Genomic DNA, 60,948 nt, shown 5'->3' on the forward strand with positions numbered 1-60,948 from the left:
GCAAAGTGGGCAGAAAATCAGGGAGCATCATTCAAGTGCAGGTTATTTAGGAACAGAGATTTTTTCCCCTGCGGAATCATATTGATGAAATCTAGGCTAGAAAGGTCCAAGTTCAAAGGTCTGTTTACTTTATTACCTTTTTAACCGCCGAGGAATGTGTCTCTTGGGTTAATGTTTATATTATTGAAAAATCTAGTTTTAGGCATGTCAGTAGGAGTCTGTGTTACTTTTATAGGGGAAAAAATGCTAATTTGAGATCTCAGGCGAGAGGTTCTTCCTGGGCCCATTGGCTCTACTGCCACCTGGTGGTAGTTTCCTCTAGCGCCGGGCTGGGCGTTCCGGTTGCAGGCCACAACCCAAGTCCAGTGTTGCAATCTTGGCTCCACTCAGGCAGAGCACAGTGAACAGTTTGACAGAGTTCCTCTCTCAGGATTCCAGTTTCCACATCTTTAAATAATATCTACTTTTGGGGGTTGTGATGATCTAATGAGTTAACGTATGTGGAGTGCCTAGTGCATAGTAAATGTTTAATAAACTGTAACTATTAGTCTTATTGGAAAAGAACTCGATATCCCCGTGGGGTTCTGTTCTCATCATTTCCATCATGACTGGAGGGAAGCTATAGAAGACATGGCCCCCACATCGGTGGCTGTCACTGTTAAATCAGAGGTTGAGAGAGATTGGCAGGAGGGGAGGGATGGGCCAAATTTAACAGGTGAAATTTAACAGAGATAACTTAAGTTCTAAATTACATAGATTGTTCACCAAGTGCACAAATATGGGGAGGCCTGTTTGCCAAAAAAAGACCAAGCCAAAAACACAGAGATTCTAGAAACAGATAGTTCAACGAAAGACTACTGGGCGGCTCCACACTGAAAATTCTAATTTGATCAACAGCCATGAAGAAGCAACATATGTTACAAGCTGTTAATATGTTCATATACCCTGACCTTGTAATTCCACTATTAGGACTCTAGCCAGAGGAAAGAATCAGAAATAACTGTATACAAAGCAGCTCATTATGGTGTGATTTATAAAAGTGAAAAATTAGAAATAGTAAATGTCCAATAATAGAGGACAAGTTAATTAAATTGTGGTTTATCCATATGAAGTCCTTAAAATTTTTCAATTTGCTCATTACATATAATTTCAAAATGCTCACCGGTAAGTTGGGAGGGGTGAGAGTCAGGGCATTTAAAAAATAGAGGATCAAACATATTGATAAACATTTCAATTAAATAAAGATACAAAAATTAAAGGCCTGCATGCACCTAATAAATTGTACAATGCATTAAATGATGAAACTATAAGGCAAAACTGGCAAGTCCATCATTAAAGTAGGAAATTTTAACACACCTCTATCAATAATTGAAAGATGAAACAGACCAAAAAAAAAAAAAAAAAGAATCAGTAAGGCAAAAGGTTTGAACCCCTTAGAAGCTCAATATAACAGCCCTGCGTGGTCACTACACCCTACAGCTGAAGAAGACATGTTCTTTTCAAATGCAAATGGTATAAAACTTGACCCCACACACATAAAAACCAGCTATTTCAGTACCTGGTGCTAATTCTAAAACAAGATTAAATAGGAAAAGGGAGTTTGGAGAGCCAGAGGCTCTTTGATTTGGAGCTCAGGGACGATTTCCCAGAGGAGGTTATGGTTGAGATGAGTTTGTGAGCAGTTTTCCAGATAAAGGAGGTGGGGCTGGGGGCTGAGCCCCGCTCAAGCAGCTGAAGCAGCAGGTCCCAGGGCACTGAGGCAAACAAAAGCAAGTGAATGCAGACTGTAAAGGGTGCCCCGCATTTGGCATCCCTTGCTCTCCAAAACACCAAGTTCTCTTAGCCTGTTTCTAGGCAGTGGCCCTGTCATGAATATCTAGGGGCCTCACCAAAAGCTATGTTTCAGTTTCCATCTCTAACAGGAGACAGGGGTCTTTAGTTACCTCCAAGCTGGGGCATGTCCCCCAGAGAGGAACATGAGCTGGGCCCGAAAAGGAGCTGACGGGAGCTCAGGTGTCACTCAGGCTTGGTGAGCTCATGGTGGGAAGGTCACAGGACTCCCAAGGCTTTGCCAACAGCTAAAGAAATCCTCTGCCCATCCCCCAAGGGTACCCCTAAAAAACATTTGGGGGACTCTCTGTAGGCTAGGCTAAGCAAAGTGGGATCCAGGATCCCCAGGCCTGGTCTGCCCATGCTGTGTGACTCAATTTGCACGAAGTTCTCTGGGGCTCAGGCCACCTGTTAAAATATAGGTATCACTGGCTTCCTGTTCACCTCGCCAAGGTGTCATGTACACAGGCTCATGTTTAGGAGGGAACTCTAGAGTGTTTGCAACAGTAACTGTCTAACGTCCCTGCATGGTTGAAATGCAGTGTTTATCCCAAACCTTCAGATTAGCCAATTGCTTTCCTGTGTCCTCCAAAACACTCTCAATAAACCCTCTGCCTTGGTGTCTTGGTTTTTCCCCCTTTCAGTCCTGCTCCCTGGCTACTGAGCAGTTGATGAGATGTGATAGCCAGGTCCATTAATTCAGGAGACAAACGTGGAGAGAGAATACCTAAAGGAAGGAATCCTGTAAAAGTCAGGACTCTGCACTCACTGGCTGTGTGAATAAGCAAGTCATTTGCCCTCTCTGGTCCTGTTTCCTCATTCTTAAAATGAGGGAAATCATCTCTAAGCTCATTTGTAGCTGAAGATTCTGGGATCTATCACTGAAAGAACTGGGTCTATTTCAAGGGTTAATTGAGCAGTTGTTTAACAGAGAAAAGTCTCTTCTATTGACTTTCCAGGGCTGCTTCGAGGTGGAAGGAAGCAGAGGTGGGAAGCCCTGAGCCTTTGCTGAGCCATGGACCAGGAATTCGACTCACAAGGGGCTGCCGCCAGGATGTAAACAACAGGGCCAGCGTTCTTAGGTCCTCCCCACCTCAGGAACAACACAAGGCTAACACTGCTGTTTTTTTTCAGGCTTGACCAACGTGTGTGTGTGTGTGTGTGTGTGTGTGTGTGTGTGTGTCTCTCTCTCTCTCTCTCTCTCTCTCTCTGTCCATCTACTAAGACTCCTCCAGACCTGCAGACCTGTACATCCGACTCCCTGCTGCTCACCTCGCCCTGGATGTCCTCATGCACACCAGGCTCAACATGTCCTCAAGTGAACTCTTAGCCACACCATTGACTTGGGGCCATATTGGGAAGGCCTTCAACTTTCATGAGCTCCATTTGTACCGATCATGTCTGGAAGGCAAGGAAGGGTATGGGATGTGTCATTTATAACCAAACTCCACGGTTGGACATTGCCTCTGTCCTTAGAATGAGGTGTTTCAACTTGGTTGCTTATTGGAACCACCTGGGACATTTTTGGAAAATGCAGATTTCCAGGCCTTGTGCAAAACTCCGTGAATCAGAATCCCACGAATTTTAACTATTTTTTTCAATTCTGAATCCCATTAATGATATCAGTGAAAATCAATTGTGCTAATTAACAAATCATAAATTTCACTACTGAAAATTCATTTCTCACACTCATTATACTTAGTAGGGAAAGACCAGGGATTGATTTTGAGGGAACAAGTGCCTTGGCCCTTATTACCAACCAGAAAACACATCTACTGGCTCAGTCCTCTCCACCATTCGCTTAAAATTTAGCAACTCTGGGAAGCACTGGGAATCTTCTCTTCATTCTGCCTCTCTGGGCATCAGGTGCATGGTTGCATAGTATTAATTTGTTCTCACAATTCTGTCCTTTTGGAGAAACTCTCAAATCACTTTCTCGCTCTATTTCTCTCTCCCCCCCCCCACCCCAAATTGGAAGCTCAGGAGCAGGGAAAGGAAGGCCAGGGCAGCCAGGACAGGGACTGAAAGGTGCTGATGTCCATGTTGGCCCACACCAGCTCTCAGAGGGCTCAAATTCTGCCCTTTGGACTGGGGAAGGCCCCGAGTTTCCTGCCTAAGACTTAGTTCTCCTGACAAGAATCTGTCATTTTGGAGCCTCAAAGCGTTGCTGGTCACCTTTCTATACTTTCAATAGCTTTTCCCTTTGAACAAACAAAATACAGTTATGCTTACCTTGTGGAAGGGGTAAGATGAAGGCAATTGTAAATGGTAGGTCATTGCCAAATTACTTTAAAATTAGCATGAGAATGTAATTAGACATGCATGTGCTAGAATACACCACCCCTTCCTCGGTTACCTGCACTGTTCCCCACTCTCAATCCCCTTTTGACCAATGCCAGGGCAGGAGGCTCAGCCAGTCATTGCAACTAGAACATGAAGTTCACTCAACATTATTAGAAATACACTATGGACCATTTTATGTAGGGCATAAAACTTTAAAAATTCCCACCAAATTTATCTTACTCCTATGAGCATAAAGACAATGTTCATTGTATCATCATCATAACTGGAAGCCACTCTCATTTCCAATATGAGGCTAATTAACTTAAAAAATTCTAATGTTTTATTAAAATGTCAAGTATGAATTTCACAATCTAAAAGAGACTTGGATGTCCTTTGTCACTTAGGTTTATACTACCACGGGGCCTTTGATTTGGCCTCTTTTACTTCCCTGAGTGAGGATGGGGGAACGGAACTTGGCTTCCCTTTGCCTTTATGGTCTTCTTGTTTAAAACTGCTATTTTTCTCCTCTTATAAGTATTAGGAGAAAGAAGCCATTATATTTACATTTTTATTACACACATTTTGAATTTGCTATTACCTCACACTACCTGTCCTTTCTCCATCCTGTCATATATAAGGAGCACTGCATTTGCTTACCAAGCAGCATTTCTAACATACAGGCAGCGAGCTGCACTGTGGTTATTAGAAACCATACTTTATGAAACTACCTATTAATAAGCGGAGGGGGCAGATGTGGACACTGCCCTTTCACTCCAGTATGCTGTAGCCACATTTTGCTGATAACCTAATTCCTGATATTAATTTGTTTTAATCTTCTCACTTTAATTTCTTTAAAATTTTCTCAGGAGCCACTTTTAGAAATGTGTGCTTTTATCACTTTTATTACCCATGTCCATATTCATTTCCAGTGTATTCCACTGTCTAGGATATGTGCCAACTTTGATAAAGTTCCTACTGGGCCATATTGTTTGAAGTAGTGATTCATTTTTCTTCTGGTACCAAAGTAGTTTGGTATATAGTGACATCTTTTGACAAATATTATTCCTACCCCCTGCAGGTATGGGGGTGTTCTTTTGGTAGATTATCTTTCTTTGGATAATTATTTCCTATCTAAACTTTTAAAAAAATTTGTCTTTTACTACACAATACATAATGGTGCAAAAATTTTAAGAGTACCGAAATAAAGTAAAAAGAGGCTGCTACTCCAACCGTCAATCTACACCCTAAACGTAACCATTGTGAATCACTTACTTAGTATCTTATATTTCCAAAGCATATACAAACACACAGACACATGCAGACATAATTAACCCTCTTTTTATTAAAAAATAAAACTGGTTCATGCAATACATACTGTTCTGCTATTTGCATTATTTGCTTTCTCTACAGATGACATGTTTTAAAGTCAATTCACTTACTTTTACCTAGTGTTTCCCTGAAAATAAGACCTAGCCAGACAATTAGCTCTAATGCGTCTTTTGGAGCAAAAATTAATATAAGACCCGATCTTATTTTATAATTAATAAAATAAAATAAATAAAACAAAATATAATACCGTGTCTTATTTTACTATAAGACCAGGGTCTTATATTCATTTTTGCTCCAAAAGACGCATTAGAGCTAATTGTCCGGCTGGGTCTTATTTTCAGGGAAACACGGTTATGATTTAAACCAGTTATCGATCACATAATTTAAAAATTAAATAGTCCTTAAAGTTTATGTTAAACAGCAATCCTTTGCCCCACTTGTACCTATTCCCCATTCTTCAATTCCTTCCATTCTTTTCAGTATCTTTTGACATTTATCTTTATATTTCTAAAAATTGTTTCTAGTATCATCTTGATTTATCAAGACATGCCAGGTGAGTATTTGGCTCTCTTAACCTTCCAACCAACCACTATAGTTTTTAGCACCATGTCTGGATAAGCACCATGATTGTCATGTTTCCATTATTATAATTAAGTAGATACTTTTAACTGCAGAGCATGTAGTATATTCTGATTCTCTTCTTACTAAACATTTTTCTCCAGAATATTCCACATTTGTCGAATCTATACATAAGCTTACAATTCTAACTTTTTCCCAGGTGACCTTCCTCCTAGAGGACTCCATCTCTGGCTCCACTCTGGACAGTGCTTTCCTGAGACTCCTTTTCACCTCTCTTATGTTGGATCTCCTGTTTTCTGTACCCCCCATGTCTTCCTGATTTTCGGTCTATACTCCTATTCAGATGAACCAAATCCTCCGGTAGTATCCTTGAGAAAGGATGCGTAGGAAGAGAATTTTGAGCGACTGTATATCCAAAAATGTCTATTCTCCCCCACTTGATTGACAGTTTGACTGTCAGGTTGGAAATCATTTTCCTTCAGAGTTCTGAAGGCATTACGCTCTTCTCTTTGGCATCTAAGAAATTTTGCTATTGAGAAGGCTGATGCTGTTCTTTGTATATTAACTGATCTGATATTTCATGGTAATAAGAAGTGGTGGTCTCTTAAGCATGTGGAGAAAGGGTCTGGACCTGGGCATCTAATTGCTCTTGGTACAGACTTTTACCCAACCCCCACCCTCATCCCCACCCTTTTAACCCCACACCCATTCGGTCTTACCAGTATAACCATTTCCTCTATTTCCTGAGTCTTTCTGGGATTCCGTTGTGCAAATTAGCTTGCTTCTCATTAGTAGCCCCAGCTATAGGCATGTAAATCTCAGCTGCCGCCATTTTGCTAAGTCAATTAGCACTTCTCCACCTTTTTATCTTCCAAAATTTTCTGAACATTTCTTGTACAGTTGTCTCATCTTCTGATCTCTTTGTCCTTAACAGTGCTTAAAAAAAATTCCTTACTGTCATTTAGAGGAACTTTGAGAAGGCACAAAGATAAACCCATGTCTAAATCACCGTATTTAACAGGAAGTCATTCACAGTATTTAATGAAAGCCTCATTAATAATTTGTTATTACCATATTTCAGTCTCAATTTTTGCATTTCTATTATCCCTCTACTACTCATCTTTACCATTAAGGCTTTGCATAGTTTTAAATTTTGCTTTTGATATAAACTTAACTTGGAATTGTACTAGGATGTTGGCATCATCTAATTTTCCTTTTTTTTGTGTAACTGCTAAATTTTTGTATATTTGCTAAATATCTACATCTAACTGAATCTTGGTTTGGCCAGGCCATATATACAGATATTCATCTATATATACATATATAGATACATATATGTAAATATCTATCTGTATGTTTCTATATCTAGAGGGTGCCAGAAAAATGTACACACATTTTAAAAAAGGAAAACTTAAAATTGTAGTAATATATACCAATAACAAAAGATGAATACAAGTCACATTTGACTTCTACAATTACAAGAGGTGCTCGAAGTGGTTACCATCAGCATAATTTTAATACTTTTTTCCTTTCTTAAAATGTGTATACATTTTTTGGCACCCTCTCTCTATATATATCTATAGATCTACATAAATATATCTATAGATAGGTGATAGATAGATACCGTAGATAGATAGATCTTTAGCACCTCACTACTCAGTGTGACCAGTAGCGTTGGCAGTGTGACATTAAACGGTAGTTTGTTAGAAATGCAGACTCCCAGGCTCCAGTCCAATCTACTGAATCAGAATCTGTGTTTTAACTAGCTCCCCAAGTGATTCACCAGCACACTGAAGTTGGTTAATTAGTCTAGTAGTCACCACAACCTGCCTCACTCTCATGTTTCCTCTTCCTGCTCCCATTCCCAGTAGTACCCAAGATATTTTCTTTTCAAATATCTTGCAATTTGAACATCGTTAGTTACTTTTTCTATCCCCACTCCCCCCATGGGTTTGTCTCAGAGGCTGTGCTCCAGGTCTCTGACACGTAAAGACCCTGCTCATCCAAAAGGGAAAAGTCTTGAAAACTTCAGCCTCTGGAGCCATGTTACTTGAGTTCAAATTCTGGCTCTCCCAGTCACTAGCTGTAGGACCGTGGGCAAGCCACATCTCTGCACTGTGCCTCAGTTCTGGCTTCAGCAGTAATCATTCGATGCATGTTAGCTACTGTGTTTCCCCGAAAATAAGACCGAGTCGAGTCATATTAAGGTTTGCTCCAAAAGACGCATTAGGGCTTATATTCAGATGTCCTCCTGAAAAATCATGCTTGGGCTGATTTTCTGGTTAGGTCTTATTTTCGGGGAAACACAGTATATCCTCTGAAATGAAAGCCTTAACAACTGAGTATTAAGGAATTTCTCCTTGTCTTCTGAACGGTGCTTCTATCACACAGGTACGTGAAAGGGATGTTGTATTCATTTGCGCTTTTGCTAATGAATTGACTAGTTCCACCTTCATCTGGGGATGGATTTTATAATGATGTGCTGAATCAAAAGATTCCCCAAACCTTTTGTACCTGGAGTGCCCACCTAGTGAACATACTCTCTGTTATAGCTTGAAGTATAGACCATCCACCTGCTTCAGGGGTTAATAAATATTCTGAGAAAACGGCTTAGGAATGAGCACAGGGAACAATGGGGGAGGGAATAGTTGGAGGCAGGCTGCGGTGAAAGCTGGAGGAGCTTCAGCATCGGTGGGAGGAGAGGGGGAAATGGGGACATATATGTCTAGTGGGCAGTTGTCTAATGATGTACTTAACTTTCCTAACATTAGTATGTTAGCTGTAGGTTTTCCATAGATGCCCTTTATCACACTAAGTTTACTTCCACTCCTAGTTTGCTGAGCTTTAAACCATAAATCAGTGTTGTCAAATGCTTTTTCTGCATGTATTGAAATGATCTGAGGTTCTTACTTTATTCTGTTAATATGGTGGATTATAGTAATTGACTTTTAATTGTTAAATCAACCTTGGTTTCTGATATAAATTACTTGCTTCAAACACATTTATCCAATACATTGTTCTTGCCACTTTCTGAAGCAGTTCTGGAAGTCTTCTTTCGTGAATGTCCTTAGTTGTGCTGTCATGGCTGCCTCGATGTCCTGAATCGATTCAAAATGTTTACTTTTCATGGTCATTTTGACTTTTGGGAAGAGCCAGAAGTTGTAATGGTGCCAGATCTGGTGAATAAAACGGATGAGGACACACCATAATGTTTTTGACAGAAATTGCCATACGAGAAGCAAGTTGTGACATGGAGCCTTTATGCTGTGATCACAAAATAAATACAGTGAATGCTGTTGCCAAGCGCCATCCAACGGAAAGGCAGGGATCTTCAATACCGGAAGCAGCACGTGGAACCTTTGTAACAGTGTGTGACAAGTTTCGACTTGTTTGGTGCAGTCAGTTGGGTGTGAGCTACGGTTGAGAGAAGGTGTGTTTTAAAATGTGCCATAAATCAGGGCCTGCCCGGTGGCTCAGGCGGTTAGAGCTCCATGCTCCTAACTCCGAAGGCTGTCGGTTCAATTCCCACATGGGCCAGTGGGCTCTCAACCAGAAGGTTGCCAGTTCAATTCCTCGAGTCCTGCAAGGGATGGTGGGCAGCGCCCCCTGCAACTAAGATTGAACACAGCACCTTGGGCTGAGCTGCCGCTGAGCTCCCGGATGGCTCAGTTGGTTGGAGCGCATCCTCTCAACCACGAGGTTGCCAGTTCGACTCCCGCAAAGGATGGTGGACTGTGCCCCCTGCAACTAGAAAATGGCAACTGGACCTGGAACTGAGCTGCACCCTCCACAACTAAGATTGAAAAGACTACAACTTGACTTGGGAAAAAAAAAAGTCCTGGAAGTACACAGTGTTCCCCAATAAAGTCCTGTTCCCCTTCCCCAATTAAAAAAAAAAAAAAGTGCCATAAATCATGGATCACGAACAATGCATTTACATGAACTTTTCCTTCGATTTCTGTCAAACAAAAACATTATGGTGTGTCCTCATCTACCTTATTTACCTGATCTGGCACCGTGCGACTTCTGGCTCTTCCCCAAAGTCAAAATGATTCAGGACATCGAGGCAGCCACAAGAGTGCAACTAAAGATACTCACGAAAGAGGACTTCCAGAACTGCTTCAGAAAGTGGAAAAAATGATGGGATAAGAGTGTTCGAAGTGTGGGAGAGTATTTTGACGGGGATTAATGGCAATGTGCCTTTTACTGTAATAATTTTTTTTAAAACATTCACTGTAGTTTTTGATCACACCTCGTAACCAAAATTATTTCCATCATAAAATTCCTTTAAGAGTTTAAAAGAAACAATTGTGCTATGAAATGAATTTTTCAAAATCAACCCAAGTCAAGATATTCCTAGTAAATATACATACAACCAAGTGAATACCTGTATATTTTAGAGAAGATAATAAAATATTTTCCTGAATTCACCTTTGAAAACATAGGTAACAAGGGCCTTCTCAAATTAACTCAGCTAGCAGAAAAAAAAATCTAATACATTTTACATTTAGCATAAGGTTAATTTGGGAAAGAAGGCTTTTGATTTTTAAATGCCAAATGGAAAGCTATTTTATTTCATGAGTCGAGAGATGACACAACTCAATGGCATGAAATGTATATTTATACAGATTACTTTTGCTTCTAACTATTTTATCTTTAAAAAGGTAAAATTAAAAAAAATCATATCTCATTTCAGCATCGTATTTTTTTAAAACCCAATATTTTGGCATAAGGCAAATTTACACAAACATTTCAAAACATAATATGGTATGTATTATTTTCTCAAAGATACTAATATGTACTAAAATATGTACTCAAAGATACTAATATGAATCACTTTGTTAAAAATAAGAGAAATCATATGAAAATCAGCACAATACTTCATTTATTTATTGTATAAGTTTGGCAAACAGCACAAAAATCCAGCAACATTTCAAACATGTAAAAAAGTCAAATGCTGAACAGTATGGAGAATTTTTTTCCTACATAATTAGTAATAATGAGCACATGTAAGATTATGCAAAGCTAGCAAAATGAGGGCACTTGGCATCTGAACATATACCATAAAAACACACACCAAAAAACAATATAACTTATCTTTACAAAAATTACAGCCAAGCAATAGAAAAGAAGGATGTTAATAATGAAGATACTAACACATATGTTCACTACATATATCTTATACATTGAAATGCTACATCTTGTACCCTGAAATGCCATGTGTAGCGAGCCAAGCGGACTAAATTTAGGCTCAACACTGAGGTTAAGAATTATTTGGGAAGAATTTAATGCTAATATGTAACATACTCAATTAAAACTTTCTGTATAGCAATTCCTAGATCATAACAATGTTCTCTATTAAGCATCTGAGAGGTCGAGTTTTCTTTGTTGGCAGTATAAAATTTCTGACCAGTATCAAAATTCTGGTAAAACACAAATTGAAGGCATTTTCTAGTGTATGCAAACATTACAGGGGGCATCAATGCATGTGGGAGAAAATCTCAGATTTCACACTAAGTTTCTGCTGAGCTTTGTCAAACCAAACAGCTCAACAATAAGGCAAGAAAAAATAACCCTCTACGATAGATTAGTGGGTCTTACCAAGTAAAGATAGGAATTCAATCTTAGGAAAAAAACTCCCTACACAAACAGATCTGAAAGAGCTGGCATTGAGATGAACATCTAGAAATCACCTAACATCTTGACATTCAGTTATTGGTTCAGAAGCCTGACAAACAAGCTGTTGGTATATTTTATCAAATTAAGTTTTTGGAATCAGCACCAGTCCCCAAAACCTCAAATGATAGTATTTCATCTTCATTAAAACACATCCTTTTGTGCTGTATCAACACAACTACAATCAAATTAAAGAAAGCTAAATTTACTCAACTTATGTATTTTTGTGTATACTGGGTAGCAATTTAAATTTTTTTGTTTGTTTGTTTATTTGTGCTTCTGTTTTGGGGCACTTTGATTGAAGAGAAATTCATTTCATAAGATTACATCTTGCTAAAGCATTCCTTAGCATTGGTCCAAACTTGAATTCCCTTAAAAAAAAAAAAAAAAGCAAAAAAAAGGAGGTTTAAAATGTGATTTTGGAAGGATTCTGAAAGCTGAAGTATTTGTCTTGCTAGTATACTAAGTTTTATGTTGGTATCTTCTATATATATCAGCTACATGAAGGATTTACTCTGACAACAAAACCGTATCATAATCTCATTTTCCCAAAATAATCTTTAAGCTATTTTTCAATCAAAGTAGCCATCACCGTTAGCAATGGTATTTGACTGCCCTGACCAAGAACATCATATAATCAAAGTAATGTATGTATTTTCAATACAAGTGATAAGTGGGGCACACAAATTTGGACCTTTAGATGAGTGGAGACTCAACTGGAGACTCAAACTGCTATTGTGGTTATGACATTTCTTTCAAAATTAAGTGGAGATATTGGAAAGTATTCTGGAAGGGGAGAAGAATGGGCTTTAAAAATGAAAATGATAATTTGGTCCAAATGGAAGAAATCAGTTTTGAAGAAATTTGTAAGCACTTTTGTATATTCTTATATCTTCACTGAAATCAAAACCTACCTTTTTGCACATGCTGATCTGCATGACTGCATAGCTTATAAGGGCCTCCTTTAAGTCATGATTCTTTTGTTCTTTGAAGCGTTCAATATCGGCCCAAGCATTTTTCACAAATTCTCTGAAATAAAAGATATAGTCATTATTATTAATATTTAAATTAAGTAAACTATATTTTATAAATTTATATTTTATATTTATAAATTGAAATAACCAGTTCTCATTTGAGTTGTTTTTTATTTATCTATATAGAGGAAAAAGCTATTGATTGTATAAGATCTATTTTTCTTCCTAAAAATGACAGGAGAAAAAGGAGTCAAATATTCTTCTACATTTTGATAATCTATATTTTTGCAACAAGAATTTCAGCTTCAAATTATTCCTATAAAACAGATGTACATGGTTCCTTGAACCAGCTCACAAGCCTAACAGATGCCACATGAAGTTGCCTTTCTGGGGTCACTGGAAAATAGATGCTCTTTTTGACAAGATGGATGGATTATGTATCATATTCATCATGTACTTGCTTCAAATGACAAGTAGAGTTTTAAAAATTCCGACAGGCATTTGTCTTTTTAACTCTCTTCATTAAAGGTTACTTTGACTTATTTGATGCCAACAGTTCTAAAAATTAACAAAACCACCTCCAAACCAATGACACACTCTTTGTCTGCCTTGGGCTACTCACTGTCCGATGAAAACTATAAGGGAAATGAAACAGTGATGGCAGATCTTTGAGAATTGAATTTCTAGAAGTATTTATGGAATAATTACATGCCATGCCCTGTACCAGGTGTTGCGGCACAAAGATGAAAAAGACACAGTCACTGACGTAGAAGGGCCTGTAATTTAGCCAGGGACACTCACACAGAGCAACTAACCACCCAGGACAAAACTGCCACGCTGCAGTGGCACGAACAAAGTGCTATGATAGCCTGCGTGGATAAGAGAAGGCTTCACAAAGGAAGTAACACAGAGCTGGGCACTGAAGAATGATCAGATTTTCGTTAAATGACAGAAAAGAAAGGACAGGGAATGTGCAAAGGATAGAAATCATGAAAAGCGCAGGAAAATAATATTATGAATCTGAAACCTTCTTCCTCCCTTTTTGCTCCACACTAAAACAACGGTTTTTATAACATGATTTTTGATAAGTCAAATTTCTTAGGAATTCCATCACTGCATTTTAGAAGAACAGGCTATATTCAGGGATGCCAATGAAGCCGGGAATTGTTATAAAGCAACGATCTGCCATGTAGTCTACATGTCTAGCTTTGTTAAACATCTCAGCATTTTTACCTGCCTTCCAAATTTTTAGACTTCAGCTGTTGTTCCCCTTCACTTATTTGTTCTTCAAGCACTTTTATTCTGGCTTCTCTCTGCTCTGGAGTTTCTTGACCAAAGAGCTTGGTAGTCATTCCTTTCAAAGAAAATGTTCTCACAGTCTAAAAGGAAATAGAAACAGATCAACGGATAAACAAAATGTGATGTGTACATACAATGATATATTGTTCAGTCATAAAAAGGCTGGAAATTCGCATACATGCTACAATATGGATGAACCTTGACATCATGCTAAGAGAAAAATAAGCCAGTCACGAAAACACAAATGATTCTGCTTATAGGAAGTATCTAGAGTAGTCAAATTCACAGACAGAAGGTAGGATGGTGGTTGCCAGGGGTTCGGGGAAGAGGGAAATTGATAGTTGACATTTAATGGGTATAGTTTCACTTTGAAAGATGAAAAGAGTTCTGGAAGTTGGTTCCACAATAATGTAAATGTACTGTGGGAGCAGGGATGGTAGAAGACGGTAAAGGGGGTCAAATACATGGTGATGGAAGAAGAACTGACTCTGGGTGGTGAACACATAATGCAGTGTATAGATGATTATAGAATTGTACACTTGAAACCTATGTAGTTTTGTTGACCACTGTCACCCCAATAAATTTTAATTAAAAAACTGTGAATGTACTTACTACTACTGAACTGTACACTTTTTAAAAATGGTTAAAATGGGGGCCACCCCGGTGGCTCAGGCGGCTAGAGCCCCATGCTCCTAACTCCGAAGGCTGCCGGATCGATTCCCACATGGGCCAGTGGGCTCTCAACCACAAGGTTGCCAGTTCAATTCCTCAGAGTCCCGCAAGGGATGGTGGGCAGCGCCACCTGCAACTAAGATTGAACACAGCACCTTGGGCTGAGCTGCCGCTGAGCTCCCGGATGGCTCAGTTGGTTGGAGCGCATCCTCTCAACCACGAGGTTGCCAGTTCGACTCCCGCAAGGGATGGTGGGCTGTGCCCCCTGCAACTAGAAAATGGCAACTAGACCTGGAGCTGAGCTGCGCCCTTCACAGCTAAGACTGAAAGGACAACAACTTGAAGCTGAACGGCACCCTCCACAACTAAGATTGAAAGGACACCAACTTGACTTGGGATAAAAAAAAAAAAGGCCTGGAAGTACACACTGTTCCCCAATAAAGTCCTGTTCCCCTTCCCCAATTAAAAAAAAAAATCTTTAACATGGAATAGTCAAAATGGGTAAAATTCTAACGGAACTTTTTTTTTCTCTTATTTTTAAATTTTTATTTATTTTTTTTAAGTTTCAGGTGTACAAACCAACGTAATGGTCAGACATTTATACCCCTCACAAAGTGATAACCTCCCTAATCCACTACTCCTCTGACATCATATATAGTTGTTACAGTACCACTGACTATATTCTGTATACTGTATTTTATATCCTGTGAATGTCTATATATTATATAATTATAGTTGACATTCAATATTATTCTACTTGAGCTTCAGGTGTACAGTGCAGTGGTCAGGCATCCACAGAGTCTATGAAGTGCTCCCCCTGATAAGTCCAGTACCCATCTGGCACCTTACATGATCTTTACAACATAGTGTATTTCATATCCCCGTGACTATTTTGTGACTACCAATTTATACTTTCTAATCCTTTCACCTTCTCTCCTATCCTCACCTCACTCCCATCTAGCAACCATCCGTTTTTCATCCATATCTCTGAGACTGTTTCTGTTTACTTTGCTCATTTATTCTGTTCTTTAGATTCCACATATTAAGTGAGATCATATGGTATTTGTCTTTCTCAGTCTGACTTATTTCACTTAGCATAATATTCTCTAGGTCTATCCATGTTGTTGCAAATGGTAAGATTTCATTCTTTTTTATGGCCGAGTAATACTCCACTGAATAAATGTACCACAGTTTCTTAATCCAGTTGTCTACCAATGGGCAGTTCAGTTGTTTCCAAATCTTGGCTACTGTGAATAGCACTGCAATAAACATAAGGGTACATATATTTTTTTGAATTAGTGTTTTGGATTTCTCTGGCTAAATACCAGGAGTAGAATTGCTGTGTCATCTAACTGAACTTCTTAATTGAATGGAAAACTTAGGAAAGTGGTCATATTTTTAAAAATTACTCTGTAAAATATAAAATATATAAAATTCAACAGGCAAAATGGAAATAAACCAAACTAAAGAAACATATTTCAAATCTGCATAACTACACTGAAACTTGGGTTTCTTTAATAAAATAGGATGCCTAAGGCCAAGCCTCAAGTTTTACTCCTCTAACATTTCTTCATTCTCTGGAGTTTCTGAATACACTTTGCTCTTCACATGTAGGAACAGAGAACCAAGCTCCCTGAAAATGGCCTGGGAATTCCCTGAATTTTAAAAATAAATTAGGCCTAGTGTATAGCTGTTTCATGGTCAAAGGTCTTTTCCCACATATATTTATGACTTTTCACACATGTAGCAAGTAGGTAACCTGTAGGCACTTTTATAACTAAAGTATTTGTTAACTATGAAGTGACATAAATGGTAACATTGTCACTGCTTCATTACTTCCAGATTGTGTGCTCTCTCTGAGACAGCTAAGTTATTCCAATGAAATAGTTGGACAGTAGAAAGCTGATTATAAAAATGATCTAAGTCTAGTATAATAAGATAGGAATTTTCTTCACAAGTACTCACTGTAAGCATTCAAAAATAAAGTACACAAAACACTCCTTATTAGGAGCGACACTAATTCTAACTGGGTACAGTTTTTCAAAGAAAACTAAAATTTCTATAATATACCCTGTAAAATTAAACCTGATAAAGGCTATTACTTCAATCCCAAAGAATAATGTTTTTCACTTGGACTTAATCAGAAATAAGATGACACTTATTACACAGAGCAGTATTAAAATGTTTTACAATACCATACAATACAATGTTTTAATAGCTTACTAGCTTACATCTTTTTATACCAAGACCACAACCCAAAGAATCATAAAGTTATCCATAAATTATTCTCCTGTGAAAGCTACAGGCACCCTGAGATTAGAACCGCAGCTCATTCCACATGAGACTTAATACAATACCAGAGACCTAAATGGGAAAACACTTACCCCAGTTGCCAGTTCCTCACACTGCTGCTTCTTGGATGCTAAATCCTGAGCAGCCATCTCCAAGTCATACTGCATGAGTTCATGTTTCCTACACACAGCCCTAGGGATAAAAAAAAGTGCTGCGATTTAATTTTTGTGGCTTCTCTTTTAACACGTTAACATTTTTTTCCACAGGTAAAGTGGAGGCATCACAGTGTCTTGCTAGGGTCAAAACTTATGTAACCAGAATTTTCAAGTTTACATGTAGTAGCCCAACATTAAAAATTAAATCTAGCAGAACTTAAGCATACAAACTTGACATATATGTACAACAAAAAAGCTTGTTTTCTAGATACTTGCAAGTTTTTTTTTTTATAAAATATACCATTATCCCATCATAAAAAAATATTTTGTATAACATAGGAACTAATGCTATATTCTCACATAGCAACTGAGTATTTGTTTAAAAAGCTATCTCAAAGTTTTCTTCTTTATTTAGAAATGTCTATTCGTTTTTATTATCATGAAAATAATCCATGCTCACTGTAAAAAAAAAAAAAAAGATTCTGATATAGAAATGCACAAAGAAAAAAAAGTTTCAAGATTGCTCTTTTCCCCAATGCCAATATCCAGACACAATCCATGTTAACAGATAGTGTATACCTTTCTCGACTTTAGCCAGGCATTTATAACATATATACACATATCTATAAGCCCCAGTGATTCCACATCTTTTCTTACTTAACTATAGACCACGAACATGTTTCCATATCAATACATGTTAATCTTTTCTATAATTTTTAAGAGCTTCAGAAAATTCCACTGTACTTAGAACTTTCTTTTCCTTGGTAACTTGAAAATACGCTGGTGAAACTTTTTACTACTCAAAGTTCTACAAGGAAAAAAGACTAACAATGTGATGTTTTCATACCAGTCACTGAATAGCTAAAGGAATATTGCTCCACTGTTTTACTAACAGAATTTTTAAACTGCTTTTAAAAATGACAGGAAAATGACCAAATGTGGCTACGACCAAAAGCCACCTATTATAGGAAAATGATTCATTTTTCTAAAATGGATGGAAGAAATACAGTACCTTCTCAATTAAATATGACTATCTACCAGAGAGTTCTGTTTGGCTCTGTAGGAGACACCATAAAAACAGGAGACAAAGTCCCAATATTAATAAGTTTTACAACCTTACTGAAGACAGAAGATACGCAGGTGTGGAAAAAAATTAAAGAATAAAAATGGCAATATACAACCTAGCAGATAGTGCTACACATAAGAGCAATCTGTTCTTTCTTTCAAACTTCAAACTGATAAAAGTAGAAAGAACATACAGACAGACTTGATGCCTAAGACTGACAGGTTTTATCAAAGCTTCAAGAACAGGGATGTGTTAAATTTCTATGCCTACCACCCTGCAACACAGAGGAATACAAAGAGACCTCATTCAATATCTGGCGGAATGAATTCATCTAAAAACCAACTTACTATCTCTATTTTAGAATACATTTAGAGAATGGTGACCAGCCATAGGCTGCATCTGGAACACTTATTATACTAACCGTAGTGCTTCTGCATAAAAAAGATACTCCTTTAACTGATCTGCATAATGTTCTTCATCTTCCAAAATATCATCAATAGAAGATGCATACCTGTTAAAAAAAAAAACACTGCAGAAGTAACTTATCAGGACATAAAGTACTAATGTTCTAAAGAAGAGCTGTCCAAAGTATGGTCCACAGACCACTTACCATACCCATCAGTGACAAAAGTAAGTACCAACACTGAGAACTATTTAGAACCATTTATAGCAATTTTTAATTACTATGACAATTGAATTTTACCAAAATGTTTAGATCAGGAGTGGCTTGGAAATAAAACAAAAAGGTCCTGCTTACAAGTAGCTTAAGAAGCACTAAAACACTAATTTTTTTTATTCGAAGACATTATAAAAGGGCTACAAAATCAGTAGAAAGAATAAAGAGTTTAATATAACTGGTGCACAAGAGTTCCTGGTAGCAACCACACACAGTAATGTCAAAAAGCTACCAAAGGAAAAATCAAGCAGATAAAAATTACAGAAAATTTTAGAAGCCTCATTTTGTTCTAATTCTCAATAGCAACCTCTGCTTTAATTCGGACAAGTTCTTTATTGTCATGCCATTCTCATTCCTGGACCTGAGTCTTTCCTTGCACAGAAATGTGATGGCACTCCACACTGGTTCTCCAAATCCTACAAACACATATCTCAACACCTCTAGGAAATACTCCTAGATTACTTTAGTCCTTATTCATCACTTCACTTCTGACCTCTTATCAATAATTTAGAACTTAAATTTTATCAAAGTAATAAAATTTTTCAAAATTTTATCAAAGTCTTGAATATAGTTTTATTTCTCTGATCACATTATAAATTCTGTAAGGACATGGGCTATTTACTACTTCTGTATAGTATAATGGCCATGTTTTTCTCAAATTAATTCTGATTCCTTAGCATAGGAATAAAAGAAATATATACTTTATGTCTCCAGGCCTGTTTTACGTAGGCAAGTAAATAGTTTACTTAAATTTAAAAATAAGCAAACTTAAGGTTCATTGAAAAGAGATGTGCTTATAGGATTTATAAAAGTAGGCAAATTACACATTCTGGATTCATAAATTTACATTTGTAGAGTGTAGAATTTCTTCTATGTGACTGAAAAATGTCTTAAGAATCATTGTTTTAAGTAGGAAAAACTGCCTTTAGTCACCAATCCATGATTCTGGACGAGTTAATGTTAAGGAAACAAAAAAGAACCACAGGGATGGTGGTTTGAAAATAGGAAACATAGTGCAGGAATAAATGGCACGTCCTAAAAGTCTAAGTGGTAAAGAAATTTTGCTGTCAGCACTGAGATTAATTTTATTTTAACACTTTAAATAAAGGGATAATCCTAAATTCCTACAAATACTGAAAATGTTAAGTCAACGCAGGGAAACTTAATAAACTGGTTGAAAAGTAGCCAATTAGCTTGAATATGGTCCAAAGCAAAATAATACTTAGATAAAATAAATTTTTTTTTTTTGGATTTTGAGTTGTAGTTCTTCATATATTGTGGTTAGAAATGTTTACTCCCAGTCTTTTTAACAATTTTTAAATGTACAGGTCAGGGGCATTAAATACATTCACACTGTTGTCAACCACCACCACCATCCATCTCCAGAAGTTTTCCATCTTCCCCAAAAAAAACTGTACCCATTGAACAGTAACTCTAACATTCCTTCCTCCCCCAAGAGGAGCTTTTGATAGGCAAAATTTTGATGAAGAACAATTTACTATTAAAAATTTTTTTTTCGTTTCAGGTCCTCTTTAAGAAATCTTTGCTTACTCAAAGGTTGCAACAATATTTTCCTATGTTTTCTACTAAAAGCTGTAATTTTAACTTTTAGGCTTATGTAAAAGATCCAAATAGAATTAGTTTTTATGTAAGGTATGACTCAAAGTTCATTTTTTTTTCCCCACATAGATAACCAGTTATTTCCAGAACTATTTCTTGAAATGGATATAAATGTGGGTCTATTTCTGGACTCTACTGAGCCTATATCCTGCATCTCTGTTAAATTCAGTAATTAGTTCTATAATGTTTTTAGTTGATTCTTTATGATGTTCTGAGTAAAAAATCCCATTAACTGCAAATAAAGACAGTTTTGCTTCTTTCTTTCTAAGATTTATGCCTTTCATTTGGTATTCTTGTTTCATTGCACAACTAGGACCTCTGGTACAATGTTTACAAGAAGTAGTGAGACCAGATAATCTTGCCTTGTTCCTCATCTAAGGAGAAAGCAGCAATATATCACTATTAAGTACAATATTAGCTGTAAATTTTACACTGAGGAAATTCCTTTTATTCAGTTTGATGAGAAGTTTTACTGTGAATAAATGTTGAAATGCTTTTTCTACATGTACTGAAATGAACATACAGATTTTCTTCTTTATTCTGATATGTGAATTAGACTGATTGGTTTTTGAATGTTAAATAAACCTCACATTCCTGAGATAAACTTAAGTCAGATCTGTATACACAAAACATAACATAACTGCCAGCAAACTTGATAAATAACGGAAGAGTCACTAGCACTTCACCACTGAACTTCACCTCGGGTTTTACCTTAAATATTCTAGGTACTTACACATCCATGTGATGACCAGCACTCTGCAGGCCATCCCCCATTTCTTTTTCTATGGCACTCCACTCACTAGGAACAAAAAGATAAAACCCAAAACATCATGAATTAGATACAGAATATTAAATGGAACCTTTTACAAGACTTTCTTTTAGCTAGCTTTTATACATGTATAGTATATGTATTTGGATTTATATTGTGATGCAAATATGCTGCTTTCCCCTTAAGTTTAACAACTAAATGTAAGTGAAGGCTTTAAAATGTTACTTCAAAAGTTGATACCTACTGCTGTTAAGTGCAGAGTAGGTATCATACAAAACAGCTTCTGCTTCAGACAACTTTCTCAGCAAGAATGCCTATTTAAATCAATTGTGGAGCTTTTAGAAACTATGGATGCTGCCCTGCTCTTGATCTACTTAATCAGAATCTCTGGGGTAGAGCTGAGTATGTATATTTTAACACGTTCCACAGATGATTCTGGTGAGCACACCTGATTACATGCCACTATATAATAGCTAACAGAAAAAGACGATTGTACAGAAACAGGTGCACAGTGAAATTTCAATAATTTGCTCTAAAGTTTCATGAGAAAGTTTACTAGAAACCACAAATCATTTTGTCATTTCTGTGAAATGCTTCAAATAAAAATTCCTTTTTATGGGAAGTTATATATGTAGGTTATAGCAAACTGGAAAAAGAAATCTATGTAATATATTGATTTAATGATTTCATATCCACTTTTTTATGACTTAAGTGAAGTTGTTTTAATCCACTTGTTTATGACAAAGACAAAAGAGTAGTTTAGAAGTTGTTTTGATATAAGAAAGTTGTTTCAGGATGTCATTATCTCATCTGATGCTGTTGATAGCACCTCAGCAGCTCAGCTCCTGAGGGGTCCCACTGGGGGCTTATCAGGAAGAATGTGTGGAGAAGCAACTATGGCAAGTAGACATTTAGACCATGAAAACTGAGTCCCCGAGGACTATCTGAGTTTCAGTTTGGGCAAAGCAACTTTTTGCTAACAAACAAAACAAAACAAACAAAACAACTGTCTGAAGTCCCTTGGGCATTAGCTCCTGCTGTGTTAGGGTTACTCTCTTATGGGCAGTGGGCTCAGTGACTCCACCAAGGAAGTCAGCCTATTTGCAAACACCATATTCTTTGTTCCCTAGCAACATGCTCTAGCAACAGGGGACTTTTACTTTTGTGGTGGCAGCTAGAAATCAGCTCTTGGTTGGTAACCACTCATACAAATAGGTATACCTCATATTAAACTTGGTCTTTATTCCTTCATCTCTCCTTGCCTAGAACTATAGTAAGATTAATCTATCATTTGTTTAAAGTTTGTTATTTCTTTATTTGGCTTGTTAAGAAATATTCTTTATTGGCTATTATCCTGTATGCAAATGGCTTCTGAAATTCCCACAGCTAATTTGAATGGATCTTAGTAGCATTTGATAAAAGACTATGGACCTTTTCCATAAGGGAGCAAAAATCACAAACAAAATTTTACATATAATTTCAGAGACTTCAGACCCAAAATCCATCCCGCCTCTTGGATTAAAAACTCTGAACTACAAAACCACCAAGGTCCCTCCTGCTCTAGTATTTTACAATTCTATTAAAGAAAGGAAAAGACTCCAAGAATGCCCAAGCGGCAAGATTTTGGACAGGACTGAAAAATATTATTACAACAAAAACAAAGATTTAGAGCTAAATTTAGTCACCCAATCTGGTGTTCATCAGGGACAGAGGCACAAGAGGGAAAGTCTCCAGCCCTACGCAGGTCTGTGGTAGTAGGTTTTGTTTATACTTCTGTATAAAATTTCATTTAAACAAAGTTCTATGCTAAGAAAGGGTTTGGAAATCACTTCCCTCACTTAACCCCACAACTGAATAATGACAAGAAAAACAATTCTGAGATAGCCTGTATTAAATTACAGCAGGCTAGAAGGTGGAAGGAAGAGACAAGAGAGACCAATCAGTTAACAACTGCAGGCCAAAACCAACAAAAGACTGCTTACATTCCTGAACGTATGCTGAAACTTTGAATTAACTTCCAGGTGGTTATTTCCTTTTGCTTACACATGAACTTTCTAGACTGTAGCCCACAACCAATCCACAAGAGCGAACAGTTCTTCCTTACAGACTATGCACCTATCCGGACTAGCCCCACTTCTCCTTCTCCCACCCGCTTTACCTATGGCCAGTGTAAATTTTCTTCCCCAGACTTAATGTATAAAAGAGTCCGGGTCAGCTCCAGGACAGCGGCTGTGATGTCTTCTCATCTAGCCCTGCTGCTGATGGCTAGTCTGCGTGCCCCAGGGCCTGATCCTTTTTATGGCTAGCGTATGCCTCAATAAAACCTTTCTTTCAGAAAAACTTGCCTTTGTGAAGGTTTTTGTTTAACAAATACTTAAAATCAGACTCAGAGATCTAATATGGTTTACTCAGGCAGCTGACCAGAGAGAGCTTAGAATCAACCGCCAATACTGTTCTACTAATCCCAACCCACAACACTTCTGTTTTTTTGGTGTTCTTATTCAAAAGAGCTCTTTACTTCCACTCACCATGTATATAACCAAAAAATATAGAACCATTACACAAAATATTTCCTGTGTCTTTGAGCTCTGAGGTACTCGAGTTTTGTGTATCCCTGATCATGTACACATGACTTTTTAAAAAAAATTTGCTTGAGTATTTTCTGGAATCCCTTGAAAGATATTATGTCAATTAAACTGCTCTTGTCCTTGCCCTGTGAATTACTACCGCCCCCCCCCACCCCGAAGCCCCAGGCTCCTGTCCCATTCCTTAGCTCAGGATGGCAGACAAGTTTTAAATGCCCCACTTGCCCTTGAGTCTCCTATCTTTGGGGCTCCCTTTAAGCAAGAAATCAATTTTTTCCTCCTGTTAATCTCTTATGCCAATGTAATTATTAGACCAGCCAAAGAACCTAAAAGGAAAGAAAAGTTTTTCTGCCCTACAGCCTAATTTTCCTAAAAAGATAAAGTACTCCTGCAAATCAACTAAGAAATCAGACTACCACCCCAATAGGAAAAAAAGGCAAAAGATATACACAGACAACTTATGAAATAGGAAAAAAAAAATGGCTGTTAGTCATTAAGGAAAAAAGTTTGACTTCATTCATAATTAAGAGGAATGCAAATTATAACTACAGTAAGATACCATTTTGCACCATCAGTCTGGTAAAAACAAGTTTGCTAACACTTGTTTAAGTGAGGATGTGAGGAAACAGATACTAATACTTGGCTGGTGGGAGTTTAACACCTTTATATAAGACAATTTGGCAGTATCTACCAAAACTACAAATGCAATTATCCTCAGACCCACTTGTAGCATTTTATCCTCCATACTTATACACGTGAAAAATGACGTGAACAAGAATATTTATTGCAGCACTGACTACAATAGCATAAGACCGGAAACAATTATCAAGAAGAAATTAGTTTAATAAATTATGATAATATGTTCAATAAAGCCCAATACAGTTATTTACTGATAATACTATATCTTGGAGAGAGTTTTTAAGTGAAAAAAGCAAGGTAAACCAAGTAAACATAGCAATGTATACAACATGCTGCCTTTTCATGTTAAAAAAACAGAAAAAATGCATTGGTTTTGTAGGTTAATATATTATACATTTATAATGCTACATTTTACTAGAAGGATACACAAGATACTAAAAAACTGATATTAGGTGTGTTAGAGGAGGAGACCTGTGAGGGTGGCAGATAGGAGTAGGCAGACTTTTCATTGTATAAGCTTCTGTTCCTATTGAATTTTATGCCATATGAATGTATAACCTACCCAAAAATGTAAAATGAGTCATTTTTAAATTAATTCAATCAGAAAGACTTATAATGGAACGTTAGTAAGGAGATTTATTAAATAAAGGTTTGGGTAACTTCTAAAATGCCTCAAACAAAATAATGAACACACAAAAATTCACAAAAGGTTCACAAACAACCAAAATATGCAAGTATATATTCTAATTTATACTAAAATTACCCCAAGACTGAAAACCCCACCTTGCAAAAGTCTTAAAAAATTATAGAGACACAAAAAAAAGAAAAATCACTATTTGTATAAGACAGTGATTTCCAATGAAATCTTCTTGGGCATTATGCCAAGAAAGTACCACTCACTGCTTCAGAGCAGTTTGTTTCACTTTTATCCGATCAATACAGAGGGTGCCAAAAAAATGTATACAAATTTTAAGAAAGGAAAAAACTGTATTAAAACTGTAATACTCAATATATACCAGTAACAAAAGATGAATACAAGTCATGTTTGACTTCTGCAATTACAAGAGGTGCTCAAAGTGGTTACCATCAGTCTCCAGACATTTCTGATTATGGCAAACTACCACTTGAGCAATGGTGACCAAGGTATCTACTTGTATCGCTGCACATGCCATTGCAATTTCTTCCCACAGTACCATGCATCTCAAAGTTATCATGAATGCGTGCAATTGTTAGGCATGTTGGAGGTTCTACTGCATACTCAACGCCTCCATTGTTGTACTTCCACAAAGTTCTCAAATTTCAAATACCACGTCAAAATCGTCTTGCGCTCCTCGAACGACAACTGTGTTTCCACCATTTTCTCTCACTGTCTTGCCTGTCACATGGTGACACTAGCATTCATTTGATTAATGCCATCTTTTGAGTGAATGTCATACTACATGTTGCTCCCATAATTCAATTCAACTTTGAAAAGTAATACATAGGTAACATCTCTTAAAATGGGTATACATTTTTTTGGCACCCCCAGCATCCTTGGTATATAGGACTTCCTCACTTTTTTTTTTTTTAAAGAAAGGCTTTAAAACAAAAAGTTTGAAAACTACTATTACAAGACATGATTTTTTGAAATAATCTACTTTTCCAGAGTCAAAAATTTTCAAGAATTATAGTCCTTAGGCAAAAAGCTAATTAGAGCTAATTGTTTATTTTAAAAGTTTATATAACGCTTACCTGAAAACTCGCCCATAATTCCCATGCACTTTATATACACCATAGAGTCGATCTGCTACTCTCTGGAATAAATATTTAAAGACGTTGGTATTAGGTTAGTTAAAAGTAATTAGAGATTACTTAAAAAAAAAAAGATTTCATGCTCATTAAAAAAATAAACACTCTTAGAACAATAAACTTGGAAAATATGGAAAAGAAAAAACTTAAATCTCCCAAAGTCATCATGAGGGGAAAAAAAATAGTGTCATCATATTTATGCACTTTCATACTTCTTTCTATAAACAGGTTTTAATTATTGTCTTTAAGTTTCCTATATCAAGAGTGATAATATTTTTATCCAGCAGGTTAATAATTTTACCCAACAGGTTAACAGTTCAAATGTCGTATTTTGCCATGTATAATGCGCACTTTTTGGCCCGAATTTCTGAGGGAAACACAAGGATGCGCATTATACATGGGTGATATTAATTCCTTATCTATAAATGTTTTTAATTCTTTTATTTATGCTTGTGAGTTAAAAGCGTAACTCTAGAAATCAATAACGATATTCATATGCAAAATAATACCCTGGAATATGATAATCGGTTTTGTTGAACTTATGATGAACTTGCCAACTTGCAATGGCAAAGAGTTCTTGGCCTTCTATGATGTGTAAATATTGTAAATTTGTTACCGGTACATAAAATTTCTTGTACCTTGTATCTGTTCTTGTGTTTTGTAATTATTTGTTACATAAAATTTCCATACCATAATTATGTTAAAAAATAAATGCTAAAATTCCTTTATAACATAAAAAACAAGTACCTAAATATAAACAAATAAAAATTTAAATTAAAACGAAAGATTTTTTTCCCTGAAAGTTTGGGCCAAAAACATGGGTGCGCATTATACATGGGAGCACATTATACACGGCAAAATATGGTGGTTGCATAAAATTCCACCTAATAGTGTATAGAATATGTAATCATTCCTCGTTGGGTATATAGTTATCCCCAATTTTCTTCAGTATTATAAATAATGTCTGAAAGTAAGGCTTTTTCCAAATTTCAGATTGTTTCCTTATGATAATGTCTTCAAAGTAGAATTTACCAGGGGAAAGAATACAGATGTTTTCAATTTTATTGATAGTTTTATAAATGCTTAACATACTCAACATACTTCTATGCTACTTCATCAAGATAACTCCTTCTAACCAACAAACACATTCGATTTTTAGTAACAGAATTATAATTTAGATCACTAAGATGAAATATGTACTGCCTAGCGATTCACACAAATTTTTAAAAAGACAAAACAAAACACATGTAGTAATCTGCTTCACTTTCCCCCAAAGTGTTATGGACATGAACTGGAAGACCAAAAGTTAATGCCACATAAAACCCTAAAAAAATAAAATGAAATAAAAAAATCCTGGTATATAGTTTCTAAATGTAAACCCTGAGGATAAATTACCTCCCTAATTCCTTACTCAAACATGAGTAATTTTAGGAATTAGGCCATAACCACACAACAAATCTTAACCCTTTCAATACTTTCAATTCAATACAATTTAAAGTGAACGAACCACCATTGTAATAATTAGTGGAGCAGGCCTAAGAATATCATAAAATGTTTTTCATCTCTCCTTGGCCTGCTCAGAAGAGACACATACCTGCTAAACTAGGGGGTGGCCCACTACAGGTTTGCAGCTTGTTTCTTTAAAGTCTTTTTTGGAACCCATTCATGTTAGCATTGTCTATTGCTGCTTTCATGGCACAGCTGAATAGATTCCACAGGGATCATATGGCCCAAGAAGCTGAAAATATTTACTATCTGGCCTTCAGAAAGCTTGCCATGCCCTGCACTAGACTCAACTTTCGGGACAAAGCTCATGGTCATTATTCTGCTTGAAACTTTCCAGAGTTGTCCCAGACCTCTAAACAAATTTCTATAGGATGTTATTTCCCAATTGTTTTTTGAGAGTCCAACAGAGTGTCAAAGGTGTTTTTTTAAAGTGGTTCTACCGTCAGGCAAGTTTGGGAAATACTGAGCTAATGAAGTTTAACAGGTTTCTTTTCTACCAGACTTAGATCTTTAACCCATCATATATGAATCATGACTGTTCAAGAGAGAGATACGGTTTGCATCTTACAGGACTGGCACCCCAAAGAATTTAAAGATGGAAAATGCTATTCTAGAACACTAACTTTTCTAGATCCTTGCACTTTTAAAGTAGCAACCTCCTCCTGAAAGCTGAGCATTTTATCATCCACTTAAGATATTAAGCATGGAAGAGAGGGAGAGAGCATGTTAGATAGCCATATAAGAACAAAAGCTAGAAGCAACAAAAGTACCAAATGCAGATCCAAAATAAATGTTCAAAAAAAAAGTTTGTGAATCCCAGGTACTTAAAAATTTATTTCTTTAAAGTATATCATTCCTGGCAGCTGATACAGAAGGAGCTTCTACCATAGTAATTAGAGGTCTGGAATATATTTTGGTCCATAAAGCATGATGAAAAGAGGCAAGAGTTTTCATATTCCAAAAAGGTGAGAGCAACCCCATGAGGAACCAGGCAACAGATCAGACATTCAGCAGTTATTATTGGACCAACAATGTTTCTGGTATAAACTCTTCATGGAAACAAACTGTTCTAACAACTAACACAGGGAGTGACTTGTATCTAGGTCATCAAGGCAGTGAGAAAGAAGATGAAGCAAAGAAAAACTATATACTATATATCAAAAATTATCATTTCTAGAGAAAAAGAAAGATAAAAATGGCAGAGAAATAAAACATGAATTACTAAAACCTGAAACCGGATTAATTCAATGGTCGTTAGTAATCAAGAATATTGGTGCCAGGAAAAAGAGGCTGTACTCAATGATTTAGTCTAGACTAAATTTCATGTTTGTTGACAAGTCTTTCTTTTTGAAAATTGATCACCTGACAATTGATGGGAGAATTGACACCTAGGAGATTGTACGACAACAGAAAAAATTCGACAGATTCATCCTGACATCCTCTCCAGCTCTGAATCATTTGGATCTATGATAAGAATATCTTCTCTATCCTCACTAAGGTGATAGGTGATTAAGTATTTAAAAAGACAAGTTTCTTTTTTTCCAAATATAGTTGACATTCAATATTACGTAAGTTTCAGGAGTACAGCATAGTGATTAGACATTTATATAATTCATGAAGTGATTTCCCCCAATTAATCTAGTACTCACCTGGCACTCGACAGTTATTACAATATTGTTGACTGTATTCCCTATGCTGTATTTTACATCCCCGTGACTATTCTGAAACTGCCAAGCTAGACTTATTAATCCCTTCATCTTTTCCACCCAGCCCCCAACTCCCCTCTCATCTGGTAACCACCAGTTTGTTCTCTGTATCTATGAGTCAGTTCTCCCTCAATCTGTTTTGTTCATTTATTTTGTTTTTTACAGATTCCACATATAATTGAAATCATATCATATTTGTCTTTCTCTGTCTGACTTATTTCACTTAGCATAATATCCTCTAGGTCCATCCATACTGTTACAAATGATAAGATTTCATTTTTTATGGCCAAGTAATATTCCATTGTATATATGTATCACTTCTTCATACAATCATTTATTGATAGGCATTTACGTTGCTTCCATATCTTGGTTATTATAAATAGTGCTGCAGCAAACACAAGGGTGCATGTATCTTTCCGAATTAGTGTTTTGGATTTCTTCAGATAAATACCCAGAAGTGGAATTGTTGGGTCATAAGGTAGTTCCATTTTTTATTTTTTAAGGAACCTCCATACTGCTTTCCATCGTTGCTGCACCAATTTGTAATCCCACCAACAGTGCATAAGGGTTCCCTTTTTTCCACATCCTCCTCGCCAACACTTGTTTGTTGATTTTTTGATGACAGCCATTCTGACAAGTGTGAGGTGATATCTCATTGTGGCTTTAATTTGCATTTCTCTGATGATTAGTAACACTGAACATCTTTTCATGTCTATTGTTCACCTGTATGTCCTCTTTGGAGAAATGTCTATTCAGGTCCTCTGCCCACTTTTTAATTACGTTTTTTTTTTTTTTTTTTTTGGTATTGAGTTGCAGGAGTTCTTTATAAATTTTGGACATTAACCCCTTATTGGATATATCATTGGTGAATATCTTTTCCCATTTAGTAGGCTGTCTTTTCATTTTGTTGATGGTGTCATTTGCTGTGCAAAAACTTTTGTTTGATATAGTCCCATTTGCTTATTTTTTTCTTTTGTTTCCCTTGCCCGAGGAGATATGGAGATATATCAGAAAAAAATATTACTAAGGGCAAAGTCAGAGAGTTTACTACCTATGCTGTCTTCTAGTTTTATGGTTTTGGGTCTTACATTTACGTCTTTAATCCATTTTGAGTTTACTCTTGTATGTGGTATATGAAGGTGGTCCAGTTTCATTTTTTTTGCATGTATTTGTCCAATTTTCCCAATGTCATTTATTGAATAGATTGTCTTCACTCCATTGCATATTCTTGCCTTCTTTGTCATAGATTAAATGACCATACAGGTGTGGTTTTATTTCTGGGTTCTCTACACTCTTCCATTGATCTATGCGTCTGTTTTTATGCTGGTAACATGTTGCTAAAAGGACAAAGTTTTATGCTATTCTAGTAGATGATCTTATTTTGAAAATCTGGACATACATAGCTTTTCTTTTATTTTAAATTATCTCCTAAGGAGTCAATGATTATAAGATTTAAGACTTTTGAAACTTACTGCCAAAATGGTTTCCTAAGGAGCTGTAGGTTATACTTTATATTGCCACCATCACTAAATACCAGGGGTGCCAAAAGGATGTATACTTTGGTCAACGTTGCTCAAGCAGTACTTCGCCATAATCAGAAGTGTCTGGACGGTGATGGTAACCACTTTGAGCACCTCTTTTAACTGCAGAAGTCAAACGTGACTTGTATTCGTCTTTTGTTATTGGTATATATCGAGTATTACAATTTTAATACAGTTTTCCTTTCTTCAAATGTGTATACATTTTTTTGGCACCCTCTGTATTTCACCAACACTAGATATTTACATTACCATCTTTATAAATAACTACAAATTAAATGTTAAATAGTATCATATTTATAATTTGCATTTTTAGGGTATTAGCAAAGTTAAACATTCCCCTCCTCCCTTTTAAAGTTGCTTCCTCCTAGAAGGGTAACATATATACTGTATTTCCCTGAAAATAAGACCAGGTCTTATACCATATTTCCCCAAAATACGACCAGGTCTTATATTAATTTTTGCTCCAAAAGACTCATTAGGGAGTATTTTCAGGGGATGTCTTATTTTTTCATGTACAACAATCTACATTTATTCAATACAGTCACGTCATCTTCTTCTGGAACATCGTCATAACACTAAATGCATCCGTCTGGTTGACGATCCTAACTGGGGTTTATTTTCAGGGTAGATCGTGTTTTCAGGGAAACATGGTAGTAGTAGGAAATAAGGGATTTGGAGCCAGAGAAATGTGAATTCAAATTCCAGCTCCTTCTTACTTTAGGGATTGAATTTGTAAAATATATTACACCATTCCAAGCCTTACTATTATATCTTTCTCTTAGAAGTGGAAACAACCTTTATTATATAACTTTGTTAGGATTAAATAACATTTGTAAACTTCCTGGCAATAAGCAAGGTGGCTCAATGAAAATCAGTTCTCTCCTCCCTCAATCTACTTGAAGTCATATCCTTTGTTAATATATCATTTGTAGGTAGTTAGGAGCATGAGCTCTGTAGTCAGACAAAGGTTTAAATTCTAGCTCCACACATCTATTTATAGTGTGATATTAGGCAAATTACTTAACTTCGTTTGCCTCTGTTTTCTAATCTATAAAATGGGGACAATAACAGTATCTACCTTCAAAGGCTACCGTGGGAATTACATAATAATAATATAACATGCTTGAGCACCACGGCTGATATACAGTGGTAAATAAATGTCAGATACCAGTATTATTTTCCTTTTGTTCTAGTTTACAAAACACAAATTATTTCATCTGAATCTCATAACTATGAATAAAGCACCCATTCATACAACAAATATTTATTCAATACTTACTATGTGCCAGGCGGATATTCCCTTTTTCCAGCAAAGGAAACAAACTTATAAAACCTACTGGATTTGCCAGAAGGCTCTGGTAAATGGCAGAGAGAAGTTCCAAACCCAACTCCTCTCAGTCTAAGGCCATCTGCCCTTTCTGGTTGTTGTTTCAATGTCTTAAATATTTAACTCTTTAACCTATCTGTAATTTTTGTCTTGCCTTTTCTACTTTAAAAGAATTCTCCCTGACAGGAAAGACAATCAAATAATTATATTTTCACATCTGTTAACAATTCATCATCTGTCTTAGTGTCTAAGCCTTCTTCTCTTGACGGTCTGAATGTTACAAAAAGGCCCTCCCTACGGTGCTTTCTGCATTGTTTGCAGGCTTCTGTTAGCGATGGGTTTTGACCTTCCATTTTTACATTTCTGTTCCTATCCATGACTAAAGAGCCTTCCTCCCAATTTTAGAAAATTCAGAATTTTAGCTAATCAGAAAACATTCTGTATTTTTCATTGGCATGTCTCTCATTTATACACTCAGAATTTCAATGTGACTCACAGGTCAAGTGCTGCCTTTCCTTTGAAGAGCTCAAGCTATCTTTCATGTCAATCAAGTTTCCGAGGCCTGTTTTCATAAAGTTGAGGATAAATATCTACACCCAGAATTCTCTTACTTGTGTATTACAGACTTTGATGACAAGGTCATTTTCTTTAAAGATTCTTGTCAAATATACGTTATTTACCTGTTCTCCAAGGTTGGTTACAACTAAATTCAAGAAGCAATTTATCTTACTGCTTTTCCAGATCTTTTTAAACATAAAACTGTCAACATATACCTTCATTTATTCATTCATTTAATGAATATGGAGTGCCTACTATGAGTCGGGCATTATTTTAGGGGTTTAGCAGTGAGAAAACAAAGCTCCTGCTCTTGTCGGGCTCACATACATTAGCAGGGAAGATAATTAACAAATAAGTACAGAATACAATGTCAGACAGTGTTGCTATAAAGACAACAGCAATGACTGAAAATGACAGAAAATTTCATCTTATTAGATGCCCCAGAAAGATTTCTCTGAGGAGGCATTTGAGCCAAGAATTGAATGACAATAGAGAATAGACCAAGAGGGGATCCTAAGGGTGAGGTCTGGGGGAAGAATGTCACAGACACAAGAAAGAGTAAAAAAAAGTCTTGGAGCAGAAACAAGTTCAGCATGGTTGAAAATAGTTAGAAGGATAAAAGAATAGTATGGAAAGAATAAAAAGGAATATAAAAACAGTTGTGTGGGAGACTCTTAAAATTTTTCTTTAACATCATGGTTAAATTTTGTTATAATCTTCAAAGGTTATTAAACATTAACCACATTTAAAACCATACTTTCAGCAGAAAACCAGATATAATCACTATCATATCTTGCCTGTGACAATTTTCTTACTTGTTTTATAAAAGCAATCATCCATACCTTCTACCAGGCTAAATGATCTGCTGACAGTCTCGTAACAATGACAATCATTTCTCTCTTTTAGAGCTCTTAAATTTATTCCCTATGCTTCATGAATTTTCTGAGTGTTTAACTTAAAATTTTTGAATTCCACTCATGCAAGATTTCTGATAAATCTGATTCTGGCGGGTTTTTCTTTGTCCCTTAGTTTCTTCTGGGTATGAAAGACTGAGAACATTTCACTACCTGGGGTTAGTCATGTGACTGCTTAATAGTATAACTCTCTGCCTACCTGAGGCTCCCAGTACTGTTTAATGACTTCCTGCTAAATGACACTTTCGATAGAGTCCCCCCTTTCTCTTTGGTTGAAGGCCTGTAAAGAGGCTACAGCTTTCATAATCAGCCAGACCTCTAATTTAAGTAGATTCTCCAAGTTTTCTAGCACAGAAGATAAAGAGTATGAATTGTTTTTCCATTCTTCTGGGGTCTCTCTGTTCCCCACCTCCACTTTCCACAAGAACTGTTGCCTAATTTGTTTGGGTAATTTGAAGATAACTAATAGCCTAGAAATTTTATCTCATTAATCTACAGTCCTTTCCAATACAAAGTTCTTGATTCTAGTCTAATAATTCTCATGAGTACCTTTTCTTTTTCTAGAAAGTATCTTACAATTTATTTAAGGAGTCCAATGGTACTCTGAATGGTTAAACAGGAAATTGGGCCAATATGAGGATTTTCAGAAGGATTTTTTCCACTTACTCTATTTTTTTTATACTTATTATGGAAACCTTCAAACATACAAAAAGTAGAGAACAACAGGATATACTTCCATTTCCCAACACTCATCTTCAACAATTATTATATGGCCAACTTAGTTTCATCTAAAACTTCCCCCACTCTCCACTGCTTACCTAGTAGACTCTTTTCTTAAAACAAATCCCAGATAATATACTTCATTTTCAGAAGATTCCAATCAGCATAACATGTGATCCTAGACTTGGTAACCCAACATCTTCCAAAGCCTTTAAGGCAAGTTCTAAGTTTCCTCTAGGTTACCCCACAGGACCAGAGTGGACAACACATTTTCCAGGTACATTACCCAAAAGTATTTTTCTTCATGTCTGTTACAGACAAACTATATAACTAATTACAATGATTATTCCTGGATTTCTAGTATCTGTTGTCATCGCAGACCATTACTCCAAATAAGTTTACTTGGAATTTAACAGCACAGACACTAGATGGCCTAACATATATAAATTATTTCACAGACCTTAAAAAAAAAAACCTTGAAAAAACAGAATATTATTATATGTATGCGTAGATCTAAAATCCCACTTACGCTGAAATGGTAGGCCTTTTGACAAGATGTCAGTACAGCCATATACAAACTGCAGAGCAAAGAGGCTAAAATTCTGCAAGGTGTTTATGCCAGAAAACATTTTACCTTTTTAAAAAATGCAGTTTGCATAATACAGCAAATTTTAATGTAAAAATCAGTTATTCATCATAAATACCATCCATTACTTAAAAACATAATAATTAAATGAGAAGCACTTTGTACAAATGTGTGTCAAAAAACTCTTGTGGACTACTTACAGCTCTGACTCGAAGAAGATGTGAGATGACAGATTGTAGTTCATCACTGTAGTGCTTTAGTTCAGTAAATCTCCTGAAACAGGAAACATAACACATCATTTTTCACATGAAAACACATCAGAAACTGAAAGACAAAACAGTACAGTTGACTTTTGAACAACACAGGTTTGAACTGCGCAGGTCCACTTAAATGTGGCTTTTTTCTCAATAAATATTGGAAATGTGTTTTCTCTTACTTATGATTTCAATAACATTTTCTTTTCTCTAGCTTACTTTAAGAATACAGTATATAATACATGTAACATACAAAATATGTGTTAATAGATTATTTATGTTACTGGTAAGACTTCTGGTTAACAGTAGGCTACTAGTAGTTAAGTTCTGGGGGAGTCAAAAGTTATATGCAGATTTCCAACCGTGGGAGGGTGTTGGCGTCCCTAAATCCCGTGTTGTTCAAGGATCAACTCTAGTTCCTGAGAATAAAACTGATTCTATTTAACTATGTGCTGGCCTTGAAGATTTACACACCTATACAAATTCAAAAAATTCTAAAATAAAACCATACTTTCTTTTGATATTTTTAATGCCAGGTAAAGATGTCATACTTCACGATTTGTACTGTGGGACTGAGATAGAGATAGTATTTGTTGGTATGAAAAATTACTTGAAAACAAACATGTAAAAAATTCATGGTGCTAAAAGAATCTTATGGTGCAGCCCTACTCATGGTCCCTAACTTCAATCTTAATGCTGCTCAGTAATCTGTTTCCCTAATCTAATAGGTGTCATTCTCCATTAAGACCTAAAACTCTGAGACCACCACCTGTCATTCTCCAACCAAGCTTCAAAGATTAAACAGAAGTCATCAGATAGGAACTACCTCCACCTCCACTTCTTTTCATCAAGTTAAGAAACTTCCCAGTATGTACAGCTATTATTTCCTCCCTCCCTCTAGCATCCTTCTTCCCATCCAATACACTAGACTCTATCTCAGCTACATTCCATATTCCTATTTCCTGACTTCCTCTCTCTATAAGCACCTTCTGATTAGTATATCAATTAATTTAGGTCTCTCCTAGATTAACACACACACACCCCCCCACACACACACCTTGGACAACACACCCAACTGTTGACACCTTCTCAATACCCATGCCTTTCACAACCACACTTTCACCTCTCTAGCAATAACCATTTCTTCCCTTCCCATTCACTGCTCAGCCTACTAGAATCTAGTTTTGCCTCCAGCACTGTAGTGGAGAAATATTCCTGACAAAGTCACCCACTATTTTTATGCTGCTAAAATCCACTGATATACTTTAGTCCTCATCTTACTTGATCCTTCCAGCAATGTAACAGCTCACCTCACCCTCCTCAAAAATGTGTTCCCTTGACATCGGTGTCATTTTCTTACGATCTTCCTTTTATTCTCTGGTAACTTCTAACATCTCTTTTGCAATACTCACTTCCTTCACCCATCTCTTACACCCCAACTTTGAGTGCAAAGAACTCCTGAAGTGTTTGTTAAAAACACTACTGAGAGCCTCAGTACGACAGAGTGTGAGCACAGAGGTCCTATGGGACTCAGGAATCTGAATTTATAACAAGCTCACCCACAGGATTCAGATGCTGGTAGTTCTCAGATGACACTTTGAAAAATGCTCTAAAAGTGTTGGCTTCTTTAGGGTTCAGTCCTAGGTCCTCAGCTGTCTTAAAATCAATCTTTCAATCTACACACTCTGACTTATCACTCACAAAGCTTCAGAATTATGATTGACATGCTGCTGAATTCCAGATTTCTACCTCCAGCTCCAACTCTCTCTCCTAAACTCCAGATCTATAAAGCCAACTGACTAGCAGACATTTGTATGTGCTGATATGCAAAGCTCAACTTATCCTTCTCTATCTCCCCAAATCTCTCTTCCCTCTGTCCCCACTTTAAAGAAGGAAACCTGCGTGCCGTCGTATTTCCTTCCCCTTTCATCCCACATGTCCTACAGAACACTCTCCTAAATATTGCCCAAATATTGTCTAAATATTGCCACATAAAAGTAGAAGACTCAAGGTCCTCTCCTCATTGGTCTTAACAGTCTATTTTGAATAAAGATAAACATGCATGAAGCAAGTATCACTTTGGCAATCCCTCTGAAACAATCTTTCTGCTTTTCTAGATTTTAAGAAAGGATGGAATAAAAGCCTGTTAGTGATGTAAACTATTTTAGTAATGGTATGAATAATAACTAATCTATTGGGCCAGCTAGACCTAGAAGAGATTCTGTACATTAAGGATCTGTTAGGGGGGTGGCCGGTTAGCTCAGTTGGTTAGAGCGTGGTGCTCATAGCACCAAGGTTGCAGGTTCGGTCCCCACATGGGCCACTGTGAGCTGCACCATCCGTAAAAAAAATTTAAATTAAATTAATGGAATGAACATGTTAAAAAAAAGAATCTGTTATAACAATGATGTAGGCAATTCTCTTATCTAGAACTTAAGACAAATTCTATTACTAATTATACATTATACAGTTTAACAAGAACTTAGAAGTAAAAAACTGCCTTGGTTATATTATTGGTCATATCACATTTAAAATTTCATATAGCCATGCGCCATTTAACAACGGGGTAAGTCCTGAGAAAGATGCTAGGTGATTTGATCGTTGTGTGAACATCGCAGATTGTACTTACCCAAACCTCAATGGCATAGCCTATTGCTCCTAGGCTACAAGCCTGTACAGCATGTCACTATATAAAATACAAGATTAAATCAAGCACAAGAGAAAATAATGCAATCAACAGATGCAGTAAACACGAGGTGTATGAGGCTGCTGCCCACGTAACACGGAACGTTCTTTTACAGCAAACTTTTTTTTTAATATGTAGAAAGAGTACACTCTAAAATAACAATAAGAAGCGTAGTATGGTAAATACGTATACCAGTAACACAGGTGTTTATTATCAAGTACTATGTACTGTACGTAATTGTCCGTGCTGTACTTTTACATGACTGGCAGCCAGTAGGTTTGGTTACAGCAGCATCACCACAAACACGTCCGTGATGTCTTGCGGCATTTAGGATGGCTATAGTTATCACTAGGATATAGGAATTTTTCAGCTCCATTATAAGCTTATGGGACCGCTATGGTATATGCGGTCCATTTTTGACTAAAATGTTGTTATGTGGCGCATGACTATATACAGCATGAATATTAAATAAAATTTAGCAATCTCAAGAAACTGGTTCTTGAGAACGAGAAAAGGGAAGACAAACATTCAACTGACAAAATACTGATATATTCATTATTAAATTAATTTAATAATAATATATATATTAAAATGTTAATTTAAAAGGTCTCATCTACATGCTCCTTTAATGCAAGTACATCCATCAATGTGATAAACTTTGCTTATAAGGTCTTCCAAAGCTATTTTTGGAGGGTAACATAATTTTAGTTCTTAACCTAGAGAACATCGTTTATATATCATGGATGTCATTATAACCCTTAAAAAAAACCTAGTGGAACCTTAAATGCATATCACAAAGTGAAAGAAGCCAATCTGAAAAGGCTATATACTGTATGATAGGACTTTTTGGAAAAGGTAAAACTATGGAGACAGTAAATAGATCAGTGGTTGCCAGGATAAACAGGCAGTGCAAAGAGGATTTTTAGGGCAGTGAAAATACTTTATATGATACTATAATGACGCATACATGTCATTATACATCTGTCAAAATCCATATAATGTACAACACCAAGAGTGAACCCTAATGTCAACTATGGACTTTGGGTGATAATGATGTGTCCATCAATGTAGGTTCCTCAATTTTAACAAATGTACTCTGTGGTGAGGGTGCTGATAGGGTGGTAGAGGCTGTGCGTGCGTATGTGGTGGCTGTTCATGTGTAGGGGCAGAAGGCACATGGGAGTCTGTACTTTCTGCTGATTTTGCTGTGAACCTAAAACTAAGAAATAAAGTCCATTAAAACAACAACAACAACAAAAACACCTCAATGGTTACCATCACAACTTCCTAATTAACAAAATTTTAAAATATTTATTATTTTATACTCAAAATGTATATTAAAAAACCAGAGGCATTATATTAATGTATTCCAGTTTATAAAGTCAGGCATAATAGGCTATCAGAATATGCAAACTTGGCCTTTCTCTTCTAAGTACTTATACTATGTAGAAATTAATGCTGAAGGCCTAACTAGAGAAATTCTAACAGACCTCATAAACTTAGTCTCCAAAAATGGAAAAGCCTCATCTGCCGAAATACACTTCTATGAAAAACTCAGCTGAACCACATGCCAGGTAAAGGTCCATGAAATGAAGAGCCTGAATTATCCACCACTTTCTGAGAATGAGCGAAATCAAAATCTTAAGAAATACGCAAGTCCCATCTTAAGAAAAGTTATTTCTGAATATACTAAGCTTCCTTTAAAATAGAAATGCTCTCACAAACACCAAACTGACATTAATGATGTCAAATAATTGTCATATGAATATATCTCTGTTAGGATCATACTAGGATACATTTATGAAGTTTCCCTGGTATGCAAAGTAGAAAGTTTATTAAAATATATATTAATATATAATCTTATCTTGAGCTTTGTACATTTTTGACAAGCAAATTCATATAAGAAAAGCTATTTTATATGAAACTCAAATTGATTTTCTCATTTTTCTTATACCTTCAACAACATTTAATAAATCCTTCTAGGAAAAAGCAGTGGTTTAACTTTCTAAAAACTTCAGACACTTAAAACCTTCAACCCAATAAAGTCATCAAATTTCAAAATCAGTTTGACACTATAAGGATTTCACTAAATGTGAATTACTATTTAAAATATTTAGCAAATAAAGTGCATACATTCAGAAATGAAAAATTAAATCGATTTATAGGCACCATTCAAAACAACATTGTAACTGTTATTAAAACAAAACCTTACTTGTCTGGGTTTTTCACTCTGAATGTTGCATTAAGCGCTTTTAACCTGGAGTCTGCCTGGAAAAAATAATTTATTCACTTAATACAATTATATTTCAGGGTAAATCCAAACAGTTTTATTTTCCTTTTAGAATTAAGATGCTCAAGTACAGTTTTCTTCACATCATTTGTGTCAAACACATTCAACATTCCTAAAAAACAACTTAGTAGTTATTTTTGAAACCACTACAAAAATGTTACAAATTAAACTGAATACATGGCATTCAATGATATCAAAGTAAAACAACTGTAAACACCAACATGCTAATAGGCACATAACTGCATTACTGTAACTCAGGCTAGATCCTGTGAAAAAAGTTTACTTTTTCTCTAAATCAAGAAAAGCAATAAACTAAATAAAAGTACTGCTTTGAAGCTTGTGCATTACTGAAGGTAGTTCTCAGATGGAATCCAAACCAAATGTACATTGGCTTTTCTCATTTTCATGATCAGTATTTTAGAAAATGTGGAAACGCCTGTACTAAAGTAATATTGCATTAAAGTAAAACAAGCTAGATAATATCAAAGTACTTTCTAGCTGGCAGAAAATGTTACAAGACAACACAACTTTTTAATCATCTTTTCATATCTTTTCATATTTCTAGATAACTGATGTCAAAGGAGAAACAGAGAGATCAACACTAAATAATAATTTCAATGTATAAATTTACAGTTAATATATCCAAATCTATCCTAAATTCTCATAAAAAAAACAAAACAAAACAACAACAACAAAAAACACCAAATTCCTTTTCTGACCAAGCACAGAAACTATAGGGTTCAGTAACAGATAGCTCAATCAGGAATCCATTTCATAATGTGGTTTAGTCACTGAAAATTTTATATTATTCCAACTTCTAATCCACAATTACAAATATTCCCAAAATAATAAAGCAGACAAAACAGAGCAAAAATACTAGGGCTCCCCACATTACTTGGCTAAGAAAATTTAAAAATGCAACAAATATGCTAGTCCATAAACTCAGCCTCCTAGAACTTCAGACCAAAAGAAATTCACAAGCATCTAGAATATCTAAAGAAGCTTAATTTGTCACTGATTTCAGTGTATTCTCTTATTTCTAAAATCAGTTTTTCACTAATCCTTGGCCTTATTTACATCTCAAGGGCAAATGAGCTAATAATGAAAAAAGTCCTTACAAATAAAAGCACCTATAAATTTAAGTCATATGTTACTTCCTAATGTTCTTTAAGTAAAATCACTAAACAAAGTGTTAAGGACTTTATAGTCACATGCAAATATGATTCTTTAAATGAGGATGAAATTACATAAAAACCATCAGTAAAAAAGGAAAATTTTCATTTGTACCTTTTCTTCAATTTCATATTCTTAACACCACCAATTTATTTTTTACTTTTAATATCACCAATATATCAATTTAGAAGTCATATAAAATGTAAACTATCCTACCCTTTGCTTACCAAACATTCTGTCAGGTCCATCACAACACCCACCTCAATCTGCTTCATTATTTCACAAGATTCCATAAAAAGAAGTTGCCTAAAATGTCACCAAACCAGAAACTTCTCCCCAAAGCTAGATCTCTAAAAAACTACCTTGACTCTTCTAAATCTGACAGGTTATCATTGATCTTATCAGATTCCCCATTAAATATCTAAAGAAGCCCTTCCAGAAGCACAAACTTCTAGATATAAAATAAGTCGTGGGGATGTAATGGATAGCATAGGAATAGAGTCAAAAATATCATAACTTTGTACAGTGGCAGATACTAGACTTACTGGGTCATCACTTTGTAAGGTATATACATTTTGAGTCACTATGTTGTATACCTGAAACTAATATAATATTGCATATTAACTATAATTAGAAATAAATTCTAAAAATAGAATTAAAAAGACCTACATCATTGTTTCATACCACCCTATTTTATTTCCTTTAACATACCAATATTTGAAATCATCTTAATTGTTTCTTAGCTGTCCACTAGAATATGAGAGTTACTCAAAAACACAATGTGAGTGGTGCTCCCTGGACTTGCACAAAGGTGCCATGGCAATACTTGACTCTGCTTTCTACTTTGTTCATCGCTGTATCCCAATGCCTCACAATGCCTAGCACAATAGAGACATGCAATACGAGGTGTCATCACAAAATACAGTGAATGCTACTGCCGAGTGCCATCCAACGGAAAGGCAGGGATCTTCAATTCAGGAAGCAGCGTGTTGAACCTTAGTAACAGTGTGTGACAAGTTTCTACTTGCTCAGTGCAGTCAGTCGGGTGAGAGATGCGGTTGAGAGAAGGTGTGTTGGCTGAGAGAAGGTGTGTTTTAAAGTGTGCCATAAATCATCCTCCATCACGACAAGGCTCCGTGTCACACTTTGCTTCTGGTACGGCCATTTCTGTCAAATAAAAACACTACAGTGTGTCCTCATCCACCTCATTCACCAGATATGGCACTGTGCAACTTCTGGCTCTTCCGCAAGGTCAAAATGATTCAGGACATCAAGGCAACCACAACAGCGCAACTCTAAAGACTCACGAAAGAGGACTTCCACAACTGCTTCAGAAAGGGACAAGAACCATGGGTTAAGTGTGTTCGAAGTGAGGGGGAGTATTCGGAGGGGGATTACTGGCAATGTGTCTGTTATTGTAGTAAATTTTTAAAAACATTCACCATATTTTTTAATCATACCTCATAAGTATCAGCTGAATGGAAAATAACCCTGACTCTTCTATATAGCTCCAAATTACGTTTCCCATGTTCTCCTTTAAAACCCACCTCCCTCTCCCTTTCCAATTTCTATTACATACTTTCCTTTCCTTGTCCTGGACCTTATCTTTCCTTTATTTCATTTCCTGATTCTTACCTTCCTCCAAACCTTGCCTAGGAAACCACCACCCACGTTGGCCTCTCTCTAACATAGGACCCACAGGCTGACTCCATCTCAGGTTTCTTATTACTCAGGTGTCAGCTCAAATGTTACCTCTTCAACCATATGACCCAGCTTGCCCAGGACAGTCCTGGTTTATACCTGCTGTCCTAGTCTAATTTTTACAGTGCCCCGTTTTACTCCCAAAAGTATCTCCATTTTGTCACCTATCTCAAAATAACGCCTGGGAAAAAAATCTCTGCTGTCATACTGTTACACAAAGATGATTTATTTCCTTAATATCACTTACAACTACTTAAAAGTATCTTATTTAAATTTAATTTAATGTCTCCAACTACTAAAATACATGTGCCATAAGAACATGGAGCTTCTGAACGTTTCCAGATCATTCAGGAGTGTATCCACAGCACCTAGTGTACCTGACACTGTGGGCACCCAGCATTTGGAATCTCCACATCAGCTCTCTTGGAGTTCCTGTGCAGTCCACAGATTAAGAGAGCTCCTAAGGGCCCAGATCTTGGTTCTGGCAGTCTCTGCTCCAAGCAACAGACAGGTTTCTGGATTCTTCTGAGTCAGCCTAAATTCATTTCAGGTTTGGGCATATGAACAACATTTCTTTTCATGTAAGAAACTTACTGAATTAACCAAGTTAAAATGATATTACTTTAAACTCATTATGTTATATGTTCATTACACTAGAGATAAACTCTGTTCTCCTTTCACTAAATTGATTAATATGAGTATTATATAAATACTTAAGAAAAAAGGAATGCCAATTTACAGCAGTGATGAAAAGATTTGTTGTTCATGCTTATGTTAAATCGAGCACAGATAAAAAGAAACTAAATTTTTATAATTATTTTGCTGGGTATAATAAATAATTACTCTAGGATTTAAGAAAACATTAATCTGGTAGGCCCAAACTAGAGATTAAATTAACCATTCCTGAAAAAAGGAAAATTAAAGTAAGTTGACATTTCATTTCAATGTGAGGATGACAATCCAATGGCCAAGGTCAAATATTCTTATAAAATTAAAAATATTTGGTCTGATTCAGAATCATCTCATTTTCACTGAAATATAGTTTCCAACACTTCATTTACCAACCATTTATATATATATATTAATTACATAGCTAATAGGTGAAAACAGAGGTAATATGGGATGGTAATTAAAGAGGGCTTTGATTTAGGCCTAGACTTGGCTTCAGACTCCATCACTTATAACAATGTGATCTTGGATAAGTCATTTTCTAGAGTTCCTCATCTAAAAGATCGGAATAATACTGAACTAACCTCAAAGGTACTGAGGTAATACTTAGTGGGGGGAAAAAAACCACAGTATATTATAGTACAATGCTTAGCACACAGTAAACACACAGTTATAATGCTAATAATAGATAAGATACTCCTTTAGATTCTAAAAAGCTTTTTCTTTTTTCTTTTTTTTTTTTTTTTTTACCATTGTTGACACTCTTTCTAAAATTATCCTCCTAAAAAATACTCTTATCTATCACCTTGTAGCAATGGTTGTCAAATTTTAGGCTAGTGGGAATCAGTATGTCTTGGGTGAACTCTAGGATTCAGTATTTTGAACAAACAATCCCAACAAATTGAGATGCGCAAAGCTGGCTGGTCACACTTTAAGAAAAAGTGAATTTAAGGAAAAAAAAAAAATAGCTGCATGCTAAAGTGAAAGGAAGAAAGCATCACTGAATTATGAATACACAGCAAGCATAATTCAATCTTTTCTTCCTGAGGCCTCCAGGTAGCCACTATAAACAACTAATACTAAACCCATCCATGATTGTAGTGAAGCTCTAGGAGCTACACAGGTACATGGGGATTTTGCCCCAATACTGCAGGGTTTGATTCTCATATCACTGTTATCCGTTCTTGCTATCAGGCTCAGCTGTCAATTTTCACTATTGTCACAGTGTGCCTGTCTCCAATAGTATTACTGACTTTTAGACCTTTTAATATTTCTTCTAGTATGTTGTAACCTAGAAATTAGCCAAGTCTGTTTGAATAACTATACTAAAATTAAGTGGGTTCTACCATTAAAGGACCAAAGTATTTCTGTAAGTATAGTAGTAAGACATATTATATTCATCTAAACATCTCAGAAGTCAATTTTGCTTAAATCCCAACTTTCAACTGCGGTCAGGTTAGTTGTAACTGCCAAACATGACCTCCCGATAAATGAAAGGTGACTATATATACGTATATGTATATATATACACATATATGCAACATCATTTACATATGTTTGTATAGTACGAATGCATGTACATATGTGTTTGAAGCGGTCCAAAAAGATCTCATTTCCTTAATGGAAAGAAGGACTTAAAACAAGAAACAGCCACAATAAAATAAGGAATACAGCAAGACACATAGATTTCCAAATTCTCTCCATACATTTTATTTCTGGTCCATCTCAATAAGTCTGACTTTTCAAATTATTTACATTGTATATTAAGTATTATTACATTTCAAAGACTTTATAAAATAAAACCAAGATTTTACCATAAGGCTATCCAAATATGATATATTATATCTGAACACTTAAATAGCACCTACACACAAGATTCAAAGCATTCTGTAAACAGCATAGTCTATATGGATGGAGAAATTCAAGAATTTTCTCACGGTTACCAAAATTATGACCAAAAATTGGGTTCAAGGGCAAACAACTGATAACTAGTTAATAAACTAATGACTAAATAAATCAATGACTAAAAAGTTTAAAATTTTCTATTATATAAAGAGACATCACCAAAACAATATTTCAGTTTGCTCTTTTCCTTATTTTAGCTCCTAACATCTCAGAGTAGTTCTCAGAAAACCCTATCAAAATACAATTTTTTAAAGTTTAGAGTTATTTCAAATCCATTTCTAAACTAAAATTCTAGTATTCTCTCTGAGCACCAAAACGTACTATGTACAGCTAAGAAAATTCTAATTTTTTCATGTTGACAGAATTAGATACCTGATCATATTTTCTGTGCAGAAAAATGTTTTCTCTTCCTAGTTTTTTTTTGTGTGCTAAATTTCAAATACCTAATATAGCAATTCATAAATCTCTAGAGGGTGTTTTTATAATTACTGTAAAGAATTTTGTTCTTCTCAGCTAGACCCATTGCACTTTTGTTACTGTATTATCATGTGAATCACTCATCAATGTATTATATCAATTTACATTTTTTTTAATTATTCAATTTACACAAGAGATGAAGACTTTCAAAAATTTGCAACAATCAGTGTTACTTTTGGGGACAACAAGGAGAGCAGAGTGGAGTTAGGGGTGGCCATTTTACCACCATTTCAATTTTTAGATAACAGTTTCACTCCCTAATACTAATTCTAATGACTAAACTTGAAAAGCTGTATAAAAACTAAATATGCCTGTATCAATAACAAATGCTAATTCAAAATGACTCTGGTGCAACTCAAAACTGGCCAGCATGTCCCAGTAGAAAGAAGAAACATGACTGATGGCTCATCATTTAGTTTATTTATTATGATTGGAAAACTCAAGCTCAATTCTTCAAAAATGTTTTTCATATCTGATAAAGAGTAAGCAATTATGGGGGGACACCATTGTCAAATGGCAGTGGTAAGGACAGAGGGAAGAAACAAGAAAAAAAAAAGATGCAAAGTATAAGATAACATGGGACAACTCTACAGCTTGCATTTAAATTACTGCTTCAAAATGTTCTTTCCCAATAGAAATAAATTCATAAATATGTCATTATAGTATCACTAGTAACTAAAATCACACAAATCAAAATTACATTGCAGTGTTTCTTTGAAAACCTTACCCAACGATATTAGATGCAAAGTCTATTTCAAACATTCACTCATTCAATAAATACAAAGTACTCGTTAAGCACATGGCACTGTGCTGGCGATTGTAAAGGAACATGGCAAATTATTTCACACAAATGTTCTTACCTTCAGCTGAAACCCAGTTTCATTCACAGTCTCCTTCCAGTTACCTTCCTGGAAATTACAAGTTCATTTTAGAAATCATTGCAAAATAAAACAAAATAAGGTACATTCCAAATTAAGTAAAATACCTATTGTTCTATTCTTCTTTTAGGGAAGATGGGATAGATAGGATAGATGGATGGATGGATGAATGGATAGGTAGATTAAAAAAAAAATTCTTTTCACTTCAAAATTAAACACCCAATACCGATTCCCAAAGATTACCAAAAGATGAACCCAAGATTTTACAATTTGGGCTTCGAAAACTTAAAGACTAACTTTGACATCATTTAAATGATACCAAAAAGTACTATCTTTAGTATCTTTAAGCATAAAAATGTTAGCCAAAAGAATGATGTAGCCAATAATTTTGAAATTCAAAACAAAAAAAGAATGTATACAAATTAACAAAACTGCTCCAAAAGGATCCTTAAGACAGCATTCCAACTAGACTTACAGGGTGATCACTCTGTAAGTTATATAAATGTCTAATCACTATGTTGTACACCTGAAACTGATATGTCAACTGCAATTGAAAAATAAAAATAAAAATTTTTAAAGAATAAGGATTCCACAATTTAAAATTTAAAAAATCCCAAGTCAAATGAATTTTTTTAAAAAAAACTAAATTAAAAAAAAAATACCTGTGTTAAAAACAGATAGAAGATTTTGTCTCTACAAAGGATGGGATGTGAAGCAACTCTCAAGAGGAAGTTTTCTAAACCAATTCGTCGTCTTTCCACAAAATCCGGGTCCATATTGTCAGCAGAGAGTTTATGCCAAACAAATTCTGCCTAGGTAAACAAAATAATCATGAAGAATAGTCTCAATGTTAAATACTTCTTAACTATACTGCCATTTCACTTCTTACCCTTTTTTCTGGTAGAGGTGGCACAACAATATGTGGATAGTAAACTAAAAGGTAGTTTCTCAACAACTCAAATTCACTATACCGCCTCCATAGTGAGTCTGTGAGGACACTCTGACCATCAATATGTTCCACTGACCTGAAAAGAAATAGAATAAGATTTCTATTATTTTTTTAAAAAACGCAAATACATACACACAACCCCCTTTAAATTTTATAATTCCATTTATTGATGCTTATGAACCAGGAACTGAATAAAGAACTTTTCATGTTTTATCGTACTTAATCCTTACAACAACGCTGTGACAGGGATTATCGCCCCCATTTTACCAACGAGGAAGCGGCTGCACAGCAGGTGCTCTTCCTACAATCACAGTGGGCTGTGGTAGAACACTCAGAGCATCTGATTCCAAAGCCCTCACTCCTAACCATTTCCCTTCTGTTATAGAAAACCTATTGGACTCAAGAGAAATAGTCATATTAGGAACATTCTAAAAGCTTCCGTGTACTCAGTCAATGTATAAGAATTGATTTTATACTACAGTGGAATCTGGCTTAGCTACTGTTGCATTAAATAAAAAGTATTTTTAACTACACTTCTGCCACAATGCGAGAACAACATTCATGCCAAAGACCAAGATACTGCAAAAATCTTGGTTCGAGGTTATAAATGAATCGGATGCATCCAAGAACCAGGAAATAACCACAAAACAAAATGTTAATTAACTCTGGGGAGGGAAAGATGTAAAAATTCATCTCTAGTCCTACCTTTAATGTAAAGAGCTGCAGGCAATGCCATGTGTCACCCATATAAGTTCAACTTATAGCTGGGGGAAGTTAGGGTAAAATCATATACAGGATATTTGAAATTATCTTGACTATTTAAGATTTCTGTTAGCATAACCACTGTTAGAAAGCACCAGTTTTCTTAACATTATCAGGACCTTCTTATTTTTCAATTGTCTGCTTGACAATAACGTACAGGCCCTTCAAGAAACATGCATATAATCACAATTGCATTTGTACATTAGGGCATAAAAGGACAGAAGCTAAATCAGTCTCGGAGTAAAGTCTTGAGAAAATATATGAGTATATACTATGTCATATTCAGCACAAAAGAGTCAATGTTTTTATTATTTATATATTAAGCTTGCCACTAAATTTTTTATTGAATATTAATAAAAAGAAACAAATTCTAAAATTCAAAATGCACAAATGGCTCCAATGGCAAAAATGATGGATTATTAAATCGTAATTCATTTTAAAGAGTTGACCTAACCATTAGCTATGATTAATACCATTCTAATTCAGATTTTCAACTTCAGTGGAAAAAAATATCTAGGTTCATATCAAATTTCAAATTATTCAAAATCATTACCAACAGAACCCATATCTTACTAATAAGTAGATAAACATAGGCTATAAGCAGTACACCTAGAAGTCCTGCTAAGTGTTCAAAAGAAAAATGGCCACTTAAAGCAGGATCTAGTCATTGGAAACAGACTAAAAACAGACCACAAAACTACCCTATGTGTTCAATCACTTAACAAATATTTAATAGCACATAATTGGTTTTACAAGCAACATCTAATATAAGCCTCACAACATAGATAGTATCATTATCCACGTTTTACTATAAGAATTTACTTAATTACTAAAAGAATTAAGTAATGATGTCATACTGCCTCCAAACCACCGAGGCATTCTTACCTATTCTAAAAGAGGCATATTCTTGTCTATTTTAAAAGGGTTTATCTTCTATGAACAGGAAAACACAAAATCTCTGGAAAAATTAAAAACCAGCGACCAGTGACTTTAGCCTTATCAATCTTAGCCTACTAAACTACAACACTATTGGCAATTGCTAAATGGGCTTTCTATTTGTATCCAAAGAGAAGGTAGGTAAGCTATATGATAAAAGTTCAACTTCTAGTTAACCTTCAGGATCAATAATATTTATATTGTCCAAGGTTATCTGAATAACACTAAATTACAGCAAGAATCCTATATAATTAAGAAATTCGTTCTGTAGTTAACCTTAGAGGTATTTACAAAATATTCTACTCAAAACAGCAATTCTCAGAGAATATCTATATAATATGGAGTAGGCAAGAATTTCTTAAAATAAAGAAAACACAAATCATAAAGAAAAAAGTCAGCTAAATTTGACTCGTAAAATTTAAAGTCTGTGTACTTTAAAAGATAATCAAAAGTATGGTCCATGGCCCATCTGCTTCAAAAACAGCTAGAGCTTTGGTTTCAAAATGTAAATTCCTGGACCCCATCCAAAATCCTGCAGCTGTTAACAAATTCTCCATGTGATTCCTATAAATTTCAAAGTCTGAAAACCAGTTTTAAAATAAATTTATAATGAAACATAATGATAAAAGTCAATTCAATAATGCTTTTGTGTACCACATATTTACTTATGATCCACCTAAATATGTATTCAGAGTCTAGCTATGTTACTCAAGTATGGACACTTCTAACTTCCAGTTTCAAATTAGGATACTCAATTCATTTCAAAGTCAAGAGTAAACAACTATAAATTATTCCAGATTATGCAAATCAAGATACTCTTCCAACAGTAAAAGTAATCACCAGGTAATTTCATTGCTCAATGGGGTAAAGAAATAGGCACATACTAAAATATCCTTATTAGTTTTAAATTTAAATTTTTATTTGGAAATCTAGAGCCAACACTAATTTATGAAGTATGATTTTTTTGTCTTAAGTGGCTAATTTAACTTAAAAAAAAGGAAACTCTCTCATGGCCTTTTTTTTTTAATCACCTTCGTAAAAATCTTTGTGATACACGTCACAAAATGACCTAATTTTAAAAAGACACATCTTCTCTCTTTTCCTAAAATTCCTATTATATACAAATTTATCTTGTTTTTAAAAGATTCTCTTTTCTTTTTTTGGTGAAGAAAAGCAACTATATTTACAAAGAGGATTTTCAGAATCGTCTGAAGATTAAACAAATTTCACCAAGATTTTAACTTTCATTTTGGATAGAACCACAGACCTGGAGAAAGCCTTGAAAAGTTTAGCCTTAAGGCAAGCTTGGAGACTTTTGGTAAAACCTATGAAAATGGAGGGTTTAAATTTTATTTTTCTTAAAAATGTATTAACAATAAAACATGGGTAAAACTTTATCAACTAGGTCAGGTAGTCCTGTTATTTTCACTGGCTATCAAAAAGTTCTCTCATACCTATTTTAATTGAAAGTGTTTCTGCTCAGTCTGCAGAGTAAAGAACTAGTTAGTATATTTTTTATATAAACTGTTTATAACTGGCAAAATAAATTAAGCCTTCCCTTGCCTTTCTCCAGACAAAACAATCTACTTCCTTTAACTTTTTCCCTATGAGGTAAAAGACAACTTTTCTGGTAAGTTTTGATTTCTTACTCCATGATTTATTTTGTCTTATCAATTTTACCCCAAGGTAAAATTTCTCAATCCACTGTTTTCTCATTAATTTCTCTGTAACTCTCAACTTTCCTAAAATGACTTAAATTCTCCTCCTAAACTTCGTTGTTAACCATCTCACTTACCTAAGTCTATTTAATACACCCCTGAGAACCTAGTCTCCCTTCTCAAAATTGCACAGGGATTGTATCTAACACCAAGAACTCCACCAAAGAATGTGTCAAGTATCATTCCAGATCCCAAAAGTATTCCACTAACGTTCCCTCTATCACAGAACGAGTACGTTAGAATAGGCCTATAGCTACCAAGACTATCCTAGTATAACAGTAGTCCTCTAGGCGACAGTGCTGTGGTGGCGGAATCTCCCTGCGTCGGGCTATGGCGCATGCGCCACCAAGGCCTCAAACGACTCTACCCAACAAGCAACCCAAAGCTATGGGGTCCACCCCACCCCGCCTGGACAGGGCGATTCCCAGCAGAGCCATCAGCACTATGGACAGAGAGTTACGGTGGGGACAGCCAGTCAGCGGACACTTCCGACTCTGGCCGGAGCAGCTACGGCTCTCGCGGACAGACCCAGAACACAGGCTGTGGCGTTCCGTCAGCTCCCCGGGGACATGGCTCCATGGGTGGCTGTGGCAGCGGCCAGCATTCTTCGTCTACGGGCAGCAGTCTTCCTACCGTGGCCCTGGCCAGCAGCACCTCGGGAAGTTAGGGGAGCGCTTCTCAGAGCAGCAACTATGGGCAGCCCCCGAGTGGGGGTCCCCAGCCTGGCTGTGGGGGCCGACAGCACGGCTATGCACGGCGGCAAAGCTCCTATAATCCCCCTCCGGGCTACGGACGGCAGAACCAGTGCACCCGGAGCAGTGCAGGGGGCCGTGAAGGCGTGGAGGGAACTCCGGCCAAGCTCAGGCCCCCATGGGCCGCACGGCAGTCAGGACCAGACCGGTGGTGACGGTGGCTGTAGGGGAGGCCAGCAGGGCGGAGGGGGTCACGGCCGGGCGGTTGTTACAACCGCAGCAGAGGTGGCTATGACCCCAGAGGCCATGGAGGTGACTGTGGGAACAGAGTTGGCATGGGCGGAAGTGACTGTGGTGGCTTCAATAAATTTGGTGGCCCTCAGGACCAAGGATCACATCATGACTCTGAACAGGGCAATTCTGACACCACGACCATCTGGACCTGGGCGAGAATGTCACCACAGAGTCAGGGGCCGACTACTTGAAGCAGACTGGCATTATGAAGACGAACAAGAAGACAGGACAGTCCATGATTAATATGTATGTGGACAGGGAAAAGGGAAGCCGAAGGGAGAAGCAATGGTGTCATCTGATGAGGCCCCTTCTGTTAAAGCGTCTACTGACTGGTTTGATGGTAAAGAATTCTCTGGAATCTTATCAAGATCTCATTTGCTACTCGGCAACTAGATTTCAATCGGGGTGGTGGCAGTGGGCATGGAGGCCAAGGGTGAAGAGGACCCATGGGCCGTGGAGGGTGGAGGCTACGGCAGAGGTGGCAGTGGCTGGGGCAGATTCCCCAGCAGGGGGACAGTGGTGAGCTGGGGGCTGGAAGTGCCCTAACCCTACATGTGAGAACATGAACTTCTCTTGGAGGATGAATGCAACCAGTGTAAGGCCCCTAAACCAGACAGCCCCGGAGGGGGCCCAGAAGGCTCCCACATGGCGGGTGGCTATGGAGATCATCATGGTGGTGGGGGACGCTATGATCGGGGCAGCTCCCGAGGCCGACGTGGGGACCATGGGGGCTTTCAAGGGGGCAGGGTGGTGGGGACAGAGGTGGCTTTGACCTTGGCAAGATGGACTCCAGGGGTGGCCACAGACAGGACCTCAGGGAGAGGCCACATTAGCCTGCCTCCTGAGGTTCTGGAACAGTTTTTCTTCTATACCCAGTGTTACCCTCATTATTTTGTAACCTTCCAACTCCACATCACCCACAGGTTTTTTGTGTCGGATTATGTAATTTTGTGTCTGGATCCCATTAAAACAATCACTTTAGTTAAAAAAAAAAAAAGTACGCTAGTAAAAGACACACCTGCTTACTTTACCTGTTAAAAAACAAAGAAACAAACAAAAAAAAACCTCACAATCCCTAAAAGATAATGACCTGTAAACAATTCCGTTATCCAACAGAATGTATATCCATAGCTACCAAAGCTTTTCCTACCTAACCTAGGCCTAATTCTGATCACCCACCTTGTTTCAATGAGGTAAGCAGTATACGTTTCTTGCATGTTCATAGCGTTTCTTCCAGTTCGCTTTTCTGCTTCTGAAACACTAATTTCTATCTTCTTCAACCAAAAATTATTTTCTGTCATCTGGACAAAAGCAAATGGAAGAAAAACAATAAAAAAAAAAGTCCTTTAAGATGGTAATGAAAAAAAAACACCCAGCTATTATAATAAAATCCATTATTGGCACATATTTCAAGCTAGTTTCTTGTATTTCTTAAGTTGGTAGGGTTTGCTAAATGACAGCAGCAAATGATATGCCTATCTTTATCAGCATACTGTAGCACATTAAACTTTTTTTTTTTTTAAGGAAGGCGCAGCTCACAGTGGCCCATGTGGGGATCAAACCGGCAACCTTGGTGTTATTAGCACCACGCTCTAACCAACTGAGCTGACCGGCCACCCCGCACATTAAACTTTTCCATAAGTTATTTTAATAGTATCATATACATTTAATTATTAAAACATGGACAATAGGTGAAAAAATTAAAAATAAAACGTAGACATTTCATAGGTGACCAAAAATAAACCTATATAGAAATGCAAAAGAAAACAAATCTAAAAACACTTTATACAAAAATGAATGATTTTCAATACTGATACCTAATTTTTTTATGTTACCACAGTCAAGTACCACCCCCCAAAAAATAAAACATTATACGTATGCCAAAAAGCAAGATTTTCAGTGGCAGTTTAATTCTAAGTTGATGGATAAGTTGCTAACTGTCTAGAATTTTTTAGCACGAGCAGCTCAAGCATTCTGCCCCCTCAGCACTCCCAAGCCTTCAGTGCTCTCCCTAAGAGAAAAAAAAATCGCTAAGGCAGTGAGATCTTCTCTGGGCAAATACTGTTAACTGCCAATTCAATGGAATCTTCCAGCCTAAAACAGAAGTATTCTTACTTCCATTGCTCTTCTACTTCCTCTCTCTTCTGCCAGGACTAATTACTACTTTCTGGGAGACTGGATTCTTCTCTTTTTTCCATTTTCTAAATTACTTTAAATAGAACTGACAATACTTTAAAAAGAATGCATTCTTCCTTACAGGGAAAAAGTACAAAAGGAAAAGAAAGAAGACTTCTAAGTACACAATAGAAAGAGGACTGAAGACTCATAGAAAGAAAAACGAGACTACAGAATAAGCGCTTACAGCAGAATTTAAAGAATCTGATTAGTGATGTTTAAAACCAGAAGAGACTTGCAACTCAGACAGTGCTTGTTTAAACTACCCTTAGGTGTAGGACAATTGTACAAATTACTCTCAGTCCAAACTTTGCAGAGTTAAAAATAAGGCTGATGAATAAGGTGAGCTTCTTTTTTGGTGAAAAACCAGCGTGAGAAATCAACACACCGTTTATACCTTTTTTTCTTCTTAAAATCATAACTTAATCTTAACTAAACTAAAAAATTTCAATACAGTATTGGAGCAATTTATAAGACCATTTTTAACTTTTTGGGGGGAATGAAGCCACTTGGCTTAATGGACAGAACACGGACTTCAAACCCAGGCACACCTGGGCCCAAATCCCAGCCACGCCACTGACTACCTTGTGACCTTGGCCCAATCACTTATTTCAGAGTCTCTGCTTCATCATTACCTGTCTTTTGGGGGTAATTTTGAAAATCAAATAAAAAGTAGAGCCTTGCTATACATAACAACACAAATAACAAATCTACCTTTCTGCACAGAGCACATTCCTATCTGTAACTGCAGCAACATGGCTATAATTACAGCAATACGTCTCACCGGGGAATGGATGGAAGAGAGGATACGCCAGAAAGAGGGAAAAGGAGTATGTGACCTTTTAAGGCGGGGGTTGGGGAGTTTTTTGGGGGGAGGAGGCAGTTACAAAGCATATGTGTGTTTAAATTTTGGGTGATTCTCAAATATTTGTCCAAATGGCTTGTATTTCTATGAATTACTAAATTAGAGAGGTGTTTTAGGAAACCCTCTAAGTTTGGTCACTACCCGATGGTTTCTTGGAACACATATTTATAAACATATACCTGAAAAGTCAAGTAATATTATATAACTACAACTTTTACTGTATGATGGCGTCTTTGGGTTTTCACATATCTTAAACTGAACATATATAAGTGTTTTTAATGAGATATTTATAATCACTTTTAAGTGAACATAAATGGATTTTTATACTATAGTTTCAACTTCATACTACTTAAATCTCTATTTCACAAAAAAAATTATCAAAATTATCATCATAACCAAAATTAAACTCATGATGTAGCCAACAAAAGATGTGATTCTCACCTTTTGAAATAACCTAAAATTGCTTTAACACATATCCACGAGATTGGCAAATATTTTAAATTCTGAAAATATTAAGTACTGATAAGGATAGAGAACATGAGACACTGCTAATGGGAGTATAAATTGGTATACTCACTTTGGAAAACATTTTGGCACTACCTATTAGGGTTGAACATGCTATTATCCTACAATCCAGTAATTCCACTCCTAAGTTTATATTAGACTCTGTAGACATCTGAGCCAAGAGATATACAGGGAGAAGTTCATGGTAGTGGTAAATGTTTTTAGAATAGCAAGAATCTTATAAATATCCCAATGTCTGAAAACAGAAGAAAAGAGAAATCAACTGTAGAATATCTATAAAATGGCCTACTATAAAGCCATGAAGATAAACTCACCAAGTCACATTTTGGATGGATCCCAAATCCATAATATTGAGCAAAAAATGGAAGTCATAGTAAAATTATTCCACTTACGTAAATTTCAAAATCAAGTAAAATTAAATATATTGTTTAGGGATACATATGGTAAAGATTGTAAAGAAAAGCAAGCGCATTGTTAACATAAGATTCAAAATATTGGTTACCTCTTTGTGGAGGGAGTGGCTATAACCCAGGAGGGCATACAGGTTTCAAAGGAACGGATAATTATTTTATGAGAACCTTCCTGCATTAATGATATACTTCACAATTTAAAGAGAACAGAAAAACTAAGTCACAGATGGGAACTTGCACAAGAAGCAAATCATGTAAGAGCCAAATTTATGTACGACAGAATACACATACTTCTCTCACATTCAATATAGGAGCCTGACCTCTCCACAGTCAATTCTAGAACTGTGGAAAAAATTAAATGAAAAACTTAAAATTCACCAAAAAACTCTTCATGCTACCCTGGATACCCCGACAGTTCCCCAAGCAGGCAAAACCTTCAACTCCTGTGTTGAAGTTCCCAATTATCTGGTATCTAAATTTGAAGCTAAGAGTCTTTCCAGCTACACTCATCAAACAAGTTAACTTTTCTTTATCCATCTATCATAAGGCAGTTTTATATGAGCACTAACACCTGCTCCAGGAAAAAAGCAGCAAAATGGATGAGGAATGCACACTCTGGGTAGGAGGGTCTGAGGTGGGGCATTAGACAGAGTTTCTGAAACTCTTCAGTTTCACCTGGTCTACCGATTATGCGTGAAAACATTTTGGAATGAAAGCAATTACAAATATAAAAATGATGCATTTTCTCTTTTCCTCAAGCAAATGGAAATCATCAACTACCAAAGGGGCTTCCCAAAGCAGATACATAGGATATCTATGAAAAGTCTCCACTGGGAAATACAGCACTGAGCCACCAATTACAGCCAAATCAGAAGTTTAAATATATTGTTTTTTTTAACGTGTGCCTTTTCTTGAATCTAACACTTTCCTCAATTTCCTAAAGGTGGCACCAAGCCAACTACCCTTATTGCCTCAGACTTGTTCCTCAAGTCCCCCGTTCTCTTCCTTCTCAAACACCGCTCCCACCGCCCACGGTGCCGGTGAAGCCATCTCCTCTGCACAACCCCTGGCCAGACTGCCAGAAACACTAGCGTTCCTCTTCAGGTCCAAACCTCCCAGCTCCCCGACCTCCGAAAACCTCACCTGCTCCATCCATCCTGGATCGTCCCGGGCGCCTACCTCCACCGCCCGCGGAACCGCACCCACAGGTATCCTCCCTTCCCTTCGCCGTCGCCCTCTCGATGTTCCTTCGGTCCCGCAGCGCCTGGCACTCACCCTCTACCCAGAACCCCCTTTTCCCAATGAACCGCCCCCACCTCACCGCACTTGTGGCCCAGCCTTTCTACCCGCCTCCCAACACCGCGGAGCCTCCCGGCCGAGCCCACCGGCCCCCGCCAGCCCAGCCCAGCCCGGCCCGCTAGGCCCCGACACAGGCCGGGCGGCCTCTGCCGCCACTCTCCTCACCGTGCCGTCCCCTGGGCGCTCATCGTCCCGGACCCCCTCCGCTTCCTCACCGACCGCAGTCTCCAGTCCAGCGTCGTGGTGGCCCAGCGGCTCTACAGGCGCGGGCTGCAAAATCCGCTCGAGGTCCGGAGACGCCTGTTCCATGGCTGCAGCTCGGCGAGGCGGATCCAGTACGCTTGCGCAGCCTCGCTCGGCCCGCCCCGCTCGGCCAGCCCCGCCCCTCCACCCACGGCCTCCCCCTCCAGGCCCCGCCCCCTCCGTCCGCCGCTGCAGTGCCCAGCCACTGCCTGCTGGCGTCTGCGGAGACCAGAGGGCTCCCGGGCTAGGGCCGGAGTTGGCGCTGGGAGCAATGTGGAAAAGAGGGCCTTCAAAGAAACTGATCAGCTACTAAGCCAGGAGACCCGAAAATCCGAGAGAATTGAGGCAGGGAGAGAAATCGAGAAAGGCAAGAGGAAGGTGAAGACCAGAGTAGGTATTGGAAACATTCAGGTTGGTGATCACCTAAAGAAAATTGGAAACACAAAAGAAATCGGAGGCCGCTGTCTGACATTTTCCCTCTTGTCCTTTCTCGCCTGCTATTATTGGTTCCTTTTTTTTTTTTTCCTCTGGAAAGATCAAAGTGGCATAAATTATTAACTTTCAGAAGGTTGAGTAACACAATCAGCAAAAGGTAACACTTCCAAATGTTTGACAGAAGTGAAGCACTTGGCTGAAGCAGTGCTTGATCTGTTTTCAGTGTTTCATGAAGCCCTGGAATTTTGATAATTTTCTACAAATATCTCGAATGTGAGGAACCTGCTTCCTTGACAAACATTCACTGTGGTAACCTGATGGGCTCACTGGGTGTGGCAGACTGTGAGTACCTTGAGGTACTTCCATGCAAAGTCTGGTCATTAGATTTTCAAAAAAAGAAACTGATCTTTCTGCCCAAATACTTAGTTATTTCAAGCTGTGACACAGTTTTCTCCTCCTTTTGAAATGCTTTCTCTGGCCTGGTGGTGAATTTCCCATTCACCCTAAAACCTTAAGTTATCACATCTAAGTGCTAATATCACATTGTCCATAAATTGGTTATGACCTTTCTTATGTTATTTTACAATTGTTACTTATGTATCTGTCTGCCCCAACTAGACTTTGGACTTATTTAATACACCCTAAATTATTATTTTTTTCTCTTACTAAACCTAGGACATTTATTCAATAAATATTTAAAGGCATTTTATCACTTTATCAGGGATTATTCATGCTAGGCAAATTCTCAGGAAACATTTTTAAATCAGAAGGCTATTTTATTAATTTATCACAGGAGGGGTAGATATTTTTCCAGGGGCAGATTTGTATGCATTATCCTGTGCCCATTTCCCAGAAAACTAGGTCCTAGAGCCATTAGGATTATTTCTCTGGGCTGGTGACTTGAGTATCTCACCCTGCAGGGGGTAGGAACAAGAAAAGGGGTTCTGGGCTTTACAGAACAGTTACCTGAGGGGAGGCCTTAGTGCTATCTGCTGTTTCTAAAAAAAAGAAAAAAAAACTAAAACAGTTCTTTCCATAAGCAGCCTGAAATGACCTCTGAAAATTGTTCCCTGTTCATTTGACAGAATTGTTCCCTATTCACTTGACAGAATCATTCCCTATTCACAGAAAACCCCACCAAATCATGCAGATCAAAAGGTTCAAATCTTCTTATTCATTTTAAGAACACTCGTGAAACTGCCCAGGCCAACAAGGATATGCATATCTGAAAAGCACCAAGTATCTGAAGGATGTCACGTTATAGAAGCGATATGTGCCATTCCGTCATTACAGTGGTGGAGTTGGTAGGTGTGCCCAGGCCAAACAGTGGGGCTGGATGCAGGGTCGGTGGCCCAAAAAGTGCAGAATTTTTGCTGCACATGCTTAAAAATGCAGCGAGTAATGATGAACTTAAGTGTTTAGATGTAGATGCTCTGGCCACTGAGCACATCCAGGGACAAAGCTCCAGAGATGCAGCACAGAACTTACAAAGTTCACGGGAGGGTAAACCCACACTGGAGCTTGCCCTGCCACAGTGAGATGATCCTTACTGAAAAAGAGAACATTGTTCCTAAACCGGAAGAGGAGGTTGCACAGAAGAAAAAGATATCCCAGAAGAAACTGAAGAAACAAAAACTTGTGTAAATTTAGTTTACATAAGTAAATTCAGCATCGAATAAATGTTAATAAAAGTAAAAAAAACTAAAACCCATCTCCTCGCTCGAGGGAAGTAAGAGAAAAAATAAACATGTGGGATTATATCAAACTAAAAAGTTTTTTCACAGCAAAGGAAACCATCAATAAAACAAAAAGGGATCCTACTGAATGGGAAAAGATATTTGCCAATGATATATCTGATAAGGGATTAATATCACAAATCTATGAAAAACTCACTCAACTCAACTCCAAAAAAACAAACGACCCAATTAAAAAATGGGCAGAGGATTTGAAGAGACATTTTTCTAAAAAGGACATACAGATGGCAAACAGACATATGAAGAAATGCTCAACCTCACTAACCATTAGAGAAATGCAAATAAAAACCACAATGAGATACCACCTCACCCCAGTCAAAATGGCTATCATCAATAAATCAACAAACAACAAGTGCTGGCGCGGATGTGGAGAAAAGGGAACGCTTGTGCACTGTTGGTGGGATTGCAGATTGGTGCAGCCACTATGGAAAATAGTATGGAGGTATCTCAAAAATCTGAAAATGGAACTACCCTATGATCCAGTAATTCCACTCCTAGGTATCTATCCGGAGAAATCCAAAACTCCAATTCAAAAATCTTTATGCACTCCTATGTTTATTGCAGCACTATACACAATAGCTAAGACATGGAAACAACCAAAATGCCCATCGGTAGATGACTGGATTAAGAAACTGTGGTACATTTATACAATGGAGTATTACGCAGCCATAAAGAAGAAAGAAATCTTACCATTTGCAACAACATGGATGGACCTAGAGAACATTATGTTAAGTGAAATAAGTCAGACAGAGAAAGATAAGTACCATA

At 36.7% G+C, this 60,948-nt stretch overlaps 1 protein-coding gene and 1 pseudogene across 3 annotated transcripts; one reads left to right on the forward strand and one right to left on the reverse strand.

Annotated features, from left to right (window-relative positions):
- Positions 1-10,888: 10,888 nt before the first annotated feature.
- SNX4 (sorting nexin 4) lies at positions 10,889-58,097 on the reverse strand. 2 transcript variants are annotated; one of them, XM_033087281.1, is made up of 14 exons: positions 57,914-58,097; positions 53,654-53,775; positions 48,013-48,148; positions 47,786-47,935; positions 47,106-47,153; positions 40,243-40,298; positions 35,291-35,363; positions 26,176-26,237; positions 21,185-21,250; positions 18,577-18,666; positions 17,027-17,126; positions 13,905-14,050; positions 12,612-12,726; positions 10,889-12,068 (listed from the first exon to the last, which is right to left on the reverse strand). In XM_033087281.1, exons 1-14 carry the CDS (start codon positions 58,055-58,057, stop codon positions 12,021-12,023), a joined length of 1,356 nt encoding a protein of 451 aa, XP_032943172.1. In that variant the 5' UTR covers positions 58,058-58,097; the 3' UTR covers positions 10,889-12,020. The 2 variants fall into 2 exon arrangements, with proteins under 2 accessions (XP_032943172.1, XP_032943183.1); XM_033087292.1 differs by having other exon boundaries at positions 57,964-58,081.
- LOC117037553 (RNA-binding protein FUS-like) lies at positions 51,153-53,307 on the forward strand (annotated as a pseudogene). Its single transcript, XR_004425547.1, has 2 exons — positions 51,153-51,156; positions 51,786-53,307. The product of XR_004425547.1 is annotated as an RNA-binding protein FUS-like (transcript).
- Positions 58,098-60,948: the final 2,851 nt, after the last annotated feature.

Source organism: Rhinolophus ferrumequinum, chromosome 2, assembly GCF_004115265.2.
Source record: "Rhinolophus ferrumequinum isolate MPI-CBG mRhiFer1 chromosome 2, mRhiFer1_v1.p, whole genome shotgun sequence".
Lineage (NCBI taxonomy): Eukaryota > Metazoa > Chordata > Mammalia > Chiroptera > Rhinolophidae > Rhinolophus > Rhinolophus ferrumequinum.

Excerpts from the sequence above, each read along its gene's own strand:
- SNX4 (XM_033087281.1), bottom strand. The coding sequence starts at position 58,057 with ATGGAACAGGCGTCTCCGGACCTCGAGCGGATTTTGCAGCCCGCGCCT. Across the intron at positions 47,936-48,012 it reads CACCTCTACCAGAAAAAAGG|GCAGAATTTGTTTGGCATAA; the intron begins GTAAGAAGTGAA and ends TTGTTTACCTAG. Across the intron at positions 26,238-35,290 it reads ATCTTCTTCGAGTCAGAGCT|AGAGTAGCAGATCGACTCTA; the intron begins GTAAGTAGTCCA and ends TATTTATTCCAG.